The following is a 72089-nucleotide window of genomic DNA, read 5'->3' as shown; positions in this document are numbered from 1 at the left end:
AACATTGCAGCCACTAACACTCTTCCTAGGGTGCTCTAACTTCTCGTGTGGTTTGTAGAAAATTGAGTGGCATGATATTACAGCATAGACTTCTAATGTTGGATTGTCGATTGATCTCATTTAAAGACAGCCTAATATCTCAAAGGGGTAGCATAGTGAAAAGCTTGAGCATATGACATGTGAGAGGAAGAGAGCACTTCCACGTAAAGATTTTTTTTTAAAAAGGAAGAGAGCTTAGAGTTGACAGAAGGCAGAATGGGTTGGTAAACTGTGAAATTATACAAAAGAGCCCTTTGGATTAAATGTCAGCAATTTGGGTGTTGTTAAATACTTTTTTGCCTCTCAATGCCAAAATCTATGGCCATGAAGTTTAATACAATCTTTTCACTTTGGTGAAGTTTCCCACTGTGAGTTGCAAAACCTATTTCTAAATTTAGAGGCTGGCCACATTGAGTGTGTCATGTGACTGATTTGTATATTATGAACAGTTACGAAAATGGAAACAGGGCTGACTTACTTGTGAAATGCCAACATGTCTTTATTGTGGTAAGGCCTATGGACAAGTATTTTCTTGTATGGAATCTCACTGGCAAGGGTTTGGTGTTGGTGCTCCCCTCTGACAAATCCTGGGATTAAAAGATATGCACTGTGAAGATCCCTGATGTAATCTCTTAAGAGTGGATGTACATGTGTTTTATCAGCTGTCATATTGTACATATTTGTAACTTTATGCAGCTGTTTATATATTAAAGTACTTTTTGGATCTAAAAAGAGGATGGAATATGAACCGTGTACTTTAGGACAGGAAATAGATCTGCAAACAGAAGGTTTGTGAACAAAACATTTTTGAATACTCAACTAACAAGATTGTTTACAAATTATCTGGTTACAATCTGTACAATGAAATTCAGAAATCTTCAGCATTCTGTGGGAGCACTAAGGTACTTCAAACCTTCAACACAGCACCTACAGAATAGAATAAAGCCCGTAGAAAAACATACCAAATAGGAGAAAGGTGAAAATTTGATATAGATAAAATCTGCAATATTTTCCAGTATCCCAAGGAAGGTTCGGGTTAATAAAAGAACTTTATCAAACACTATTTTAAAAGTGTCACCCCAAAGACGTAGCTGTTAGGAAAGTGACCAAAACAGTTATAGGGCATTAGACGTAAAGACATAAAGACCATATCTCCCAATAAGATTAAAGAAGAAATACATGAGGCTATGAACGTTATAACTTCTGCTGGTACAGTCAAAGCTAAGAAACAAAGTCAAAGTGGTTACAGGAGGACAAGCCCTTAATCAATCATGGTAGATACAGAAACAATGTATCAAGCCGAATATGCCAAAACTGGGTATTGAGTGGGAAACTTTGTCTCCAATTAAATCAGTAAGAGGCAAGGCCATTATGGAAGGCAGGATGGCTACAAATGACCAAACATAGACGCCTCTGTGCTTCACACTATTGGCAACAATGGAATTATATCAGAATAAATACCATTTCAAGACCGCAAATGAAAGAAAAGATGAGTGGCAATCAAGAATGTGATGGAATTACATTTTTGCATGCCACAGGGAAAAGAAAAAGGAAAAGGAAAAGGAAAAGGAAAAGGAAAAGGAAAAGGAAAAGGAAAAGGAAAAGGAAAAGGAAAAGGAAAAGGAAAAGGAAAAGGAAAAGGAAAGAAAAGAATAGGAATGGATACCAATAGCTAACCGGATATTGAGTCTTCCGCTATGTTTCTAGGTATAGAGTTCATACTACCAATGTCCATACAGGCCAAAGGAAGCCCTGCGGCTGAAATGATGGACTGCCCGTATCTAATTTCAGCAGGCAGACCATCAGATTGGCAGACAGGGTATTCCACCACCCTGTTAGCCACACACTAGATAAGTCCCAAAGTCCCTCACACCCATAGATTCAAACGCCAGATAAAGGCCCACAGACCTGATCCTTTGAAGTTGGAAGCTGTTGCACTTACTATCCCACAGAACTGTTCTTCATTGAAGGGCTGGTAAGTATGACAGGGGAACCAATATGCGACTGCGAACACTCTGTAGACTGACAGTTATAGAGTCCCTAAACCCATTGAACCTGTGTTGAACATTCGGCTGGAGTAGTATTTTGATACCTTTAAGAATTTGACCCAAGCAAAGGCACCTCCTGAACAACGTTATTGAATTGTACAAGTCAGGAATGGTGCTGGTCTTCTGGCCTGGCTGCTAGAGGGCACATTATGCCCATGATTGGGTGAAGTAGCACCGTCTATCCTGTCTGGTGAAGACTTTGTTAAAATCATTTCTTGCGGATCATGAGGTATAAAAAGATAGGCGCTCCACCCTATACACACTGAGGGTATTAACATTATTTCACTGCACTGAGCAATTTATTGCTCAATTCACCTGTGTATACAACTGGGATGAAGCTGCCACTTTGTGGTGTTTTGGCTTTGTTCTTAATTCCCATAAGGCGCAAGGGGATCCTTCTTACTCTACTATTATGCACTGCTGGTCCGATTGCTGCACTTTGCCACTCTAGTTTTAACTGTGTTATGTCCTTGTTATGAAAGTTAAAAGGGCAAGGATTTGCTGTTCAGGCTGCAGACTTGTTAATGGTTTGTACTCACTGCAGAAATCAATATTGGCTTACTGCAAAGTGTACTTTAACCCTGTGTTAGTGTTGTGGTACAAGGTTTGAAAGCTGCTGTATCATTAGGGTTAAGGCACAAGCCCTATACATAGGTTTTCCCCGTCCAATAGAAGCTTTAATGAAATTGGCTAATATGTGTAGTTTTGGTCTGACAGTTACACCTTAGCTCGCACCCCTTTGGGCTTTTAATAACTGTATTTTACTGTTATGATAAATAATTATAGTGTACATTTCTAAGTTTATGGTTTTTAAAAACTTATACACTAAATTGATTGATTGGACGAACTGCTAAAACTCAAAAGTGGTAAAAAGAAATTGTACTGTAGTTAGGAACCATCAGAACATGACCATTCATGCCAATCCCAATGATTTTGGACACAGAGGAGAATCGACAAATAGTATGCAGGTACTGAGTTTAGACTGACTCCTACCCAATCATCAAGGGAGTGTGCACTGATCAACAAATCCCCTCTATAAATTAGGGACTTGCAGAATTATATAAGCAAATCATTGACGTCAGCAAAAGGAAAAGAAAAGAAGCAAACAAGTCCTTTGGTAGTGCCACTGGTCAAGGCAATACAATTGCAAATATTGCTTCAATAAAGAGGGAAGTTAGGAGAAGATGTTAGTATTCTTATGTTAAAGTAATAAAAGATAAGTTACTTAAAATGGATATTCAAAAGAGATGAGTGCCTGAGTAACTGGGCATTTATCACAGGACTCCATAAAATTAATATGGGGTTTTATTTATAAAGAATGCAGTAGGTTTATTCAGTACCTAGAGTCTCTACAATATGCCTTTCAAATGTATGTTGATTGACGGCTTGGCCCATCTGGTACTATGGAAAATCAATAAAATCTGTTGTTAAAAAAAAAGAATGCAGTAGGTTAAAGGGGTTGCCATTTGAGCATTAACTTTTACAAAAATACATTCTTATTTTGTGACGAGAACTATTTTTTATTAAGTCTGTTCATAAATACAGTATGGTAGTGGTTCACAATTCAACTTACCTCTTAAATAATAATGAGGCAGGTTGCATATTGAGACACAATACGATTGGCTACAATCACAGTTGTAGTGGCATGTTGGGGTCACCAGACCACCATGTCATAGACTGCTTTTAAATAAAGTAACCTTATTGTTTGACACAGCTCGCTTTCTCAAAAAGAAAACATGATGTTTTAAAAAAAGAAATATTACAATATTGTGACTCTATGTATCTTTATTGAACACTATGAATTGATGCTCCCCATTAGACCCTCTACTAACTTTGATTTTGAAAAAATGTTTGTCTTCAACTATTTGCCATTGTGATTAATCTCCTCAATTCTTCATTACTCGAGGGCTCAGTTGCTAAGTTTTGGAAACATGTAACTGTCGGCCTATCTCATTACTGCGATTGTTCGCTAAGATTCTTTAAAAACACATTAATCAACAGCTATCAGCCTATCTGGAAACCAATGGTCTTCTACATTCTTCGCAATCTGGAATTACAGCTGAGCATAGTACAGAAACTACCTTGGCAGGTGTTACTGAACAGTTCAGATTGCAGCTCCATAGGGGTGATACTGCTGCTCTCATCCAGTTAGATCGAAATGCAGCTTTCGTTACTGTTTCTCACCAGGTGCTTCTTCAAAGGCTGGCGGAGTTGGGTATCGAAGGCTTGACTTTGGCCTGGATATGTTCCATTCTGCAAGATCATTCCTTCGAAGTCTCTTAAACTATACAATTGTATCTCACATACATTACCTTTTGGGGTGATCCAAGGCTCTGCCCCCCTCTTTGTTTCACATCTACGTGCTCCCATTGGCACACTTAGTTGAAGGGTGCTGTATCACACTGTTTTCTTCTGTGGATGATACACAAAATAGTGTTTCCTTATCGTCTAATGAAGATCGAAGCTCAGCTACTCTTAATTCCTGCCTTACTAGTGTGGCGATTGGGATTAACAATGATTCCTTAAAGCCAAATGGGATAAGTCTGACGTTCTATTTATTGGAAATCAACCTCATCTTTGGGGACCTAATTGTTGCACAGTCGATCTGGGAGCCGCTCTTATCCCTACTCTAGTGGCTAAGAATTTGGGATTATGATTTGATGACAAAATTTATGATGGACCAGCAAATCACTAAAGTAGGCTCCTCCTCATTTGGTATCCAGAGGTAGCTAAGGAAAATACTTTGGCTCTTTCCTGTTTCAGTCCAAATGACGATTGTACAGGAACTGATCATTTCTAAGCTTGATTATGCTAAAAAAAATATTTAGCGGTGACAAAATTAAGAGATTACAAATTGTTCTGAACATGGCGGCTCGGCTGCTATACCTTCTACCTAAGCACTCTCAGTCTGATTCTGAACAACTTTATCTTAGGTCTTTGGTGTTGCCATACCATCCCAATCAGTCTATTTGATCTAGCAATCTGAATTATGCAGCTGTTCATCAGCTTCACAAGGCGAGGCATGGTGGTCGCTGCATTTGTTACATGGGCCATTCACTTTGAAATTCTTTGCTTGGCTTGCTTCGGCTCTGTAAGTACTTTGATACATTTAAAAAACTTCTGAAGACATGGCTTTTTTCATTTACTTACTTCAGTCCTTCCCATTATGCCGGCGTGGGGAATCCCCATCACAGTAGCCATGAGCTCTATAGATACGCATATTAATACTACAAACTTTTTTTAAAGATTATGTTGTGGTCCAGGGGACTCCGTGGACCTCTGACTGTCTGCTCTTAAAAAATGTTTTGTCACCACTTTCAAACGGGAAAAGTCCCATGGTGACTCCTTCTCATTTGCGAATGGGTTACCACTTTCTTTGAGTTGGTGGTGGAATATTAATGTTTCATGAATAGATTTTGAACGCAAAACATTAATGTATATCTTGAGGAATCGGTACTTGGAAGGAACGCCCTTAAAATGCCTCTTTCAAATAGTGATTCCTCAATGTTTCCTAAACCCATTTAATAATTCATGAAACCTTTTTCGAATGTTAAATGGGTTTAGTACAACTAAAAAAAAGTGTTTTAGCAGTTGCAAACATTCATATTAAGTGAATCTGATAGTTTGCGACCATTAAACACTTTGGGCCTCAATATGAAAAGTGTTGCATCGCTGCATGAAAACAGCGCTGCAACACTTTTCGGTGTGCACTCCTTGTGACACCATGGATGCGGTGTATTTACTGTATGGCGCTCCATGTCACAAGGATTTAGATACGTCAGTATTCCTGACATCTGTAGGCGCAAAAGTGGCGCATTCCTGGGGTGTGTCTGAAAACAGATGCAACTCCAGAAATGGATCCTTTGACATCGGGCAAGCCCAATGTGAAAGGGCCTGCGCCAGTCTTACATGTGCTGTGAGGCAGGCATAAGGATTTGACGCAGTGGCGTCCTAGAAATGTTGCAGTGAAATATCATAGATTTCACTGCAAACCTTCTACGAGCCTTTTTTGTGGGGAAACGCCCACCCTGCATACATTATACCTGACGCAGATATAATGTAGCTCAGGGATTTACAAAGTGATGCATCTGCTTAGATGTATCACTTTGTAAATATGTTGCAGTGTGGCGCATATTTTGCGCCGCCGTGCATCACAAAAAGTGACGCACTAGCGGTGCAAGGGGCTCATAAATAAGCCCCTTTGTACACAAGTCCTATGGGTCCTTGAGTTCTACTGGCAGTACATCAAGAAGAGCATAGTATTATTTATTAAACTAAAATGTAAAATATATGGATGGAATTAAAATGTTCTAACATATAAAGTATATAATAATTTCCCTTTCCTCGGAAATATCATTCTGTGGAATGGACGATTGTGTGAGTGTTTTTACAACCCCTTAAATGTTGCCAAATTATTACATCATTGCATAAGCTTTTGAAAGAGCATAGTATATCAACGAAAATAAACGTGACCTCGCCTGAAAATAGACTTTATGTACATGCTTAGAAGATAAATATTTTTAGAATTTTCAACAGTTTGCAAATTATCAACTAAAAAGCACTGAAAGTACCATGGAGCCGAAAAGTCTACTGGTTTCAAAGCAAACTTCAAAACACACTGAATTAGTGGGTGGGAGGGCTCATATCTTTTAAAATGTATGTTACTGGCAGAAGTGTTTGAATGAAACATTCTCGGTTTTTGGCTCAGCGGGTTTGGCAGGGCCACCAGCTGAGCAATGCCCATAAGTGTCCGATTTGCTTTTTATTGAAGATATTTCTAAACTATTTACGAAAAAAAATGAGTGTACGTGTTTTTTCACATTTTTCATGTGAAACATTTTGCAAATGTTCTCCTTATAAGTTAAACATAAGAGCATTCCTGCAGTGAAGAATGTTTCAGTTAAGCAATTTTTAAACTGGAGAGAAACTGATCAGCGATTGAGCAGGATACAAAATAAAAAACGTGCCTGTGTGATTATACAACATTTGCTTTCATGGATGAATATTTTTAATTTCAAAGCGCTTGTTGTGTCATACTTTGGCATTACTCTTTGCCTTTCAGGTGACACGTGCTGTATTTATCCTTTGTAGAACACTGAGACACATAGGGGCTTATTTACAAGGAGCTGATGCCACCAATGCATCCACACATGTTGGCGCTTTGAAGGCGCAATCACTGCTCCATATTTACAAAGAGTTGTATCGGTGAGGATGCGTCAATTTTTGGACTCGCCTGCGCTGGAATTGCCTTTGTCACCTAAGTACTAATATAGGCAAGGTGGGCTTTCTGTCCTAAATTCCAGCATAAAAGTGACAAATGGATATTCATGAAATTTTTTAAAAGTGACACAGACAATGCAGAAGTGGTGCAGCATTGCAGTAATGTCAACATTCCTGCACCAGTGAAACCCACTCACAGGAAATTATGCATCAACTTTGCTATATAAAGAGAAGCTGGATAGGACAGTTTTGGAGGTAGTTTTTTTCCAGCTAGTAGTCACACGGAGATGACCACCACCATCCACCCAACCCCAACCACCCACCCCACCCTCCTCTCACCCCCATGAAAGCAACACAGGAGAAGGGAGAGCATTTATCGCCATAGGACTCAGGGAGGAGGAGATAATCACTCTTTATAGGCTGAGGAGGCAGTCCATAATAGATCTGCTACACCTGATTGTCCCAAAGCTACAGCCAACAGTTGACAGGGCTGCCAACATCCCTCCACAGGTGAAGATCCTGGTGGTTCTACACATGCTGGCATCAGAGTCCTCCCAGACAACAGCTGCCAGAGTGCTGGAATCTCTCAGCCATCTTTCTCCTCAATTCCTTCCCTCCATCCTGAATGCGACCACCCGGCTCACACCCCGCTACCGTCTCTTCCCCAACACCCAGTAACCGCAGCTGGAAACCAACCAAGGATTTTATGCCATCACTGGGTTCCCACACGTGCTGGGTGCCATTGACTGCACACATGTGCAACTGGTACATCCTGCAGCCACCGCACATCTCTACAGAAACCAGAAGCATACACACTCCATAAATTGACAAGCCATTGCGGACCACAGGGGCCTCTTCACCAACATGCTAGCCAAATATCCTAGCAGTGTGCATGATGCCTACATATTCAGGCACTGCATTATCAGACTGATTCCAGAATGGACAATATGGAAATGACCTGCTTGCAGGTAAGCTAAACTTTAATACCCAACACAGCCACCAACAGGTAGAAACGAATGACATTGTACCCATGACTGTTTGTTGCTGCAGGTAGGAACTGCAGCAAGAGGGGTATGGCACATACATGCACCGTGTATCATGGTACATGTGTCCGTCAATTACACAAGCTAACAATGGTTTCTGTTTAATGGTGGAAGGGTACAGAGCAATACATTGCTGGGCCAAATGCAGTGAATCATCCATGTATAAGGGAGGTTTCCATGGGGGTTGTGGGGTTGTCTACATGCCACTTCCATGGGTCATCAGGCATGTCACATATACCAACACAAATATCTGTGGCTTACCATGGACATATGCATGTGTCAGAGTAAGGCTATACAAACATCTTTCTACAGAGGACCAAGTATGCAAAAATGTACCACTATCAGCAGGGTCAGCTTTAGTGTGATGAGAATAGGGTGGTCACACTGGCTGCTAACCTGGAGGGGAACACTGACCTCAAGGGGCTCGTTGTGTTTATCAATGACTTATGATGTAATCACCGGCTGCAAAGTTCCTTATCTGATAAGCTTTCAGGCAGCAAAACAAATATCAAGATAACTTGTGCGATTAATGTTTCTCCTAGACAGAGAGATGGGAGTTTAGTCTAGTGATAGTTTGAGTCGCCATAAAGTAGCGCAGAGGCTTAATATGCCTGCTGCAAAGAACCGATCTGTATTTTGTGTGGATAGCTGTGTGGATAAGGAAAGCCAGCCGATATCAGCAAATTAAAAATCAATAAATGTATGTGAGATAGGGGCCATGAAGAGATGAGAGTCACATCTTCTGGGTGAAAGTGAGGGAATCTGGGGAGGATGTCAGGGTGGGTAAGATAAAAGAATGTTGCACGAGGCCCCACCTGCCCTAAAGCCGGAGCATACTATCAGCAAGTCCACACATGTTGCGTGAGTACATAACATTGAGTGGATGTGAGAAACTCCAAATAGACATTCCAGAAAACAACAGGATCAACATCACATTTTTGATGTTGAAGTGTACGATCTAGCAGCCCATGCTCAGCATTTGCTATAACACAGAGTAATGGAAGAGTAAAGTGTCAACCTATCAACAACTGAATGACTAACACATATTGTGAAAATAATGTTAGAGATATGTATGACTATGCAACTACACATAATACTCATGGCCTGCAATGTATCAGTATCAGTTATCTAAAGTATTGACACTTGACCTTTTGCTTCACTTTCAGCTGACCAGAGATATGGCATGCAGCCATGGGTCATGACACCCCATGCACACCCCCAGACTGAGCCAGAGAAGGCCTATAACCAGGCTCTCGGTAGGACCCGTAACATCGTCGAAAGAACTTTTGGACTGCTCAAGGCCAGGTACTGGTGCCTTGATAGTTCAGGGGGTAGATTGTTTTCCTCCCCTCCAACAGTCTGCAAGATTATCTTGGTCTGTGCAATACTGCACAACATTGATGTGCAGCCTACTGTCCCCTGGGATGGTGAGCTACAACTTCCAGACCCAATGGAGGATGATGAAGAGGAGGATCCCGAGGTTGATACATCCAGAATTCAGCTGCAGGCATTCACAGACGTGCACACAATATGCAAAATATTTTTACATGAAACACGTTTGTGAGTGGACCATGAAACACAATGGATGAAAGATTCAACATGATAATACATTATTAAAACTATTACTTGCCTCTGTGTTTATGTCACATTTCTTGGAAATATCAATTTCCACACATTCCGTCAACTAGGAGTAGGCCTCAGAAACATAAAATCAAGTTGAATACCAGGCATCAACAACAAACACCCTAAATAAATGCACCGTGCATTGTCAAGTGTTAGTATCACTTGCACCTTGACCAATTCCATAGTACTGTGTCAGTGAACAAACATGTTTCAGTTGTGTGACAATCTAGTAGAAAAGGTTAAACCATACAACTATTGTATGAAAGGTAACATTTCGGTAGGAAAGGTGACTATTTGTCGTGCAAAGTCATACATCACCATCAAAAGTGACTTTGAGTTAAGAAAAATGACTCAATGGAATGAAACATGACTTTACAGTAGGAAACCTCACTTTTGTTTCATGCAAACTCATGCCTCACCACCAAAAGTGATGTGGACTAAGAAAAATTACACAATGGAATGAAACATGATTTTACAGTAGGAAACATCACTTTTGTTTCATGCAAAGTGATGCATAAACATCAAAAGTGACGCATGAACATCAAAAGTGACGTTGAATTAAGAAAAATGACTCAATGGAATGAAACGACGTTACAGTAGGAAACGTCACTTTTGTTTCTTGCAAAGTCATGCATGACCATCAAAAGTGACGCTGAATTAAGAAAAATTACTCAATGGAATGAAACATGACTTTACAGTACGAAACGTCACTTTTGTTTCTTGCAAAGTCATGCATAACCATCAAAGTGACGTTGGATTAAGAAAAATGACTCAATGGAATGAAACGACTTTACAGTAGGAAACGTCACTTTTGTTTCTTGCAAAGTCATGCATAACCAACAAAGTGACGTTGGATTAAGAAAAATGACTCGATGGACTGAAATATGACTTTACAGTAGGAAACGTCACTTTTGTTTCACGCAAAGCTGTGCATGACCATCAAAAGTGAAGTTTTTTTAAGAAAAATGACGCAATGCCATGAAAGATTACTTTCATGTATAGAATGTGATGCCTTTGTCAATAAACAGATTCATCACTACAAAATGGGATGCATGAGTGGAAAGAGCATCTATTGGAAGCCACGCATTAAGGGCACAGCATCACAAACAATGCTTTGCCCACAGTTTAACTACCAACTTGGAAACTATACTAGCGATGTGTAAAAAACAAAAACAAACATCAGTAGGAAAAGTGATGGAGACGACGTACCAGTGTCGCATCCACACAGGAAATGATGTAATGGCTCAGCCATGCTACAAACCAGAAAGTGTGACGTTTCATTCAATTTCCCGTACTGTCTATTTGTCTGCCCTTGGTGGTGGAGGTGATTGGTGTTTGCTGACGAGTTTGGTGGTGTTTCCTGGTTGTAAAGCCGTCTGCCCTTTCTGTGACATGTCTGTAAAGTATTATGTTGCTCCTGTTTTTGTATTTTGTGTTGTGTTTTGTAGTGTATTGTGGGGTGTTTGTCTAAATAGGGGTTGTTAGTAATAGTTGCAGGGGGAAGGAGTAGTGGTGTATTGTAAATTGGGGTTAGGGATTATTATTTGCAGAGGGAGATGTCAGGCAGCGCAGGGCCAGGAATCTGATCGAGGAGCCGTTTGGGGTCCTGTTGTGGCTCATCGTCAGATACCTCTCCAACATGATTGGTAGTGGAGACAGAGTGCTGCTGGGGAACCAACCCAGTAGAGGCAGCACAGATGGGAGAAGATGCGTCACCAGATGTTGCAACTGTTTGGCGTGGATTAGAATATCCGCCAATACAAACACCGGTGGGCGGACATCGTGAAATGGGAGCAGGATCTCCTTGATCACCTGGGCATAGAAGTTGGAGGGAATGACAGTAAGTTCTCATGTACCATGAGCCTGTAGCTCTTTGCCTGTAGTTAAATGCTCTGAACACTTTTGTTTATCGTTTGGGCAATATATTTGATAGGTGACTGGCATGATAAGTCTAACTGAAATACAGACACTGAGGTGCTTATTTACGAGCCCATTGTGCAGCTGCTGCCTAATTATTTTTGGGATGCTCCGGCAGCATATTGTGCCTTGCCAAATTTACAAGGCCACGTAAAGCCCCCCTGAGTGGCTTTTCATGGTCTTGTGATTATGGCCCCCTTACATGCATTACTCTGTGTGGAAGGGGAGTCTCGTGGGTGTTGCAGTGGGTGTTCGCACACAACACCCTGATGCATTCTCTGATTTACAAGGTTTTGTAAACCTGGGAATGCGTCAGATTTCAACACCTTCCCAGGGAAGGCATAAGCGAGGCACAACTATGAGAAATACCCTAATGTGTCCTTGGTTTTCATTTTCCTATGTGTGCTGCAATCGTCAGCACAGATAGAAAGAGCGAAACACCTCTTGGATCTTTTTTGTACAAGAAGGTGTTCCTTCCGGCACAAAAACAATCACCCCTACAAAGTAAACACCTTTGCACCACAGCACCATGGCGCAAGGGTGTCTGTGTACATGGCTGCCCATTGTGAACCACCGCAGGAGAGAAAGGACAGGAATATGCTGTATATTTTGCAGGGACAGCACATTACTGCCCTTGCGTAGTGATACACAGCAGTACTGCAGGAAGGCTTGCTGTGCTACCGTGCTTCAAAATTGAGTAAATGAGGGTCTAAACATGACACAGGTGCCTGTTCACAAAGGCTTCATAATGGCCAAATCAGACCATGCAGTGCAGGGGAGGCCTAAAGGTGAGGTAGGACCCATCCTGCACTGTACAATAAGTAGTGTCACCCCAGCTGCTAGGTCATTACTGACTCCGAGCTATGTGGCCCACCCTACATATTTGATACATGGGAGAGCACTCACATATCATCAAGCCACAGATTGCACAGGTGGTCTGTGTCCCCACAAAATAGTCATGCATATGTCTCTGTTACATACCTACATCCTCATTCAATTATAAGCCTCTATGGGCCATGATTAAACACTGTTCATTTACAGTGCACTGGTCACATGTAAGGAGCTAAGTGAAAGAGACAAACAATCATGGCTATAGTCTGAGATATGTAGGCCGGGAAAGTTTACGTATGAACTTGAGAAGGCACCCTCACTGTCATTCAATGCGGATTGTGGACAATCAATATGGACCGTTCATATAGCTGGCATAGGCAGACACCCTAGCACCATGTGACCATCTAGCTAGTCTTGTACCGTGTCAGCAATCTGTGCACCTCATATGAGTTGTGCCTACTATCATCTGAATACAGTGCAACATGGCATACATATGTCCATTGTAGGACTTGGTCCTTTTTGGCTTAATTTTCCGTAAACTTTTTGCTTTCCCCCTAGACCTTTTTTCTGACATGGTGTTGACAACTTAGATGCTTTGGGCCTTTGCCACTGCTAGTCAGTGTCAAAGTGCAAGTGCTCCCTGTATAAAGTGTAATGGTAATTTGTTGTCCATGATTGGTAAGTTTGCCTTACTAGTAAAGTCCCTAGTAAAGTGCACTATGTGTGCTAGAGCTGGTAAAGCAAATGCTACTAGCGGGCTTGCAGCACTAATTGTGCCACCCACAAAAGTACCTTTAAAAAGGGAACTCAGGTCTGCCATTGCAGTGCCTGAGCGCAGTTTGTTAAACTGCCATGTTGTCTGACAAGTGCACCCACTTGCCAGACCTTTCCCTTCCCTTTCCATGCACATCAGACATCCCTATGGTAGGTTCAGGGTACCCCCTGGGTAGGGTGCAATGCATGTGAAAGGTAGGACATGTACTAAGGTGTGTATCATGTCCTGAAAGTTAAATAATCTCCATTTCGTTTTTCACTGTTGAAAGCCCATCTTGCCCATAGGACAGAATGGGGAGGCTGTGTAATATGTTTTCCAGCCTATCTTCCCAAAGCCTTGAAATGGAGAAGTGAAGTTTAGTATGCCTGAACTCACCATGTAATAACACATCTTTTTATGAAGGTGGTTTTTGCATTGTGTGTTTGGATGCCACTCTTTTAGAAGTGGCTGAGTTTTTGTGCTCTAACATTTCTGTGTGTCTCTGTCTGGTTGAGGATTGACTGTCTGGATTTGAAAGCGATAGGATCTGGGGAATGTCTTGTCCCAGGGGAGGAGGTGAGACAACACCAGGCTGACCTGCATCTGGAGTGTAAGGGGAGGAGAAGCCCCTAGAGGTGAAGAGGCCTGGGTTGCTGCCATTAAACAATTGTCCCATCTCCTGCTGAGTGATTGAGAATCCAGACCCCCTCTAATCAAAGGAAGAAAGGTGTCACTGGCAGGGAGGCACCCAGGACTGGTTTGAACTAGGGATGGGCAGAATTTGCGTAGTCGCGCTACGTAAAGCTCCGCGAAACGGTAAAAAATCTCCGCGAGCATGCAAAAATTCCGTGAACACACGGAATTGCTTTTCCTGCCCGTTCGCGATGCTTTTTTCCTGTTCGCAAATGCTGTTTGCGTGCTCGGGGAGAAATATCTCGCGAAAACGCATTTTGAAAGCACAAACAAGCAAAAAATTCCACGAAGCCACGGATCGTGGAAGTTTTGGCAATTCCGCGTTCTCCGCGGAATGCGAAATTACCCAAATTCCGCAAATTCCGCGAGCGGTACGGAATTTACCGCCCAGGCATAATTTGAGCAGGGGTCAGTGACCCCCTGAACACAAAGACTTCAAAGCCATTGAGGAGTATAACTATGAGAGCTGAAGCCCCTGAACTTTGGAGAATGGCTTGATCAAGATTGAACAAGACTGGAGCTATTTCGTGGTCAAGAGGAACCTTTGCCAAGGAAGAAACAACTGAATAGACGGAAGGATAGGACTGACCCTTGCTGTGTGTTCTGGGGTTGGCCTGCAGTTTGCTGTTTTAACCAAGGAAAGGCTAAAGGAACTTTGCTGTGTGCTGTGTCCCCCTGCTTGAAAGGACTTTGCTGTGCTGTGTCCTGAAGTAACTTATCCCCAAGGGCCCGAGGTGAGCTGGCTTCCTGTTGCGGAAACTCAGGAACATAAAAGTTTCCATGAGAGTCTCATCGACGCTGTGTGCGTGTGCTTTTTGCAGCCTGACCCCTTTGTGAGGATTGTCCAGTTATCGTGTGCACCGGAATCCAAGTGAGTCTCATCGACGCTGTGTGCGTGTGCTTTGTGCAGCGTGAGACCTTCGTGAGGATTGCCTTGTTATCTTACATACGGAGTCCAAGTGAGTCTCATGACGCTGTGTGCATGTGCTTTGTGCAGCCTGAGGCCGGTGTGTGGAGTGCCGGGTGAACGTGCACCCGAAGCTCAAAGGAGTCTCAGCGACGCTGTGTGTGTGTGCCCTGTGGCAGCCTGAGATCTTCGTAGCTGTAGCTGCCCGGACCGGCAGCCCCAGAGGAGCTGATCCGCCAGCCCAAGCCCGCCATTGCCAATTCCCAAAGATTGCGTTGGAGGCCCATGCTGTTGGACGAGGAGAGGAGAGTGAGTTCACGCCCCCAGGTAATGTGTGTCGACTCCTGGAGCGGGGTGCGGGCTCGGAGGGAGACGCTCTCGGCCTCGCTCTCATTCCAGCAGCGCAAGCCTCTGCTGCGGCTCGTATCCTGGCCCATATTGCCAAGGGAGTGGCAGTACCGGGGCCGGAGTGCGACGCTGCACTTTTTGGTCATACCATACCCATGTTGGGGGCAACTACTGACAGAGGCTGACTGCGAGTCAGAAGGAGTGGCGGAGAGACCGCCTAAGGCACCGTGATTGGTGCCGAAGTGTATTACGCATTATCTGATTTCAGATAACCGAGTACCTGATTGTTGTATTACACATTGCATCATTTATGCATACCGGAGTACCTGATTAACGTATTACGCATTTCATTATTCCTGCATAACGAACTACCTGATTAGTGTATGACGCATGATATTATTTCTGCATAACGAACTACCTGATTGTCGTATGGCGCATTGCATTGCTTCTGCATAACGAACTACCTGATTAGCGTATCACACATTGCATTATTCCTGCATAATGAACTACCTGATTTGTGTCTTAAGCATTGCATTATTTTTGCATAACGACGTACCTGGTGGTTGTATTACGCATTGCATTATTCTTACAATTGCAAAGTGCCTGATTGTTGCGTTAGGCATTGCATTATTCTTACATTTGCAAAGTGCCTGATTGTAGCTTTACCAACTGCATAACATGGTATGTTTAGAAACGCTCATTAATATTGTCTGAACTTACAAGGGCTGGCTGGCCTAACAACCAGCCAGGAGAAATATTACTCAGACTCATATGTTGGATTTATATTGTGTGGTCTTATCATATATCTTTTTATATAAAATTTATACTCGTTTTCATAAAACCCGTGTGGAATCTATTTGTGGTGTCATCATTGGGTTGCTGTGAGCGTGATTGCAAATACTTTACACATTTGCCTTGAAGATAAGCCTGGCTGCTCGTGCCAAGCTACCAAGGGGGTGAGCGGGGCCTATCTCAGAAGGCGACCTTCCTTACCCTGACGTTGAAACGCGGGACCCTATTTAGCTTAAGGTGCCTACCTCACCCAACCAGGAATCCCGGGTCTAACATCTATCATGAGGGCATTCCAACTGTGCTTTGTGCTACAAGACCAACGTACAGAAAATAATAGGCATTTGTGAATACAATGAAATGTGGGTCATGTGTATAAGTATTTGTCTTGTAGGTGGACCAAGGCCATTTACCTGTGCCGAGGTTGTGACATTCAGAGATGCCAATGCTACCGGTTGTAGTGATGTGGGCCCTGGACCCATATGCTACTAAACATTATGTCACAGACATAGCGATATGGTTAGTTAACTGGAGAACAGACCAGAAAAACTGTAATTCAGGAATAAATACATGCAAAGCAGTTGCAACTGTGAATACCTTAATTAATCACTGGCATTTTGTACATGATTATTCCAAATGTATTTTGTTTACATCCATCGAAATTATATTCATCCTCCCTCACATAAACAAATGCCTACATTCTATGTGGAGTCACACAACAAACAATAGAAAATATAGGCATAACTAACAACTTTAGTCCTCTGACAAACAATATAACAAAAGAACAATTGACAAAAATATTTCTCTGACAAACAATATAACAAAAGAACAATTGACAAAATATATTTATCTCATACATAAAACATGTAATAGGAAGAACTGACCCCTAACGGGTCATTTTAAAGATGTTTCACTACTCTCTGGCTTTCGTTTAATTTATTGATGATGGCTGTGCAGTTCATTTTATGCACAGTCCCAATTGGAGATAGTCTTCAAAGTATGCACACATGAGGAAGCACCTTGTCCTCTTTATTCTTTTGAGTGTGTGTACCAATTGTCCTTAATCAGGTAGTATTAAGTTTGTAGAGGCGTCTCCAAAGAAGGTGTTGACACGTTTCGGCCTGGCAGTTATGGCCTCTTCAGGACAGAAGAAAAACAGGGTACCTACATAAAAAATAAACAAATCAAAAAGCATCCGGCAAAAGACAGTGGTCCACCAGCAAACTATTAAACCATAAAAGTGCTACACCAAAAAATGCCCTCAACAATAAACTCTTAGGTCACATTCCAACACACTTGTGCTGCCTGGGTCGCATCCAACAAGTGGAAAAGATGGAAAAAAGGCATAACATAATAAAACATAAAAGTAAAGCATACTGACTAGCATGAAAGTTATTCTGATCTTTATAGAAATTGCTACGGATGATTTTAAATCATGCCCTGGGGCTCCATCCAAAGGTGACAAAGGTTACACAGTGATAACTAACACAAATGTAGTGAAACGGTGAAAAGAAAAGCGTGCCAGAGGTTAGTCTTTTGCCTCGTGATTTCTGGATACAAAGTATACTGTGAGACTCACTTCACTTCCCTGTGAAAGGACTGATCATTCAAAGGGGCCTGTACGCTGTCAGTTACAAATTCCAACAAGTGGGTAAACCAATCCCCAAATCAATCAAGATACCACTATCATAGTGGTGTGTAGGGACTCACAAGCTGAATCATGCCTCATTACCAGGTGACACAAAAATGTCCACGGTCCTGATGCATAAGTAGGCTAGTACATGAGAAAGAAAATCCAGCAATAATATTCAACCCCAAAGTACTGGAAAAATTTAGAAAGGAGACAAAAAAGGAGAAAATCGCCATTCTATGGTTGTAGCCTCTAAATGAGAAGCATGATTCAAAAATATATAACTGAGAACTGATAGTATTCAAGTCATGCTCACATTACAACCCCTCATTACGCTCCTGGGAGAGGAACTGAAATACACAGTATCTGGGCTTAAACTCTGAAACTAAATCCCCTCAGAACCCAACAAAGAAATCTAATATCCAGGTGGCGCGGCACAAAGATTTACCAATTCATTGTGCGGTCCAATATCGAGCTATGAAATTCGAGCCTCAACTATCAAAAGCGGAACAACATCGTCTGCTTACTAGTCAACGAAACAGTAAAAAAGAGGCATTTAAGTGAAGGGTGAACGCCAGGAGGTCAAATGTGTAGAAAATCTCACCCGGAAGCACACTAAATGAAAGTTCAGTAAAAATAGAAAACAGTATGCCCGAGGAACCCGGCTGCCATCTTGTAGTGGAATTTCCTATATTTTATATTCGCCAAGTAGAAGAAATGCAACAAATAATTCCAAAAAATGAAACAAATTATATATGCAGAAACCAAAGTAAAAAAGTGAAAGAAGTACAATATGCAAAAAGGTGACAGAGTAACTCCTAAACTAAAGCAAGTAGGCCCCTATAAAAGATGGTGATGCGACCAGGGAAGCAGAAGGGGCTACGGGGTTCAGAATATACTAATGTACGAGTACATAAGCATGGAATAAGTTGACACCCATCAATTAGATGAAAAGAGAAAACACCCAACTAATTATAGATTGGCCTCTCGTGCCAGGATCCCTGGGTGTAGGAATGTCCTTGAGGCCCTTATGCAGGGCTGCCTGTGGGCCGCCTGGGGGCCACTGTAGGATCACTGACAGGATCCAACGATGTTGTTTGTGCAACCACCAGAGTAGGTGACTTAATGGTCTGTGCGCTTGCCAAAAGGACACAGGGACACATTGACTTTCAAAGAACCCCTGGACACTTGGTCTCTCACCTCGATGCCTCGCCCTCTTGGTGCATTACTGGTGACGATTTGCTCCTTCGCTGGATTGGGTGATGCACATGACAATGATGTTATGGTTGCCATTAGACCTGGATGACAGGTGGTGGCGATTCGCCTGGAGTGAGGATGACTGGAGGGACTTTGCAGCCATGTAACTCAGTGTCTTCGCTGAGGCTGTTCTTCACGCATGGTATCTGGGGTCACAATCAGGGATGCCGTCCAACTTAGGATGCTGATGCTCAGGAATTGATGGTCACACTAGGAAGCGTTGTGGAGAAATGTGGCTCGTGCTTGCTGCATCTTATGTTTGGTTCTCCCATTGAGCTGTCTCCATGGACGTTGCTCCGCCTTGGTGACTATCCTGACTCTGCGGGTGATCTCTTGTCTTGTGGTGGTATGAGTCCTTTTTCTTCTCCCCCTGTTGATCACTCCAGCACACCTGTGTTTGTCCGATTCTTCAGGGTGACAGGAGTGTTACTCTTCTGTTCCTTCTTAATGTGGCATCATGCCACATTCTTTTCTTTGCAGGGGCGTAACACAGGCCCCCGCAGTGCCGGGGGTCACAAGCTCCAGGGGGCCCCCTCAGCACAGCACTCTTGCCGGAGAGCTCTTGATTGAGCTCGGAGGGGGCCCCTTCACGTTCCTTGCAGGGAGGCCCCCTCAATTTTCGTTACGCCAGTGCTTCTTTGTGTTGCAGTGGTGGCAGCTTGGCACTTGGAGAAATGTGTCTCTCTTCCTGCCTGTAAGGGGACATGGGCACTCTCTTGATTGTCTCTGGACCACTGCGGGTTGGTCCTGGTGCAGTGGAGATGTAGAGGCTCTCCCTCCTGCACTCAAGCCATACTGGGCATGTCTGCTCCTCTCTATATCTCTAGGGGACACTGGTCATATGTGGTATCTCTTTTACTGGCACATGGCAGGCAACCAGTTGATGCTGGATCCTGGCAGCAGGCTTTGGTGGCAGGAGAACACTTGTGGGTATGTGGCATTCAGTGTGTCCCTGTCTGATTATCAGGGCCTTTGGGGAGGTGAGACAGTCTCCTCTGTACAGGGAGATCAACAGTTCCTGTTTCTCCTTGTGATAGCAACAGGCAGCCAACAGGGCTGTGTGGTACACTCAGCTCCTTCTGAGCTTTTCTTGTCTAATTCTGCCACTGCTGGCAGTATTGAATTTATTCACAGTTGCCTGCTGAGACACTGGAACATGTCCAGCCTGACACTACACCGGTGAGTGTCACCTCATTGTTACTGTGATTCCTGATGAGTGTGTGTTTGGTAAAATGGTTTTCTGTGAGATGTGCAAGGGGCATCATCAGTCTACAGATATGAGCTGCATCATACATGTAGATTCATGACAAGAAGAGGATAACGTTTCATGTGCTAATGACAGGCACAAAATGCTCCTGGGAATGATTAGCAATGTGTGCATGCCCACATGGTGTATGCCTCTATATATGCTGTGCTACCATTGTGTCAGCTATGCTATAGAAACTTATGGCACATGTACCATCACCTGCCCCAAACCCAATCATAGTAATGATTATAATATATTCCACCCACATTATTGTCCACAATTGCCAACATGCTAGCCCAAGTATATGACACAAATATTGCATGGTCTAGGCTGTTAACTCAATGACACAGTATTTGTGCCAAAGTCTGATCATTGCCAGGACACAGGTGTAGTTGGGGTGTAACATATCCCACACCAAAATTACAATACTCCAGGGCAGCAGGGAGCTGGATGTTGCTTGCTTGGTGACATTTACATTACTTCGTAGGCTATGGGGAGACATAAGGCCAATGTCTAAAGAAGCACATGCATGTATGAACTGTGTTGTCAGGATACATGCCTTTTTACATGACTCAAAATGCTGCAGGTATCCATATGTCATCACCTGGATTCCCCTTTATTCAACAATGTCTTGGAAAATACCTGACAGATACTATTCTAAACATTCTTGAATATGCAATCTCCTTCATGCATGTACACATGCATCACATGGACTAAGTATGTGTTGATTTGCATCTTGGTTACAACAATCTGTACATAAAGGTTGAAACAGACTATTGGGTATAATATAGAGGACATGTTCTTTCTTTCTATTTCACTAGGTGATCTGTGGTATAGTGGTGTTGGCATATCCAAGTGTCAATCTCAATAAATAGATTTACAGTAGATCTGTTGAATGTGAGGTAGCTCACAACCATCTGTTGGTGTTTCTAATACCTGGCAATGACTTTGTCTGGGCTGCTTTGTGTGTGGCCTGTGTATATTGATGCAAAGGGAGGGACAAGACAAACGGGCTTGTTTAATGAGGTCCAGTGTACAGGCCCCAATAATCAAGAACAAAACTGGGTACAAAGTTCCTCTGGTGCATAGAAGAGTTTGTTTCAGGACGTCAATGCCATTATACAGAACCGGAAAGGCCTAGTAGTAACTTGGGAAATTCCCTTGGTCGAACTAGAGCTCTCACACACCCAGCAAGCTGGGTGTCATGCTTCATCATATGAGCTCTGCCCCTCGTCAAGGCGGCGCTGCAATCCTTGACGGGCACCCGAACCGGGGCTCTTTATCGGGGATCTTCTGTTCCTGCCGGTTGGTGCATGGGGGTGAGGGGCCTAAAGTGTGTAGATGTGTGGAGGAGTGAGATTAAAACGGGTCAGTTAGTCCTTATCAATAATTTATTCGGAAGGTAAACTACCCGATTAAAATGGTGTAGAGTGGCTAGTGTACTAGAGAAGGTGTCTAGTCATGAAGCTCTACTCTATAGATCAACATGTTTCGTGCCTCGTGTGTCAGGAGGATCTAGGCACTTCTTCAGGATCATAAGCAACTATCTACACTACGTGGAGAGGTGCATTCTACCTACCACGTCTTCAGGTGCGTTGCCTGCGGACAAGGGTGAAAAAAGTATAATACCAGATAACAATCTAAACAATACTCTTCTAAATATCAACAAGGATTATCACCGAAGTGAAAAAACCACGCTATTAAGGTTTGGATGCATAAGGGTAAATCAACTCTTTAATCATTATCGCATATGGTGTGTATTTACACCCAGTGTGTAGATCAAAGAATAGAAGGGCGTGCAGTTAAAAGCATATATTTAAAAATTGTATTAAAGGTGAGGAATAATACAACACTCATGGACAAAGGGATTGTAGCTGCGAACTCACCTAGTGGGTTGCTAGAAATTGCTAGCAACAGTCCTGGCGGTGACTAGAGGACACCAGTTGGGTCCTGTAGAAATGAAAGCGTCAAACAATAGGGAATGGGGGGTTAGGGAAGCCTGGTACATGACGTAAGTAAGGCAGGCAATCAGTCAAACCAAAACTGACAGCGGTGGTATGGTAATCAGAGGCACTGATGGGGTGCTGGGTGGGAACTCAACCGTGTATGGCGCAACCCACTAACACCGAAAAAGAGCCGCACCGCAAGGAGACTGTCGAGCGGTCTGATCGGGGCCGAGGGTACGGCCAAATTACAGGCGGAGGAGAAGCTCACCAGGAGAGCCCAGAAGTAGCTCTCGAGAGCAGTACGCAGTAACAGGAATCAGGAGCTAAAGGTATACTCACCCGCGTTAAATCACGCTACGCTGTAACACCTACCCAATACCGCCAGGAACCGGGGTGGTGACCGGGAGTGGATAGCTCAGAGAGATATACCCACAGTTTCCTGATTAGTAACGTGAAAGGGGGTGTGGTGCGGACGTGGCGCGTCACCGTAGTAATCACGTGAGTCATAGGGTCACGTGATGTCGCCAGAAACTATGGCGGACATGTTGGAAAGGGGAGATGTTCTAATCCTCACATACCGAGTACTAAGCACGACATGGCAAAAGAGGCCATAGGCGGACATGTTGGTGAAGAGATGTCGTAAGGTATGCCAGTGAAGAGAGTGTGTTGTAACAGAGACTAGCAGACAATAAACATTGGTTAATGGTTTATTGTCTGATGAGTAGCTATTCTCCCTTCCACAACCTTTCCAAAATTGAAATACAAACTGCGAACACGCTTGCTGGAGATAAATCGATAACTATCAAACAAGCAGACAAGGGTGGGGCAACTGTAATACAATCCACAGTTGACTATGATACAGAATGTAGACGTCAACTTAACAATGACAGATACTACGCTCCAATCACACTTGATCCAACCCCACGCCTCGCTAATGCCATCTCCACATTAGTACATGAGGCTGTTACTAACGGTTGGATTAGTCAACGTGAGTCAGCCTTCTTGATTGTGACAGAACCCAAAATACCGTATTTCTATACCTTGCCCAAAATACACAAAGGTACAGTTCCGGTTCCTGGGCGCCCTATTGTCTCTGGAATTGGCTCAATACTTGAACCCTTGTCCAAATTTGTTGACCATTTTTTACAGCCCCTAGTCAGAAACACACCATCTTTCATAAGGGACACGACTGACATCCTCAGAATCATCGGATCTATAGATGACCCAGGAGAAATTGATTTCTTGATTACCCTAGATGTAAAGGCCCTCTACACAAGCATTCCCCAGGGAGACACTCTGACTGTTGTAGAAGCGGCCCTCAATTCCCTAGATTGGGACTCTTGCACTCCCATCTCGTTTATCATGGAGTGTGCATCCCTGGCATTGACTGAAAACTTTTTTGAGTTTAAAGGCCAACTATATCATCAATGCCAGGGTACTTCGATGGGGAGTACTTTTGCTCCCAGTCTAGCCTGTCTGTACATGGCGGCCTTTGAAATGAATGTCATCAATAACAACAACAATCCCTATGTCCACCACCTGAAACTGTGGAAACGATTCATTGATGACATTTTAATCTTTTGGCATGATACCATCGACACATGTATGGCTTTTATAGGTTGGATTAATCAACAAAACACCTTTCTGAATTTTTCTCACACTATTTCAGAAACCAATGTTGCATTTCTTGACCTTAACATTAGACTATCTGAGGGGGAGCTCTCCACGAGTCTATATAGGAAACCCACTGATCGTAATAGCTTACTCCTATATCAGAGCCACCATCCTAGGGCTCTCAAAGACAATCTGCCTTTTGGACAGTTCTTGCGCATTAGACGCAACTGCACATCCACCACTGACTATAGGAAAGAGTCCTCGATTCTAGCTACCAATTTAATGACTAGAGGTTACCCAACCAAAGTGATCAATGACTCTATGAAGAGAGCCAGAAATAACCCTAGGGAAGCACTACTAGAAGTCCACTCCAAACCACCAGTAGACTCAATTACATGTGTCACCTCTTACACAGCTACCTCAGTTCCTACTAAGAAGATCATTTTGAAACATTGGAACATCTTGAATACAGGAGACTTAAGGATACCAAAACCTAGATTTGCATACACCAGAACCCGTAGCCTATGAGACATTTTGATCCATACGAGACCCAGGACCCATGCTGATACGACACAAACCACTCTATGGCGTCTACCACCTGTGAAGGGACATTATCCCTGTGGTACTTGCACAGTTTGCAAGTACACAACACTGACCAAAGAAGTGACATTACGATCCAACTTCAAGTGGTGCATCCAAACACACACTAATTGTAACACTAGACAGTGTATCTATCTGATCACCTGCCCTTGTGGTCTACAATATATAGGGATGACCATGCGTCCGGTCAAAGTTCGCATCACCGAACATAGAAGTAAAATTCGTTGCCAACGAGCCACTACGAGAATGTACAGACACTTTACAGAGACTCAACATTCCCCTGATTCCTTACACTGGATAGTATTGGAAGCCCACCAACATATTTCCAAACAATCCTTGTTCAGGATCGAACAGAGATGGGTACACAGATTAGCGAGCCACACTGAGGGTTTGAATGACGATATCCCATGGAGTTCCATTTCTTAATCATCCAAGATGTAACCCATTTCCAACAGTGCCATTACTTACTTGAACTATCGCACTATATGGAATAGAGGCTATCCACCAGTAGTTGGCCTTCACGTTGGCACTACTTCATTGGGACTGTTTCCCTTTTTCCTACACAGACTTTCCACACTGCTGACGACATTGGGATAACTAGCGTAGACTATTCCAACCTAGTCTGCGATGTTCTGTCGTCTTGGTATCTACCTTACAATAAACCATTAACCAATGTTTATTGTCTGATAGTCTCTGTTACAACACACTCTCTTCACTGGCATACCTTACGACATCTCTTCACCAACATGTCCGCCTATGGCCTCTTTTGCCATGTCGTGCTTAGTACTCGGTATGTGAGGATTAGAACATCTCCCCTTTCCAACATGTCCGCCATAGTTTCTGGCGACATCACGTGACCCTATGACTCACGTGATTACTACGGTGACGCGCCACGTCCGCACCACACCCCCTTTCACGTTACTAATCAGGAAACTGTGGGTATATCTCTCCGAGCTATCCACTCCCGGTCACCACCCCGGTTCCTGGCGGTATTGGGTAGGTGTTACAGCGTAGCGTGATTTTAACGCGGGTGAGTATACCTTTAGCTCCTGATTCCTGTTACTGCGTACTGCTCTCGAGAGCTACTTCTGGGCTCTCCTGGTGAGCTTCTCCTCCGCCTGTAATTTGGCCGTACCCTCGGCCCCGATCAGACCGCTCGACACTCTCCTTGCGGTGGGGCTCTTTTTCGGTGTTAGTGGGTTGCGCCATACACGGTTGAGTTCCCACCCAGCACCCCATCAGTGCCTCTGATTACCATACCACCACTGTCAGTTTTGGTTTGACTGATTGCCTGCCTTACTTACGTCATGTACCAGGCTTCCCTAACCCCCCATTCCCTATTGTTTGACGCTTTCATTTCTACAGGACCCAACTGGTGTCCTCTAGTCACCGCCAGGACTGTTGCTAGCAATTTCTAGCAACCCACTTGGTGAGTTCGCAGCTACAATCCCTTTGTCCATGAGTGTTATTCCTCACCTTTAATACAATTTTTAAATATATGCTTTTAACTGCACGCCCTTCTATTCTTTGATCTACACACTGGGTGTAAATACACACCATATGCGATAATGATTAAAGAGTTGATTTACCCTTATGCATCCAAACCTTAATAGCGTGGTTTTTTCACTTCGGTGATAATCCTTGTTGATATTTAGAAGAGTATTGTTTAGATTGTTATCTGGTATTATACTTTTTTCACCCTTGTCCGCAGGCAACGCACCTGAAGACGTGGTAGGTAGAATGCACCTCTCCACGTAGTGTAGATAGTTGCTTATGATCCTGAAGAAGTGCCTAGATCCTCCTGACACACGAGGCACGAAACATGTCGATCTATAGAGTAGAGCTTCATGACTAGACACCTTCTCTAGTACACTAGCCACTCTACACCATTTTAATCGGGTAGTTTACCTTCCGAATAAATTATTGATAAGGACTAACTGACCCGTTTTAATCTCACTCCTCCACACATCTACACACTTTAGGCCCCTCACCCCCATGCACCAACCGGCAGGAACAGAAGATCCCCGATAAAGAGCCCCGGTTCGGGTGCCCGTCAAGGATTGCAGCGCCGCCTTGACGAGGGGCAGAGCTCATATGATGAAGCATGACACCCAGCTTGCTGGGTGTGTGAGAGCTCTAGTTCAACCAAGGGAATTTCCCAAGTTACTACTAGGCCTTTCCAGTTCTGTATAATGGCATTGACGTCCTGAAACAAACTCTTCTATGCACCAGAGGAACTTTGTACCCAGTTTTGTTCTTGTGGCCTGTGTATATGCCATAACAATGAAGCCCTGGTTGGTCAAAATACATTTACTTGCTACACATCGTACATTTCACTTAGCTGTTTGTCCCTGGATTGTACCCACAGGCATGTGTCATGTCATACCCCTGATAAGCATGGACTATGTGTACTATTCTATGTGTTCATAACAGCATATATCAATATCTGTCCTCATATACACATGGCAACATAGGAATGAGGCCTGTCACTGGCCTATCCTGTACCTACAAGTCCACGACCTGGATGATTTGCCATTGTTATCTTGGGGAAGGACATGCTTCTCATAATTGCTGTTCATTTTATGTTACATAAATGTTAGTGTTGTAGACAGCACATGCCACTTGTGCTGCTAATAGTGAATGATGCATGTAAGTGTGCTCCAGTGTGACAAATTAGCTTTGCCTGATTCATGTGTCCTTCCTCTCCAAAAGCCAACATGACCCCAGGAGAGCTAAAGGCATTCAAGATCAGGCTTGAAAGATAGAGCCATATCCAAAGGGTGGTAAAGGGCTACAGGAAAATGGAGGAGACCTACTATAGTGCCAGTACAGCAGGGAGCTGGATGTCGCCATTCATGGATGTAAACATCCCAAAGAGGGAATTAACCAGCTGTCCAGCAGGAAATGGACATGGTGACGGTCCTGGGCCTGTCGCAGGACTCTTCTCTGCCCATCTAGCCAGACCCTCTTCTATTCCACTAGCCGGACCCTCCTTTGCCTCACTAGCTGGACCCTCCTCTGTCCCACAAGGAAGCCTCCTCTGCCCAACTAGCCGGACCCTCTTCTGGCCTACTAGCTAGATCCTCCTCTGCCCCAACAGCAGTGGCAGCACTGCCGGGTGGGATCCATCACAACAACTCAAAGACATGATGCAGCAATTGCAGATGGGCCAGCAGGAGATGAACTTAAAGTTGGCAGTAATACATTCTCAGCTGGCAACACTGCTGCAGAAGGTTAAAGTTTGCAGTAGGCTGTGGACTGGATTGAGCAGCAGATTTATGCTATTCCTCAGAGTTTCATGCCCTTCCCAGGTATATTTTAGTATTTTCATTGCATAGACTCATAATTTAGGTTAGGATAGTAAATAGTTTAGTAGTAGATTAGTTTAGGAATAGTGTTTTAATGTAGTTTTAATAGAGATCTGTGTTTTTGGTGAGGATATGGGTGGGTAGTTTGGCAAGTGGGTGGGGGTGATGTTTATTCTGGTTTTATAGAAACAAATAATTAAAAAAAAGAAAAAACAAACATTTATATTTGTTTAGCTTTTCATGTTTAGATAGTTTGTGTATAGCTACAGTTTATGTTAGTCCCATGTGCAATAGTATCATAAGAGGGTGGGAGTTGATGTTTAATGTGTCTGTTATGATATATGTGTAGAGTGGGATAAGTTAAGATTAGGTAGGTTAGTTTAGTTTTAGGTTAGGATAATGTAGGTCAGTTAGATTAGGATAGCTTATGCATTGTTTAGGTAAGATTAGTGTAAGTAATAGTTCATAGGACTTTACATCTATAGTATTTTTAGATAAATCCTGTTTTACAAGTTCACATCTGCTTACATATTTCATGCTAGTCAGTTGTGACATCTGCTTGGGTTGAGTTAAACACATGGTGTGGGGTTTGCTGCCATTGTTTGTATACGTGTGTAAGTAAGTGGAGCACCTAAGGTGTCAAATTTATTAGTTTGCTATAGAGTCACTTATGGGATATTCAAACGTCATTGGTCACAGTAAGTGATACTCTTGCTTGTACGTTATGCAACATGTTTTGTATGGATGAATGAAGTAACAACATTGTGACTGTTCTAGGCTGTGTTTGCTACCACATTGATGCCAGTCACTTACACACACTCCCTAGCGCCAAATTGTCGTAGCATCACTGTTGTTTTCTTGCTAGAATGCATGGTTGTATCAGCCACCTGGCCAGAACCAACATTTAGGGCCTAATTATGAGTTTTGGCGGTGCAGGAGCCGGAGCAAGCCACCGCCAAGCTACTGGACCACCAAAACTTGCTGCCACCCGGCTGCCTGATTACAAGTATATTTATGGTCTGATGGGGGGCAGCATGGGGTCCCACTGTAGTGCTGCTTTAAGGCTCATTGTGAGCTTTAAACTGCACTCCGTGGGACTGCCAGTGTACGTTCTTGCATGAGATGGAATGCATCACATTGTGCATTCCTTCCTGTGCAGGAACTGGGGTGAAAACTATGGGAGGGCACAGCATGTGCCCCCGTGCATGCACTCCAGTGCACAGGGGCAAGAGGGAGCCCTGTAGGGCCCCCTTTCTTTCCTCACCTCCAGCAGTTGCATGGAGGAAGATCCTCCATGCCACCACTGGCTGTGAGGAAAGTCATATTATGCTTGGTTTTGCAGGGCACAACCAAGCATATTTAGGCCCTCAAACCATCACACCACCACCAGGAATCTCTGCTGCCTGGCGGTTGCCGTGGTGCAATGGCGGTGCGACCATCCTAGTTGTAATAGGGTGGTCGGATCTCCGGTGCGGCATTGGCCTGACTGCCATTGCTGCGCCACCATGAGTCTGGTAGTCTGTGGACCTCCAGACTCATAATCATGCCCGTTGTCTGAACAATGAAAGATCAACTATTGATGCATTTTACATTGGATTACTACTTGATAGTTTTGTAGTAGTTATTGATCACATGTACTATTTTGCATGCACTGTGCATATTTATGGCTGCATCTCAGCCTCACAACAAACTTTAGATGTCAGATAGTGCCTTTAGAGTTAGCACTTCCATCATGGACTACTTACTACACTCATTACCAGAAATCCAACGTGCTGATAAGCGAAACTAGATTTATTTACACGTCAATCAAAGAGCAAGGAGTGACTTGCCGTCCTTGGGCGGCAACAACCCCAACATAGTTAGTAGGCCACTGCATGTCCAGCCACAGTCCATGGGGGATACATGTAATGGGGCATGTTCAGGAGAGGAATGTTCCAGGGAGGAGGAAGTATAAATAGATAGTCCACACAGGGATGAGATCAACTGGTGGGAAAGCTAATGGAGGAGAGTACCAGTTGAGAGGTACACTGGCATGGGCATTAGCACAGGACATTGGAGAAAGTAGCCATGTGGCACAGAGATATGCTATCAGGCAGTTTTCCTTTGCAAAGAATTGAATTCCACATTTTCCTCATCTGATGTGCGTGATGCCTGATGTGAGGGTGGTGTTGAAGGGCCTGGAGCTGACGGAGGCACAAACACATAAGGGGCTAAGATGTGGGCCCCTGGCTCCAAGCAGCATTTCTCTGTGCCAACAAGCAAGTCAGCAAAGCACTGAGAAGGGCTTGCTGGTTTGCCTGCACAGCAGCAACATCGTGGTGGTAGGCACCCATTATAGCAATGTCGGAGTCCTGCTTCCGCCCCATGGACAACCTCGCTGGTGCCACTTCAAAAGAACATTTGTTTATGCCTCTGCCTCGTAACACCAACGATTCAGTCAGGGACCAGTCCAAGCCATGAAGCAGAGAGTAGGTGCTTCTTACAGCCTCTGAGGTGTCCTTATTGAGACTGAGGCATGTACGGACTCCCTCTATGGTGCCCGGAATAGTCTCCATCCCCGCCCGCATCTCATCTACCAGCTCACGTTGCACTCCTACCACATGACATTGTAAAACTGTTTGTCCTGTGCTAGGGGTGTGCTGGCAGGTGGTGTTTAGTGTGTGAGATGCAGATCATGTGGAGACCCCGCAATGCTGTTGGCCCTTCTACTTACTGGAGATGGTGTTTGGATGGAGTCGAGGATTTCCTGGAGGGTGTCTTGATAGAGTCTCGGCAGTCTGTCATCCTCCGCAAGATACACTTCCAGGACATTCAGCTGGTCAGGAGTTGGTGCTTCATCCTCTGGAATGGAAAACATTTCTGTTGATGGAGATCCTTGTTAGTTGCTCACAAGAGTCTTTATGTTGACAATCATGGCCTAATTTACATGTTTATGGGGTAGGTCAGCATTGCAAGAATCCTGCCATGCAGCCATACTTCAAACAGAACAAGGCATTACTAGCCCATATCTATGACATACTGTGCATTACTGACCTCTTCCATGGGTTGGGCGCACAAATGGCTGCCATGCACCAGTGCATGCACCCTTGCACTATGGTGCTAAAGTGCATGCATTGGTGGGATGGTTGTTTTTGGGCAGGTAGGGGCACCATCCTGACCTGAAATAGAATATGGAGGCTATTTCCTCTTTCTGTTTATTCTGCTGAATGCAGCATATATATTAAAAGTCGCACATTTTGGGAGAAATTATGTGATAGCTCCTTGTTGTTCCTCCCCTACATCTTCCCTAGGGGAGGTGTCAGATATTGAGACATTCCCAGGTTTACAGCTTTTCATGAATTTGAGAATGTCTTACATGTCATGACTATTACCTGGAAACACCCATAATGAGCCCTATGGCATGGCTCCCCATCATAGTGTGAGACACTGCGTTGTCTTTCTCAATGTCTACACAGCCATGAAGAGCCATGCAGGGTGGTTTTATGTGGCCTTGTAGGTATGTGTATGGCCAGTGCGCAGCAGCAACATCTTTATAAGTTATGCTCCTGGGGTGCACTGACTTTGTGAATATGCCCTCACGTATTGGGCATATTGACACCACTACTATGTGCATTGCACCATAATCCCCTGGAAGCCAGCATTCCCTGCGACCATTACTCTGTCCTTTGCTCCTGTGGAAGTGATGTGGCTTGAAGAAATATTTAGTTATGTACCTGCATTCTGCTTTTCTCACAGTACACCACAGCCCTGTCGCTTGATGTGGTGTCTTGAATGAACCTAGTGCATTCATGTGGCCAGGGGGTCTGTACTTCACATATGTGTTATACACAGCTCCAAACCTTAATACACAGCAGGATTGTGTGAGGCCACAGTTTTAGGATGGTTTTCGAAGTAGTGGATACTATTGTGATTAAGTCCACGCACACTTGACTCCATATTAATAGGCAGTGGCCACAGTGTGTCAACTCTGAGGGGATGGACTCAGTGAAACCATTTAGATTGCCAGCACAGACGCTCACCACATCTAATCATTGGTAGAGTAGTTGATCTTCAGAGTATCATACAATGTTTGTCTCCGGCCCCCTCACTTGAACATGTACATGTCTCCTATGACACTTATTATTTTGGACCTGGGACACAACTAACGGTCACACACTGATGAAACCCAGATCCTACATTGAGCCTCATGTGCCAACAACACCAACAATATGCATGCCCATATCCACTGGACGGGCATGGAAGCCTATATTTATGGGTGGTGGGTCAACCAAAAGCCCGCATGGCGGTAGTGCTGGAATTGGTGACATGTACCTAGCCCGGTTGCCCACACAACTGGGGCCATTCACTTCAGCCTCATACCATATTTTACTCAAGGGCTTATTGGTGACAAACTATTTATTCCCATACCTTGACTGATCCCTGTTTCACATAATATGACTTTAACATATGTGGTATGGTGAGACTCTTTGCCCATACGTATGTATGTGTGTTCTTATATATGTATGTGTGAGATAACCCGTACTGGGCATCCCCAAGGTGAAAGCCAGGCATCCCGCCGCGGGGGGGCCGTTGTGGAGATTAAGCAAGCTTGTTGCCCAGAGCTGCATAGTGTGAACTCGTGCTTAGAGTGGGCACCGAAGCGAAAATTATCGAGTCTGTGGACAATTGGGCTCCGGACCCTGCCGCGTCGGGAATCGAACCGTGGTCCCGGGTCTGACCTCTGCTTAAGGATATGCCTCCTCTAACCAGTGAGCTACACTCCCTCCTGCCACATGCTCCATCTTCAACCAGGGCCACATAAAGTGTAGGAATATAGCACCCTACTGGCCTCCTCTTTGTCTTGCCTGCCCAATTAAAACACAAGTGTGACACTGTCAGACACAGCAGTTCATGTGTATTTGTGAGCCAGCCTTGCTCTACAGATCTGCATTCTCACATTTTACCCATGCAAAGTCTCCACATTCACATACACTTGTAGTTAGATCGGCTCAGCCAGCAAATACAAAGCACTACACTACCAGAGGACCCATGGGGACACACACATGGCCTCACTCATAAGGTATTGGCACAGGGCAGCACCAAAAAATACAAGTGCAGGAATGTGTCTTATCTATTTTCTCCTGCACTGGAACACAAATGGTTGCATTGCCCTAATGCAGGTATCTTGCACGATGATGTAAGGGAGTCTACGTTTTAAAGGTGATTATTTAGGTAAAGGGAGGTACACCTTCATGCACAAATACAATCATAAGAGCTGTTTTCCTCTTTCTATGAGTGCAGCAGAAGGATTGTTTGATGGCCCAGAGGTTCACAGTGCAGATCCATCACTTGGAAGGCGCTCTGGCCACATGGGTGTAGAGAAAGACAAAGCAGCTCTTTGCACTGCTTTGCCTTAATTTGTTCCTATGAACCATACAAACCCATGCAGGGTGGCATAACATCCCAACACAAATGTGATTGAGAGACCAGCACCACTAGAGTGTCATCAATAGTGAGGTTCACAGCAGCACAGGCCTCTGGCAATTGAAGTGACATGCATGATTGTTTGGTATTGTGGGATTTGTAGTTCGGGTGACTCATGTTGTACGTACTACAAGTGGCGGATCACAGAGGTGACTTGGGACTGGTGCTGCACTTCACACATGGAAATAAATACCATGTTGGAGCATGTGGTGAGCTGTGCAACATGTAAGTGGCCTGTGTGACTAAAAAAAAAACACTTCTTGGCAAGAGAAATGAAGACGCACTCTCATTCATATCTTCTTTTTATTGGTCAAAATAAAAGGCAATCCAGGTAAAATCAGTTTGAATTGGCCTGGCGCGTTTCGAACTAATACAGTTCTTATTCACAAGCCCGCAGCTGCCTGTTCAAAAGTGCCCTTTTCATTGGTCCTTATTAGCATAATGTCCATACTGCTCTTCATAAGCGTCAAGTGAACTTGTTCAAATCAAAAGGCATTCTGGCACCTGATGTTTTGTTGCACCATTCCTCCATAACACTCCTCAAATACGTAAGTACAGTAGCAGCCACTGTAATAAACACATCCCAGATTTTGCCATACAATCAAACCTTGCTGAATAATCTGGTTTAAGGAGGTAGCTCAAGGCTCCACGGACCCGCGCTTGATACTGCGGTGGTAATGGCCAAAACATCAAAAACCACACCTCTTGGCAAGAGAAATGAAGACGCACTCTCTCATTCAGCTCGTCTTTTTATTGGTCAATATAAAAGGCAATCTGGGTGAAATCAATCAGTGAGAATTGACCTGACGCGTTTCGAACTAATAAAGTTCTTGTTCACAAGTCCGCAGCTGCCTGTTCAAAAGTGCCCCATTCATTGGTCCTTATTAGCATAATGTCCATACTGCTCTTCATAGTCAAGTGAGCTTGTTAAAATCAAAATGCATTCTGGGACCGATTTTTTGGCACAGTGGTCCCGGGCAGGGAAATAAAGTAATGGCCATAACATGCAGTGAGAAAACGTCCTGTGCAGCAGGATCATTTTTCAATCACAAACTCCCACTTTCAAAGTTCTTTATTGAAAACTAAACAAAATGCAGTCAGAGTGTGCAAAATAAATATGACAATAGCTGGTAAAATTTCACTGCCACGAGAGCAACAGCTTCACTGGAGGCTCATCAGAAGGCTTCAGAGATCACCACCAGTCAGGTGGTAAACTCAATATATGCTTCCAATACTGTCTTATTATAAACAAGAAGTAGTAGATGATCTGCAATTGTCTCATACATTTGTGCAAGCAATTTAATCACTGAGAAAGACAAACATTAATGTCACACGTCTATATTAAGTTAGATGTATGGGTTGATGTATCCTATTTCATAAACATCATCTAAGCAGAAACCATTCTGAACCTTAATTTTGACCACCAGATATCCTAAAGCCCAAAAGAAAACTGTGACCTTTTTGGAGAAAAGAGGAACTGGCAGTTGTCTTTCATCTCTCCCAGCTGAGCACTGCTAACATTTGTAGGAATGTTAGGAGTCAGGAAAAAACTTTCCATAGATTCTCTCATCTGCAGGTACTGTAATTAAGACACACCCTGAATCTTGAAATTAGTCTATGCACAAACAGTGATACTTTATCACACATCCCAACTAAATTAGTCTAATCGACAACTAAATTAAAACTAACTGATTAAAAGATGTATATTATGAATTTATTTTATGGTTGTGACCGCCCCTGCAAACCTTTCATGCCATCAGGCCTGAAGTTGGAACCTATATGTTAGCATCCCTCTAGCAACCCATGCATGTGCATCATTTATTCTGCTCTTGTACATGGTGGTCTATGGAACCATGATTGGTTACTTCTTGGAAAGCTTCTGTTTTGCTACTCCCATGATCTGTGCTCACCTTCTGGTGCTTAGCAAGCATGTAAGCATCATAACTGGACAAAGTGAAGTGTTAAATCAATGAGTTGAATCATATTTGGAAGATCAAGCCTTTTTACTAGAAGAGGATTGTAGTAAGAAGTTTAGTTAGCCGAGCTGTCATGCAATAATTTTGAACATTCATCAACTGGAATGTCACCTTTCTTTTGTATATATGGCCATTATACCCATATATTACCATTAGATCAGCCTATATCTACAACAGTTTTTGAATTAGTACACATTCAGAAATCAGCAGATAAAGCCATAGGAAAACCTAAAGAGAGTTATAAGTTTTATGCTGAACATAAAGAGAGGTTCGGCACCCTGATATGTTGTAGGTGAGAATGTATAGTTTTCTCAAAAATATATTACCTGAGGCCTCAACTCAAAACTAAGCTTCTCTTTACCCTGATATGTTACAGATGAGAATGTATAGTTACTCACAAAAAGATATTGAAGACATTTCTAAGCTGCAACCCAAATTTGAACGAATTGTGAATCCAGTTGCCATGCTGTTGAAATTTCCTCAGTCTCTTAAAATTCTTCCTGAGTTCCATGTATTTTGTGTTCTGAAAAGACATGTATTGCTCCAAATCCTATGCCACTCGAGGGAATGCTGAAAATGAATAGGAGGTACACAGGATGCAGAAATTGCCAGAAAATAGTTGTAATACCTAGTTTATTGGAAGGGGTTTAGCCCTGAGGGGTGATCATGCCATCCAGCTTCTAATTTTTTATGCCCCACATTTATTTCATCAATTTTGAGTAAGACATCATGAGAAATCAGGAGATCAGCTGCCAAGACAGTGGCCACTGAGGAGTGGGGCAGTGTCAGGACGTATGTCAGAAGGCATGGCTTACTGCTTTTTACCTGGTGGGTATGGGAGGGCAATCATTTAACTGTGCTCATATCACCTTAATTTCAGAGAAGGAAAAATTGGCACTGTCAGTGCTGCCGGGTGAAAGTCTTCATGTATGCAGAGAACACTATGCAACAGTGCCCCGACAATGAATGACATTTCCCAGCAATCATTGAAATCTTCTTGGATCACCAGGTAAAACATTTCTACATTTTTCACAGAGTCCTTATTAGGCAATTGTGCTACAGTATTGCTCCAGTAAGGGCACTGCTACTTGGATTCCAGGTTTTTTTCCCTGCAAAGAACAGTTGCTTCCTTGATAGATTGCAGAAGAACAGTTTTGGGGTTACAGAGAAGAATTGTAAAAATCAAGTTGAGTGGAGAAGCAAACTTTGTACTATTTTGAACATTTGGCTTTAAGCATTGTTAAAGACTTTACAAATGTTCTGTGTTTACACTTGAGGTTTGTTCTTGTGGAGGGGCATTGCATTATAATATTGTCTACTAATAATATGAATAAGTATATATTGTGTAATGTGCAAGACATTCTTAGCAATCATAAATGTATTTCTTACAATATTTACCATATAATATTAATGTTTGTTAATTTCTTGTCCAGTTGCGCAAGATTCAAGTGGAAACTAAGCTTCTCTTCATTAGAGGGTGCATAGTTATGAGGCTTCAGGTAGTTACCCGAACAATAGTGAGGAAGTATTGATGAATATATATGAAGGTACTTATCGTTTGTTGGCTTTTTATTTTCAGGAATATCAGCTTCATACCAGAGGTCAGAGAGCCTGTAAAAAAGTATGACTTTTAAGGTCTATCCTTCCCACTGTTAAGGATAAATACAGAACTTTTATAGCAGCTTACTAAGATATCTCTTATCATATTTAGATGCTCAGTTTGACCTGTAATTGTCAGTGACCAGGAGAGTGATATCAGTGTAATTCTGTCCAGTGTCTTTGTCATTTTACTTATCCATTACCCTTTCCCTATTTCTTAAATAGGCCTGCATAGTCTGATTGTATGTGGTCAGTTATGAAAGTGGTGAGAGACGGAATAGTGCATCAGTTACGAATGGATCCAACCAATAGGTTTGTGCTTTCTTTCTCTCATCATTGTGACTCAGCAGGTCAGGTTAGGGGGCACTGTATTCAAAATGTGTCTTTGCCACATTCGATTGCTGGTAGAGTTCACAGAAATGGTTATGAAACGATAGCACTGCTTCATGAGGCACTACACAGCAGCGTTCAAATACACGCTACACATCTCATAATTATATTGAGCTCTCACTTTATTTGGAATAGCAGCGGATGTTTTGAAGCCATTGGCCATCTTGAAGTCATCAGATATGTGGTTTCCTGATAGTTCACAACATCCTTACTAGGTAATCAAGAATTGTTTCACCACAGCCAGGACTTAGCCTTCAGATCTTGTGGATATTATGATGTTTGACGGAAGTCAGAACATAGAGAGGAATCAACATTTGATAGTTCAAGTTTTAATTTTCAACGACTCTGAAGGAGTATAGAACTGCATTTTGTTTTGTTTAGCATGACCTGTTCATTTTTATATGAAGTAACAGAAAATATTCTTTGTCATTTTAAAGTCTTTGAAATACTCACAATACATATAATATAAAATAAGGTAGTGGTGATGTTAATTGAAGAAACCACTTAGTATACAATGTGAGTGATACCACTCTGATGAATGTTTGTTATATTATAATTTGTGAAAATAATTTGTTGAATGTATTTACTCACAAGTTAGCAGGTAGTTGTTTAATCATAGAGATATTGATTTTATGGTACAGTTAGAACAATATTGTTGGGATAGGTAATAGCTATGCTCCAGCTTTTAGAGACCTAAGTATCCTACCCCAACACAGAGACCCTGAAACACAGAGCTGCTTCGAAGATATATTAGCTACATAGATGTGATTTGCTATAGTGATCAGGTACTAAAACATTTTTAGTCATTTGTTATCCACTGGCACCCTTACAACACAATGCCCAGGTGCGCAATAGGTTATAGTGATGGTATCCACTGTCTCTGGTTTCTATCATATCCCATTCTCCATTCCCTAAATCTATAGTTGACTCATGTATTGTACTGTGAGTAGTGTGCTGTGGATGCGGTGAAGAGTGGACATTTTCTTGCTTACGTTGGATCCAGACTACAAAGTTAATGTTTTATGGCAGCTACAAAGGACCATAAACAAAACATTTTCAGAGTCTAGAAAGTACATAGACGTTACCCGCTATGATAGCACCTCTTCATTTCCCTTCTGAGTAACAAGAGCCTTATAAAACCTCACAAATCAGCACATATTTTGTTAGTCAGTTAGAACTGAATGTATCTTGTTTAAAATCAGTAGGCTGGAACAATTAGGTTTATTTTTCCATCACACACTCCAATGCATTAGATGAATGAACATTGACCGTGCTAAAATACAGCAAGGCCTGTGTTGTACATAACATTGACATTATTGAAACATGCAAAAAGCCATGCCACACATCAACACCATCTTGTGCAAACACTGGCACAGCTGAAACCTCCGCCCCATCGTGTATGCTTATTAGAATCATAACAATTAATTAATAATTAATTAGTTAATAATACACATTAATCAATCTGTTTTACATGATAAGTGTTTACGTGTAAGATGGAGAGTTCTAGCTAAAGAAATCCCTCTAGTTTCTGGATCTCTGCTGGGTGTGAGACAGTCTCCATAATGGAATCTTACTGTAACCTATTATTTTAATGATTTTCAGTTGTAACTAACAGTGTACACCTTTTAAATGATGGTGTGCTGACGTGCAGCTGACATAAGAAGTTCTGCAGTGGTCACATGTATACATATGTGCAAACACATGTGCACATAGATGTACAATGAGAGAGAGAGATACTAATGCCTGACTTAGCCTGGTACCTTCACATAGTTAGACCTGTCAAAGATAGGACCCATAATAAACAGGTTATGGCTTGCATAGGCCTCATATTTACATCAGGAATACAAAATAAATTGTTCCCTCTCTTTTTGTGTAAAGTGTACATTTGTAATGTTTTAACTGTTTTTGTACTTTGGCAAAACTTTTCTTAAAGTGCCGGTTTTAATTAGCACAACATAGAAAAGCCCTTGACATGACACTTTTTCTACATTTTCTTGGGTCCTGAATGCATTTTTAGCATCAGTATTGACATATATGCCTTCAGTTTTGTATTTTAAAATTGAAATTATGTTCCTGATTCAGTCTTAGTATGATTTAGGTTTTAAATCTCCTTACTGGGTTACTTAATTACTCTGCTACACTCCCTCTGAAAAATAGGCCTATTCGGAGGGTTTCATCGTCTTCTGAGAGATAAAGGGGTGGGGCGAAATCTACAGAAGGCAATCAGCTGCCTCTCTCTAACATGACTTAGCATGTTGTTCTCGTAGAGGACAGAGAGAAAGCAGATACAATTCTGACACAGGTCATCCGAGATATTCTCTTAGAAGTCTTGGGGGCAAGAAACCAGTTCTGGCCGAGATGAGAGAGGCTAAAAGGAGAGGGTTTTACTTGCCGTTTTGTAAATTCCTAGAATGCTGATCAAAGCTGTTGGCCAGCCAGTGGGCTGCTCACAGGACATAGCATTCAAAATTAGAGCGGTGATATGGCACCTCTGTATAGGGTGTGGGCTTTCACATCTCTACCTCCAGTTGGCCTAGATATTACATGAGGCTATTACTGGCAAAGGATGTGAGTCCTTCACAAGTATTAAATCCACAATTGTCTTTTTATTGAGAACCAAGTAGCCCACTGTAGCACTTGACTCTCTCAAGATAGCGAAGCAGAGCAGTCCAAGGCCTACTAAGGAGAGCACTCAATAAATTGTCCAGTCATTGCTTTTTCTTCTAAAATAAATATTACTTTTATTCATACACACACTCTAATAAATACTATGTATTAAATAGCCAATATATACAATTAGGTAGATGGGAATATCTTTGTTTATACCCTGAAGACACACTACACCGCTAGTGGATCCTAAACCCTATACCTACAACACATCCTACCTGTACTAGATGCAGTGTAACACTATACGTGAGTGGTATTATCAGTAAGGCAAGCCTAATGCCGTTGCCAGTGTGTCACCAATTAGTAAAAATCAAATTACATGTTATACTTCATCACTGCAACACTATTTAAAGGAATGGGGACAGTGCCAACAAACAATGCATAGTACCCACCTCATTGAATACATTCGGGGTAATACCAACCATCAATTTCATTCAATATAATGGCAAACATTGCATTGTTAGCAAAGAATATTCTGGCACATGCATTAAAGCTTTTTGCGATAGCAAACGGTGCGATCCGTAAAAATCGTCTGTTTGCGATCGCAAAATTAGCTTGTGCGATGCATCAAGGGTCAAGGCCCTCTCAATTTGAGAATTCACAATTAATTGCGAGTTCTCAAATTGCGATTGCATTTAAGGAATCGCATTCTGCGATTTTGCTACTTGGGGGCGCAAATTACCATGAAGTTGAACTTCATGGTAATTTGAAAACATTTTGAAAAATGCACTAAAGTGCATTTTTCAAAGTTGTAGGTTACAAACACACATGTCCTTGGGACATGTGTGTGCACAACATTTGTGCACAGATCAGTTTCAGGGTTGCAACAGGGTGTCCTTTTGACACCCTTGCATCCTTGAAATTGCATGAGCAATTTGCGAGTACCAATTGGTACTCGCAAATTGCACTTGCAGTTTCCCATTCATTCCTATGGGCCTGTAGGCCCATAGGAATGAATGGGAAGCTATTCCTTATTTGCGACTCGCTATTTGCGAGTTGCAAAAAAGGAATGTGTAGGAATCGCTATTATTATAGCGATTCCTACATGCATAGGATTTTGCAGGTCCTTAATTGCGAATCCTTAATATTCGCAATTAAGGACTTGCAAAATCCTAGCTTGCTGCATGTGCCTGATTGTAAATAAACAACTGAATAGAATAACATGCAGCCCTTTTTGCTTTTACTTCAATTACACTGCAACTGCAGTTTAGAAACAAACAATAGAGATCTCCGACTTTCCAGAGCCATAGTGCAAAAGCAAAGGCTCTGGGAGAGTTTTGGAGTGAAGCAAAACCTCTTCTATATACAGACCTATCACCCCCTGTGAGACTTAACGATGGCTTGCGGGAACATCTTTGGTGGGCTGCTGCATCTCCTGCAGCCCTCAAACTGTCAGTCTAAGCATTGGTGGTGTCCTCTGCCCAACGTTTGGCACCACAAAGAGGATCAATATGCACAATTTAGCTCTTTGCAAGGGCTTGTGTGGTACTTCTAATGCCCTGGACATGAAAACCTTATCAGCCGCAGTCTCCGAGGTGCTCTCTGTTTGAGAAAGCAGCATTGTGCCACACATTTCAAACTTTTTAGGGATGCCCTATTCCTACCCAGGGCACCCACAGCCTCATGTTCTGATGACATCTGCGGGGAGAGCCCCAAGGACACTTCGACCCCAGCTGGCTCTAAATGCCATGCTACACTTACGTGTGCCACATGGGAGCAGGCAACCTCTTTCGTCGGCTGCTATGGTGATGTGAGTCAATCTTTTTATGACTCTCAGCCACAGATGAAAGCAGCACAGTTTCTCTTCCGAGCAGGGAAGAGAAAGGCTGTCACATCTTGCCCTTTGAGACAGGGGCAGGCAATGTGTCAAGCTCAGTGGAGGGTGCTCCATGCACACATGAGAGAAATCATTTCGGGGCTGGCCCCCCTGGGGCTTGCCCTCCCGGGGGAAGGGGTTCAGAAAATACAGTGACACCCTGTGCTCTTTGTTCTCTGTCTAGTCCCACCAAGGCAAGAGACTGTATTTCAGGTCCTGTAGGATGATTTCCAAATTTTTGTGCTTATTTTGCTTCTAGTGGCCACCTCGAGCAAACCTTTCTTCAGGCCTCCTGACCTCTTAAAGAGTGATTTTCATGGGGAGCACGATTTCAGTGCTACCTGCTTCTGTCATTCCTGATCTCTGCCTGCACTCCTTAGACCACAGCTGTCCAAACCTTTCATGTTGGTGACATACTTTTTGGAGATGCATCATTTTGGGTCACAGTAAGGCAGTGTAGCGTGAGTGCGTAGCGAGCGTGCCCGAATTTTGAAATAAAAGTGGGCAAATGGTGCATTTTCAAGCAAATTGTGAGAAAGCAGGAAGGTTACTAAAGCAACTGTGCATCAAAGACAGTGACTGGCAAAACTGGGTATAAGGTTAGGTTTGCACCTGAAGCAAGAATATAATCATGCACACATTGACACATGCCCGAGTGATTTATGGCACAAAGAGGGCTGGTTCACGCACTGCCAACCCTTTCAACCATGCACAAAGTCCGCCTGCTGGCGAGCAAGCCCGAACCACCCAAGAGGGGTTTGGGGGGTTCTCCCCCCAGAGAAAAGTTTGAAAGAAAAGTTGACAACTGGTGCATTTTCAAGCATATTTGAGAACAGAGCAAGATTAATAAAGCAATTGTGAATCTGTTCTAACAAAGACAGTGACTGGCAAAACTAGGTGTAAGGTTAGGTTTGTGCCTGAAGCAAGAATATAATAATGCACACATTGACACATGCCCCAGGGATTTAGGGAACAAATAGGGCGGGTGCACGCACTGCCAACCCTTCCAACCATTCACAAAGTTCGCCTGCTGCCTTGCTGAATCTGAGTTTAGGCCTGGGCTAAAATTTCGTTCCGGTCGCGAAAATTGCGATAATTTGACATTTTCGCCTTCCGCGGAAAGCACGAAAATGTCAAAATTTCCGCATTCCGCAGCTTAGCGATAATTTGTTTCTTACTCGCGCTGTCAAATAATACATTCTCGCATGCGCGCGATCGCCTTACCTGAATCCCCGCGTTCGCCGACAAGTTTTCCCGATCCGGTCGCGTTCTCCGTGAGATGTTGGATTGTTGGTTGCCATTTGCGCTGTCTCGCGACAGTTCGAGCCCGCAGTGACGTCATGCGTCACGCGATCACGTGCTTCTTTTCGCGATCATGCACCGCGAGTCAACTGAAAACAAGATGGCTGCACCCGCGAACAACCACATGGGTAAGTTGGCGAGCCGCGACCATGCAGAAAATACCGCGAACGGGCGAGAAAAAAACTTCCGCATCTTCGCAATATTTCCGCGTGTTTGCGGCGATTTTTAACATTTTCGCGATAATTTGCGAAAGTGGATTTCGCAAATTCCGCCCACCCCAATATGAGTTATACAAAAATCCGTTCAGGAAGGGGAAATTGTGAGTGGTAAAACAATCATGCAACTTATCAGCTGGTCTCTGCGCATTGAACGCAGATGGGACCGCTCTCCGTTTCTAAGTGCTGTAATATATAGGCAATATAGTTACCAATGTTTTGGAAGTATGGAAGGGTGAGTCAATCTTGCTGTAATTCTGACTCATGTTTTCAGTCACAGAAAGACACTGCACTAAGAATGTCCTGAGAACCGGACTTCACCCCATTTCCTAGTGAGATTTCTCAGTGAAGCAGGATAAAGTGCTATGAATTTTCCTGATTAACCATGGACCATTCTCTTGTGGGAAACCTGTAACAATGTCGAGTGAGTGACAGAGTAACACGACTAAACAGCATTATGTACAGTTGAATACCACATTCTTCATAACTCATAGCGCTTCTTTCCAATAAAAAGTCTTATTATAGTTATAATAGTTCCTTCCAGCATGCAGGACCCCCACACAATACCAGCAAGGGACTACAATAGAAGATACATTGAATGGTTCATTGCATGAGAAAAAGAGAAATGTACGACCAATCTACTAATATCTCCTTAATAAAGGTCTGTACAAGTGTTCTTATTTTAAAATGGGAGGAACAATGTTAAACTATTAATGGCTCACAATGAACTATCACATCTGAAATCATAAAAACTGAATTCCATCCCCTGGCGATGCTTTCAAACAAAACAAACTCACCCTAGTGACCTGGTTGTCAACCGAAGCCGTCACTTAAGAATACTCCAGAAAACATAGATACCAAACAGAGGGGTATTACAATACAGCCCCACAAGCTCTACCCCTGACGTCCTCATCCAAATCCAAGAGGAAAAATGCTTCTTTGCTACACAGCTTAAGACCAAAGAATTGACATCACCCAAGCAGGCAAATAACATAAAATGCATTCTAAAAAATGATATAGGTGAAAGCAATAAAACGGATGGCAACATTCAGAACATGAACATACGTTATTAATGCACTTACAGGAGAAGGAAAGTACTCTATGAACCCAGGATATTAAGCGTTATTCCTTCTAAAAGCACCAACATGTCGAAAGTTACAAAAAAGGCCACAAATTTGTGGGGGAGGGGGCGGGGCTAGAGAAAAAAAAATTGCGACCATGAGGTTGAACACAGGTCCCTGCAGCAGATGCCTTCATCCACTGAGCCATCAGACCCGGCATACACACATCTTTCTCTCTCTCTCTGTCTCTCTCTCTTTCTCTCTCTCTCTCTCTCTCTCTCTCTCTCTCTCTCTCTCACTATCTCTATCTCCCGCCCTCTCTCTATCTCTCCCTCCCTCTCTCTGTCTCCCTCCCTCTCTCTTTCCCTCCCTCTGTCTCAATCTGTCTGTCAACCTCTCTCTCTCTAATTGTCTCCCTCTCTGTCTCCCTCCCTCTCTCGCCCTTTCTCTCCCTCTCCCTCCCTCTCTCTCCCTCTGTCTCCCTCTGTCTGTCTACCTCCCTCTATCTCCCTCTATCTGCCTCGGTCCCTCTGTCTCCCTCCTTCTGTCTCCCTCCTCCCTCTGTCTGTCTCCCTCCCTCTGTCTGTCTCCTTCCCTCTGTCTCCCTCCCTCTGTCTCCCTCCCTCTGTCTCTCTCCCTCTGTCTGTCACCATCTGTCTCCCGCTCTCTGTCTCCCTCTGTCTCCCTCTCTCTATCTCCCTCTGTTTCCGTCCCTGTCTCTCTCCCTCTGTCTCTGTCCCTCTGTCTCCCTCCCTCTCCCTCTCTCTCACCCTCTCTCTCTCCCTCTGTCTCCTCTGTCTCCCTCTGCCTGTCTCCCTCTGCCTATCTCCCTCTGTCTCCCTCTGTCTCTCTCCCTCAGTCTCTCTCCCTCTGTCTCCCTCTCTGTCTTCCCCGCTCTGTCTCCCTCTCTCTGTCTCCCTCTCTCTGTCTCCCTCTCTCTATCTCCCTCTCTCTTTCTCCCTCTCTATGTCTCCCTCTCTCTCTGTCTCCCTCTCTCTCTGTCTCCCTCCCTCTTTCTTCCTGCCTCTGTCTCCCTCCCTCTGTCACCCTCCCTCCCTCTGTCTGTCTCCCTCTGTCTTCCTCCCTCTGTCTGTCTCCCTCTGTCTCCCTCTCCTTCCCTCTGTCTCCCCCTGACTCTCTCCCTCTGCCTCCCTCTCTGTCTTCCCCTCTCTGTCTCCCTCTCTCTGTCTCCCTCTCTCTGTCTCCCTCTCTCTGTCTCCCTCTCTCTGTCTCCCTCTCTCTGTCTCCCTCTCCCTCTGTCTCCCTCTCTCTCTGTCTGTCTCCCTTTGTCTGTCTCCCTCTCCTTCCCTTTGTCTCCCCCTGACTCTCTCCCTCTGCCTCCCTTTCTGTCTTCCCCTCTCTGTCTCCCTCTCTTTGTCTCCCTCCCTCTGTCTCCTTCTCTCTGTCTCCCTCTCTCCCTCTCTCCCTGTCTCCCTCTCTCTCTGTCTCCCTCTCTCTCTGTCTCCCTCCCTCTGTCTCCCTATCTCTGTCTCCCTCTGTCTCCCTCTCTCTCTGTCTCCCTCCCTCTCCCTCCCTCGGTCACCCTCTGTCTCCCTCTCTCTCTCTCTCCTTCTGTCTCCCTCCGTCTCCCTCTCTCTGCCTCTCTGTCTCTGTCTGTCTCAGTCTCTGCCTCTATCTGTCTGTCCCTGTCTGTCCCTGTCTCCCTCCCTCTGTCTCCCTCTCTGTCTCTCTGTCTCTGTCTGTCTCTATCTGTCTGCCCCTGTCCCTGCCTCTATTTGTCTCTGTCTGTCCCTGTCTCTGTCTGTCTCTATCTCTGTATGTTTCTGTCTCCCTCCCTCTATCTGTCTCTCTTTCTGTCTCCCTCCCTCTCTCTCTCTGTCTCCCTTCCTCTCTCTATCTCTCTCCCTCTCTCTCTCCCTCTCTCTAACTCTCTGTCTCTCTCTGTCTCCCTCTGTCTCACTCACTCTGTCTCCCTCCCTCTGTCTCCCTCCCTCTGTCTGTCTCCCTCCCTCTGTCTCCCTCCCTCTGTCTCCCTCCCTCTGTCTGTCTCCCTCCCTCTGTCTCCCTCCCTCTGTCGCCCTCCTCCCTCTGTCTGTCTCCCTCCCTCTGTCTATCTCCCTCTGTCTGTCGCCCTCTGTCTCCCTCTCTCTGTCTCTGTTCCTCTGTTTCCTTCCCTCTGTCTCCGTCCCTCTGGCTCCCTCCCTCTGTCTCCCCCCTCTCCCTCCCTCTCTCTCCCTCTCTCTCTGTCTCCCTCTGTCTCCCTCCCTCTGTCTCTCTCCCTCTCTCTGTCTGTCTCCCTCCCTCTGCCGTCCGCCTCCCTCTGTCTGTCTCCCTCTGTCTGTCGCCCTCTGCCTCCCTCTCTGTCTCCCTCTGTCTCCGTCCCTCTGTCTCCCTCCCTCTGTTTCCCTCCCTCTGTCTCCCCCCCTCTGTCTCCCTCCCTCTGTATCCCTCCTCCCTCTGTCTGTCTCCCTCTGTCTGTCGCCCTCTGCCTCTCTCTCTGTCTCCCTCCATCGGTCTCCCTCCCTCTGTCTCCCTCCCTCTGTCTCCATCCATCTATCGCCCTCTGTCTGTCACCCTCTGTCACCTCACCCCAGCTTCCCTCACCCCAGCTTCCCGGTCACACACACAGGTCTTTAAAAGACCATTTACTTGTTAATGAGGCTTTGTTGTGAATCGCCCGGCCCCCATAGAGCAGAGTGTCTAGGAATGCCTCTTAATTAGCAGCAGTTATGTGCTAAGTGCCCACGACACACCTACCATTTGCAGCGACACAGTACTTTGTCGGGACAAACAGTTTGGAAAGCTCTGCCTTAGGCTTTCTCCTGCTTAGGTGGCACCTTCCACAACCCCTCCTTAGCCAGCAAACAAAACAACCTCCCTGCTGCACTCCCCACACCCCATGGCTTCCTGGCCATCTTGCAGGGCACCTGTGTGTCATGAGTGGAGACAGACAGGGGCATAACACAGGTCCCGCAGCCCCTGCGGTGTGGGGGGGGGGCTGCAGAGCTCCTGATTGAGCCTGGAGGGGACCCCTCCACGTGCCTTGCAGGGGTGCCACCTCAAGGTTTGTTACACCACTGGAGACAGAGGCCAGTCCACACAGCCCCCAGGGGAGCACGCCCCAGCAGGTCTATTTCCCCCAACTGTTCCTCAATAGGCATAAAGGTGTAACACCTTTGGCCCTAGAGAACCGTCCTGGGGGATCAGATGAAGTTAAAGTATTTCACTCCATCCTTGCTGTGGCATCAGGTAGCTTTTCCTTTCAGCTGGGCATTATTGCATTGTTGTCACTCCCAAGTCCATTATCTCCTTTGTGCACAGGTTTTAGGTGGGGGTGGAAATTTCTAGAAGTCAGGCAGTCCGGCCAATAAAAGGGTGCCACTGTATTACTCCACTCATGTCCATTCTGCACAGCATTCTGGGACATTCCAAAATAGTATAATGAAGCTGTCTGTGGGAAGACCTTTCCTGTGAGCCTCTGCTCTACCTCTAGTTGACACAGCTGCCTGATCCCTTTGCACGAAAACCTCAGAAGTGAGCCCCTATTGAGTGACTCCAGATATCTGACCTCCTTAATTTTTTTTGGGGGGGGCCTGACTTTCCCAGCATCAGGTGCAATGTAACAAGCTAATTAACAGATGCAGATTTGATTATGAACTGAGCCAGTAAAGCACGAAAATACAAAAAGTGCCATATTGTATGCATATATGGCGTAAGGGACTGTGGATTTACACTCAGGGAGGGTGCAGGTTTACCCCTGGATTGATACCTCACTGGATCCTGTTGCCCTATGTGGAGCAAAACTGTATTTGGGTGTAGATTGTGCGTATAATGTGTATGAGACTTAGATGGTGAGACTTGCTCAGAGTGAAAGTCCAAACACTGTATAGTAAAAAGCAAAAAATGTAGCAGGTCTAAATGGGTGTAATCCATGCGCTACAGCCTGGTTGGCTGGTGGCGGCAGACAGGATACAACTCTGCCTTGAGTGCTGAGAAGAGCTGCTGCAGGAAGACTCTAATTCAGAACACTGTAAGGAGCTGGGAAAGAAGAGCCGGCCCCAAAGCTCCTTAAAACCCATTGATGCTAGGAGGGCTCATCAGTATTCCTGTTCTCCGAAAAAGGTGCTGCAACTACAAGGAAATGCTGCAAGGAAGCAGGGCTATAGGTATTGCCTACCACTTGGACCTTGGTGAGTGGGGACAAAATAATACTCTAAAACTGCTCATTCAGATTCTTTCTAAGAGAGGGAAAGAATAGCTGGCTGTTGGTACCTTCAGACTGTCGGCACTGTTCTGACTGAGGCTATGTATGTACATGCAATGCACAATACACCAGCACCATGACAAAAACATTTCCCAGCAGGTTATGAATTCTCACATAGAGTAGAGAAGATGTAACTATTTTGGATATCTATGTATAACTTCCCTCACGGCCATGGTATAATTGCACGGCAATTATAGTACAATGCAGCTGTAGGATTTCTTTTACTAAAGAGTAAGAGCTTCTTGTGAGTTAGTTACATATAGGTATTTCTAGGGTATATTCATTCAATATTACAGGTACGTGCAGAACTTTCATGGTAAGTCACTAAAGATATCTCATGCCATTTAGATATCTGCTACAACCTGCAGACGTCATTGACCAACAAAAGTGAGGAGTCAGAGTGGTGGAGTCAAATGTCTTTATCTGCCCTCTTATTTCATTTCCCATTGGTCATTGCTGGAGGTGGTCTGTCACAGAATAACTTAGCGGCAAAGGGCAGGAAGCTTCATCCATGAAGAAGATGGAAGATGGGGCAATGGAAAACTCACAGCGCTTTGCTAACTACATGCTAACACAGACCCTACATGAACAATAGGTCAATTTGACCATTCTACGTCACAATAGGAAGAATCCTGTAAAGACTCATGAAATTAGAGAGGATGTGTTTGACAACAGTAGTTGTCATGACTCTCTTGTTTTGTATCAGTTCTCATTGACCTAATTTCCTTATTTTATTTGTTTATATCCTCTTCAGTTCTCCTCAGTCCCTCCTGTTAGATTCTCCATATTGACTCTGATGGTACTATCCTCCAGTCCTGCTTTGGTTTGTGCCTAACCGTGAAGCCTTTCCTGCCATCCTGTTTTTCATCTCATTAGCACTCACCATATTCTACAGACAAAGAAGCTTTCCCTTCATGCACAAAAACAATCATCACCGCAATGAAGGCACCATTTCACCATGGTGCAAGGGTGCCTGCATTGGGGCACGGCAGCCAGTTGTGTGCCAGCACAGGGGAAACCACAGGGATGAATCATATTATTCTAAATGTGATGCATCCCTGTGTTTTTAAAATGATGCATCTCAGCACAGCAAAATGGGTTGCGGCACTGCGCTGTGTCATTTTGTTGTTAATAAGACCCTATATATTTAACTGTCAATTCAGTTAAGACAACTGACTATTATGTGGCATCATGATTTGAAGGCAGCTGGACATACTGAAAATGCCACAACTTTGACAACGTTAAGGAGATATTTTGGGTGTTCAAGTCTAATGTTAAGATATATACAGATCCGATCTACCTGGCTCGGGGTACTCGGATGCAGAGGTGCTCGTGGCTATCCATGGTGCTGATCCGGATATGAGGCCAGAGGAGCTGGCAGGCGTACCATGAAAAAGTAAAAACAAATGCAGTATCTTTTCCGATGGAGCCACAGGGGTGGCTGGTTGTTTGTGCAGGTGAATCACTTCTCTTGAAGCATCGAGTAAAACAGGTTGTAGTCGGAATGACAACCAACAAGCCTTGGTGCCTGCAAGCACTCTGTTGAGGAAATCTTTATCCAAAGGGCCAAGGGAATGTTGTAGAAAGCAGAGCCTTGCTGAGGGTTGGAACTACAGTTCCCATAAGCCACCTGCCAAGAACTTTAACATGCCACGCCAGACAGCTCTGTGAGCAGGACTTCGAAGTCGTGGAATTAGCAGTTTGTGCCTGCCCACTGCAGAGAACTAGTTCCTCTAGCCCAAGGGAGTTCTTGTGAACTCTGGAGTTTGCAGAGGAGCTCACCTTCTTATTGGAACCAGTTTCTTGCATTTGGTCGAGTCACAATCCAATGAGTACAGGGGGGCTGCCATAGGTGCAGAGCTCAGCCCCTATGTTCGTGGAGCCCTGCCTTGTGGTGGATATGGGTCTAGCCCACATTCAAGATGGCCCAAACCATATTTGACTGTACAACTCAGCTGCAACACCCTAGAGGTGTGGACAGCCTTCTGCATAGCTAATTACCCCTCTGCTCACGAAAAACATTCTCCGGTGGCAGGGTAGGCTTTGTCCTTGAGTGGGGGACAAGTTCATTTGTCCAGTGGCACCTTTGAGGCTCACTGCTGCCCATGTCTTAATCGGTAGCCATCCTGTGTGGGCGGAGGTGTCACCTCCTGCTCACACAGGTCTTTGTCTCTGGCCTCTGGGAGTGGAACACACTCCCCAGCATGAGGTCAGACTTCTGTCTTAGCAGCAAACCTTGAAAAAGCCAGCCAAGGAACAAGAACACTGGGTTAACTTGGTGGACACTGTCTAAAGTGGCACCTAAGTACATGCTGGTTAAACCTCGACACCACCATTTTGTCGGGGGTTAAAATGCACAATGTTTGACACGAAACATGAAAGAAGTCTTCCGGGCCATCATGTAGCTGGACATATAAGTAATGCCCATATGCCAGCCCATGTTATCCTATGGATGGCTGGTCACTTGATGTAGAATTATTATGTTTAAAATGCTACCACAGGCCAATACATGCTTCACAAATATTCTCACAAATTTAACATAATGCACCCTGCCTCCTGGGCTATAGGAGGCCTGTCTTTGGGGTGACTGACATATATTGGTTGCAGTGAGGTGACCCTGTCACACATGGTGTGTGCAGGGTCAAACTAAAGCAGACTGACATGGGTCACTCAGGGTGGCACAATAGGTGCTGCAGTTCTGTTACCCCACTTACACCCCTGCCCTGGATACCACTGTTACCATACACTATGGCCTTACAGGGGTCTAAATGCACTTGCCAATTGGGTATACCAATTTAATTTTACAGTTTGAAGGAAATAGCTCTAGTGCTGGGGCATGGTTAGGGGGACTCAGCACACTTTCAGATAAATTACCACAGCATTTAGCAGCAAAATGTGGGGGCTTGTTAGGTAAGGAAGAAGTAAGGAAACTGGCAGTTTATTTGCAGTCTACATTGTCTCAATTCCTCTTGTCCAGGTCATTTCCTCTGGGAAGATAACCTATCTCTACAGTAATGGATCCCATCTAAACTTTACCTTGGTTGCCTCTCTGGCTGTCATGCTCCATTCCTCTTCCTTGGAATCAGAGGGCTCTACCTCTGCTAACCTTATCTTAGCCAGTGCAAGGCCTAGCATTCCCAAAGAGGTTACCCAACACTTGAGCAACCCCACCATGACCAGCAGGGTCATACCGCAACCCAGAGCATCACTGCTGCCCAGACCAGAAGAACATGGAATTTGCATCCGGTTTAAACCAGGTATAGCCATACTGGAGCTTATGGGGATAGGTTCATGCCTCCTGTAGTTATCATCCATACAACTTCTGTCGTGAGGCATTTGTTTCCTTGTACCATCGAAAGCTGTACTCTGGGTGGCCTCCATTCAGCCGCGTCTCCCTACTACAGCAGAATCTGCATGTCTCCCTTACCGTTATGCTGCGGGATCCCTGTTATACCCCTCATTTTGGGGCTTTACAGTGACTCCTCCGACATGTCATCGACCATTGTGTCAAGCCTAGGCACTTCTCTTGTTCGTCTCCCTCTGTTATTGAGCCCTGAAGGAGGTGAGACCCACCATCGGGGTCACACACCAAAACGCACGTCGGCGCTGGTGTTTCTTTGTTCCTCCTGTATCCCCCCTGAGTCTTGATTTACAATATCAACAAAATTGTATTAAAATGAATTGCATCAATTTTTCATCTTAAGTAATGAAATATATATTGCATTGACACCATTTGTTTCACCATTCTACATTTTGTGTTTAAGTAAGTGCTGTTTACTGTGTCAGAGGAGGGTCATCACAAGAGGTTACTCTGCGAAATTATTAGATATGTTTGATTTTGCGGCATGAGTGAATGAATGCATTTGCATTTTGTCTGACTATGTGAGTGTTGTATAGTGTGTTAGTTGCACCTGGGTATTTTGTTGTTATTTTGTTTTATGTTATATTTATCTACTGAATATCATTATGATTGTTTGACTTGATCTAATACATTTGAGGTAATCTACTCCCCAAAAATTATTGTTGTTTTCCCTATCCTGTTTAATTTTTTTTTGCATAACTGTCTGTTCCTTCTTGGGGGATTATGTGACCTTTGTGGGTTCTGTATATTAGTGACGACTAGCAATCTTAGAATATTAGCTAGGCAGTGGGGTTTCTTTTTCTTCTGAGTATTACGTTGGTTTCCCCTACTGCCCCTGCCTACATATTGTTTCAGGGGCCCACTTCTGTGTGATTGGCAACAAGGTCAGGGGGCCTAACTTGCTTTTGGCTCTGGGGTCTGCTTTCCATGCCGAGTATAGTGCAGCCATAAAGGCTAACACCCAGCAGAGACTACTGACACGCGTCAGCATCCAAAGCCACACCTTTAGCTCTCCACTGACAGGTGGAGGGAGTAATACACAGGCTTCTTTTGGTTCAGGGTTGCCTTCTGTTTTCTTTGAGTGGGGGTTCACTACATTTTGCAGGTGGCACCTTTCTTCCACTTTGTCTTCTGTCAGCTGAGAGGTCACCTCCTTCTGCTTGACAGCTGCATGGGGAATCAGGACTTCTAGGGTGACAAGTGAGGACACACCTATGCCAACTTTGGAGCCTGTATTTACGGGAGCAGAATCTTCTTGGACTACTGGAACTTTATCTAAAAATGTCCCACAAGCCTTACCATTCTTTTTCTTGCCTCTCTGTTTGGGCCTACCTCTACTAACTATAGGTTTAGTACGTCTAGACATTTGGGATGAAATATTGCCCTGTGCAACTACTTCCTTGGGACTTAGACCCCTCTCTAGGAGGTCATTGGCCATGAGACAGTCAAGGAGAAGGTCAGGACTGACAATCACCTTTTGCCATCAAAGGGATCCCTCTATCAAGAATAATACTAGAGCCAAACATCTAATAGTAACCTCTCCTGGGACAGCCCTTACTTTTTGAGTTTCTCCTGGTATGTACTGGTCTTTGTACACCTGCCTGTCATGCACCAAAGTATGACTGGCACAAGTGTCTTTTAGAGCAGTGACTGGGATGCCATTCACCTCTATGTGATGGAAGTGGCGTTTTCCGTATGGCATCCCCAACTCACCAGTAGGCCCTACTTCCCAGTTGAAATGCTAAGAAGATATCCTCATCTAAGGAGTTTCCCTCTGAATACTCTCTTCTCCCCATTCCAACACTAGCTATCCCCTTGAATGTCTGACTAGTGGAGGATGGCCTGGTACATATTGCATCACCTCTCTTGTGTCCTGGCTGGAGACCGTCAAAACAGTTCCCAGCTTTCCTGGGATCCCAATTCTTCCCTTGGTACCCCTTTACTTTGGACTGTGAAGGGTCTAAGGGTCCACACTCCCTGGAAGTCTTTTGGGAGCCTGAAGAGGACTCTGTCTTTTTACCTATGTTATTGCTCACCTCCTTCCCCTGGTGGGAAGTTTGAGTACCCTTCTTGGAATCACCTCCACCTTGGGTCTTGTTCTGGGTAACCCTGGATCTGACCCATTTATCTGCAATCTTCCCCAGCTCTCTGGGAGAAGATAACCCAGAATCTACTTGATGCTGTCATAATTGCTCTGTGGAACAATTTGTTAGAATGCTTTTTTTGATCAATAGATTATACAGCCCTTCAGGCGTTTCCACATCATTACCTTTAATACAGCCTTCCATCGCCTTGACTGAGGAGTTAACAAAATGTACCCATGTTTGGTTCTGTCCTTAATGGGTTTCTGTAAATCTGATTCTTTCCTCCTCTATAGTGAGTCCAAGCCCTTCCATGAGAATGTCCTTCATGTGATGATAGGACTCAGCTGCATCTTCATCTAAGGTTAGAAATCTATCTACGCTCCTAACTGGTAGTGAGCCCCAGTGTTGCCAACCTACTCTCCTCATGGTGCAGGCTCTCTCAAAAGCTGCAAACCATTTTGAAATGTCATCTCCATCCTTGTAACTGGGAACTATACCCTTTGGAATCTTGGGGTCATAAAAGGAATATAATGCAGCTGTAACTAAAGCTAAACAAGCATATTTTGAGGAGCGTTGGAAATAGTTCAAAAGAGATTTTCACTATAGTTAAGATCTTCATAATTCCATCAGCTTGCACCTACTCACAAGTGGCTTCGGTCAAATGGAGTGAAAAGCTTGCAAGCTTCTTCTCTACCAAGATCTTAAGCATTCAGGCTAATCTTTCAGCAGGCAGGATACTGGATATAGACACCGAGACAGTATCACAAAGTAGAGAGAAAATTAAGGGTAGTATAAAGCTAAGCTCCTTCGAACCTATTTCTCAGGAATGCTCTCTGAGGGCCCTAAAAACTGTTAAGTCAGATTCCCCTAAAGACCCATTTCCCCTAAACTTTTATTTGTGGGGGCATAGATTATTAATCCAGTGGCCAATGGGATTTACAATACCTCACTAAGGACAGCTACTGTCCCCAGTGTATGGAAACAGGCAATGATCCTGCCACTTATAAAAAAGAAAGCTAGCAGCAGACCATGCTACTCCAGATAATTATAGGCATATCTCCTTACTACCTGACTTAGCTAAAATCCTATTTAAGCAGGTGAATAGACAATTGTCAAACTTCGTGGAAGTAAACAAGCTACTCCACCATACTGAATTGGGCTTTTGAACCCAGTACAGTACAGAAACAGCTCTAGTCGAGGTATCAGAACACATTAGAGGCACCCTGGACATGGGAAAGTAGCTGTACGGATTATGTTGGACCTGTTGCAGTTTTTGACACGGTCATGCATGCGCTCCTCCTAGATTGTCTTCATGATATTGGACTGATAGGGCAAGCTTGGGACTGACTGAAACATTTTTAGAAAATAGAAGCCAACAGGTCTGGATTCCTCCTTGTTCTGCCAAGACGTAGATACAGGGGTTCCCTAGGGCTCAGCTCTGAGACGCATGCTTTTTAATATATGCCTCACTCCTTTGGCCCAGTTAGCAGAAGAATTAAGAGCAAAAGTGATCTCTTATGCCGATGATACACAATTGCTCTTCTCCTGGAGCAAGGAAACTGAGCTGAAGGGAACACACATCAAAACCTGCCTTACTGCATTTTTTCACTGGTTAATGAAGACGCAATTGAAATGCAATGAGGAAAAAACTGAAATTCCTTTTTTGGGGACGTTCCCTCCACAGTTCCGGCATACTATTTGGCCTGACGATGCCCCTGTCCCTGGTCCTCAAAAAGACTTGGTAAAAAATGTAGGGATTACTTTTGAAAATAGACTGTCCTTCAACCCCCAAGTTAAAAGGTTGCAGTGACTTGTTTTGGAATCAAGAGATCCCTTAAGAAATATTTGCCTCTTCTATAATTTTCTGTAAGGAAAACAGTTATTCAGGCATTGATCACATCCTGAATTGAATACGGCAATGCCCTGTATCTGGGCCTGCCGCAACAACTAATGGATAAACTCCAGGTGATCCAGAATGCGGCGGCTCAATTTTTGCTTAATATTCCAATGTGGACTCATATCAATTCACACTTACGAGATCTCCATTGGTTGCCCATCAGGGAACGAGTTACATTTAAGGCCCTGGCATTGGTACACACAGCCCTGTATCATACAGGACCGATCTATCTTGGAACCAGATTTAGCTTCTACAACCCTTCAAGACAGCTAAGATCAACCAATAAATATCTGTCTTGCACCCCTAGGATTCAGCAACGGAGAGAAGGAGGTAGATCGTTGACTTTTTTGGGCGCATCTGCATGGATTCAGCTTCCCTTGGAACTACGGTCCATGAGTGATCCAGCTCTTTTTCTAAAGAAATTGAAAACCTGGTTCTTCACACATGCCTAATTCTTCACCCCCCTCTTTCAGCTGCGCTGGGACACTCCTTGGAGTAGCTGCGTGTAATATAAATAGCCAATACATACATACAGGACTCCTCTCTGACCCTATTAAATTTGTTGCCACCATCCTTGGGCTCTAGGCCCAGATGAACCCTTCTCTCTTTTATGGCTCGTCTACTCTCGTCACGTTTTCTAGCGTTCTGTCCTCCAGGAGAATTTAGGCATGCTTGTCCTCAAATTTCGTACTACCCTACTTACAGTTCTATTACTAGAGGGGCCTCTGCCACAAACTAAAGGTGAGGGTAGTCTTGGGACAGAAAAGGGATCTCTGTTCTCATCATCTTGCACTACTTGTTCAGCTAAGACATCTTCCTCTGCATCCGACTCACCTGATGAGAGGTCATCTACTTTGTCTTGCTCATCCTCATACTCCTGGAGAGCCTGCACCAGATCCTCCTTTCTGGCAGTGACTTTATAGCCAATTCCCCTAAGTTTGCACAAAGCTCTAAGATTCTGGATCGTGAGAGCTGGGAGAGTGACTACCTCGAGATTCTGTGCAATCTCCATTGCGCTTACTTTGTCTAGACAGTAGGTACTTCTTAAAAATCTAAAGGCTTTTTAAAATACTTCAGCCTTCTTTCTAAAACACTTTTAAACTTTTTAATTTACTACAGTGATAAGGATGTAACACCGGGCATTAGCAATTTATATTAAAACTTGATTTAAAAAAAGAAATCTGACAAAATCACTTTCTGTATCTAAAGTCAATTTAGACTTAAGATACAAAACTGGTTAGCAGGACTCGTCAGACTTTCTGATTAATTACCATGGCATCCAGCAGAAAAAGTGGGGGATATTCTGCTAAAATTTCAGTTTACTACAGGTTTCAGTACCATTTCCATTGTAAGGGTTATTTTCACTATCTGGCATGTGTCCTGCTGTGTTGATGAGGATATACTGCCTTCAATTGAGATGTATTTCTGGCAAACAAGTTTCCAAATATTAAGACCTGTTCTGAGATGAACTGTGTGATTCACCAAGGCAATTTTTAATTTTTGGGAGCTCTCTTGACCATAGCACAGATTTACCTCTGAGGTTAAGTCAGGTATCGATGACAAAGCACAGGGTTTGGAGTTCTCCAGAAACGTTGGTTTGCAATGTAGAAGGTAATAGGAGTCCATCCACTCATGTACAGCATGGTTCGACTTCTTTGCTGAGATGAATGGTAATTATGTTTTAGTTGGGTTAAGCTTAAATATTGATTTGACATCCACAATGAATTCTCGCCAAAGTGTTGGAGAATAGGAAAATGTAATTTGAGAATGCGATGTTTAGATGGATTTGGGTGTCATGTGCACATAGGTGACAAAGAATCATAGAGTTTCTGAGAATCTTTCCAAGTGGTCCTAGGTATACTTTGAAGAGTGATAGGGTTGAGCCCTGTGTCACCCCTTGATTTAGATTGACTTTGGTGGCTAAAGTTCACAATTTTAACTACATGTGAAGAGTTTAAGAAATAGGAGGTGGACCAGTCTAGGATTGCCAACTCAATGTTAATCTATTCGTTCAAGATGTTAAGGAGAGATCTAGGAGCACAACCAGGCAAGAGATGCCAGAGTTGAAGATATTTCCGAGAGTCACAGATCCTGAGTTAGTCAACTACAATTTGCAGAATTACAGTCTCTGTGCTATAGCCATGTCTGAATCATGTCTGAATTCTGACAGGAAAGCTTCCAGGTCCTTGTTTGCCTGGATAAGGGGATAAGGTTGGGCAACTACACAACTTTCTATCACCTATTATATGAAGGCTAGCATAAAGACAGGTCTGAATTTATTCAGGTTGCTGACATCCATTGACATTTTAGTCAAGGGTGGTAAGAAATATAGGGCCTCATTTATGAAAAGTGACGCATCACTGCGTGAAAACAGTGATGCGTCACTTTTCACTGCGCCCTCCCTGCGACTCTAATGATGCGTCATATTTACAGTATGACGCATCATGTCGCAAGGAGTCACAGATACGTCAGTATTTCTGACGTATCTGTAGGCGCAAAAGTGACGCATTGCTGGAGTGTGTCACGAAAGTGACGCAACTCCAGCAATGTGTCCTTACACATGGGGCAAGCCCCATGTGAAAGGGCCTGCGCCAGTCTTACGCCTGCTGTGAGGCAGGCGCAAGATATTGACGCATTTGCACCCTAGAAGTGGCGCAGTGAAATCTCGTAGATTTCACTGCGTTACTTCTACGATGCATACTTACGTGGGAACGCCCACCCTGCATACATTATACCTGATGCAGGTATAATGTAGCGCAGGGGTTTACAAAGTGACGCATCTACCTAGATGCGTCACTTTGTAAATATGGAGCAACAATGTCCAGTTTTTACGCCGCTGATGCTTCACAAAAAGTGACGCACCAGCGGCGCAAAAGTGACGCAAGGACTCATAAATGAGCCCTAGATTGTAGGAAGTACAACAAAGCCTATTACTATGATCTCCTTCCTTCAAATCGGAAATTTCAAGGTTGTTTCTCCTCTTGGCCACATTTCAGGTCACATGTGTATTAAAAAGCTACAGAGAATAGAACGATCCCTTCCATACCTGGTTAAAATGAGCCTTAGAAAAATCTGACAATAAAGTACAGAAACCTTAGAAAAACCTGGCGATTGAGCAACCATGTTGACAGTCTACGTAAACTGAAGGGCTCTTGTCAGAAATGAGCAGGCCTCAAAAACAGGTGTCATTTATCCACCATCCATACCAAAACATTCAATGCAGAGTGACCTTGTTAACATAAAGCAAGGCCTGTGCTGCATGTACCAGTATAGAAACACACAAAACTCCATACGGCATACATCAAAGGGTTATAGGATTTCATAAAGCTGTAATAGCAATAACAATGTGAAGACTAATTTCCATAACATGTTAAATGAGCAAAACAAAAAACACTGCAAAACAGTCAGCGAATGTCAAGACACAATAAAAAGACCACTAAGAGAAAAAAAGGAGAATCGGGTAAATAGCCACAGTATATCGAGCCTTTGACATCAATCCCAATGATGAAAGTATTGCCCTGCATGGTCAGCAGCCCTAAAGGGGGCCGAAGAAAACAGAAAGAGCAATTCAGCATGTTGGTGAAGGTCACAATAACATCACAGTTTCTGTGACCTTTTGGGTCTTACTTCAACCGTTGGGGTGACCAATAGGCATATTGCTAGACCTAAGTGTTGCCCACTCAAGGAAAAATGCTTTGTGAATCCCGAAACATTGTTCTATTATTAAGCATGACTTACTACCCGGGAATTCATGAGAATTTCACAATTTAGGATCACACTTTGGGATTGGCATGGAGGGGCAACCCCCAAAAATCAACAGATGCTACAATCACCAATCCTGTGACTCCCTTTCCTCTTTTAGCAAGGGGAACTGCTTGGATTATGGTGGCAATTAAAGATGGTGATCACTTCCACGAAAAATTACAACAGCATCAGAAAACGTCTTACAATCGTCACACTGGTTGATTCATTCATGTAGAAAAATACTCACCAGCAAATCCAGAGCTCCAAACTCCATTTGCTATATGTTCCAAAAATCGTGGTATCCCATACACGACTGATCTAAATCATAACAGAATTAAAGGAACTTTAGTTAGTGGGTATATTGCTCTGGTAGACTGACTAGAGAGCATATGTTCCCATACTAGACAGCAATTGAGCAACCTATTCACAGGTGCCTTACATTTTAAGTTGTTAATCATGTAAGCATACATGCTCCTGTGTCGGTGAACCTTTGGTACTCATTTTTATCATGGGTGTAACCATCGATGATGCAGCAGGTACAGTGGAGCTGGTACCTGGGGCTGTGAGGCGGCCTCTGCCTCACAATTACGTCTGTAATTTACCACTCACCTGTTGTGTATAGTACCCTTAGTCCTTTCTTGCATTTGGACCCAAGGCAGCCTTGACATGCTGTTGGCAGTGCTTAATTTGTAAAAAAATAAATACCAGGGCCCTCATCAGGAGGCCACTGCTGCTTGCACCACCCAAAGCACCTGCCAGCGCTGTCAATGACCGCACCTAGACAACTACTAGCCATCAAACTCCTACAAGTGTGACAATTTAGACTATTCCAGGCCCCCAAGGCTCTAAGAATGGCTTCAGCAGCAGGTATTAGTAATTTTCAATGTATATTGATTTAACCCCTTCCCCGCTCATGACGGAACCGTTCCGTCATGAGCCACGGTTGCCGTGTGCTCATGACGGAACGGTTCCGTCATGACAATCCTGTTGGCGGCCGCTCCGCCTGCGCGGCGCTGTTTCCCCGCCTGTGCGGGGCGACAACGCAAATGGGCGGAGTCATGACGGAACCGTTCCGTCATGAGCACAGCTCAACTGTGGCTCATGACGGAGCGGCTCCGTCATGAGCACAGGCCCACCGCGCTGCCCCCCCCAGCGCTGCAGCGGAATGTCCGCAGCAGCGAAGGGGTTAATAAACAACTGTTGTTTTGCTCATCTCTAAATTAGACAAACAGCATCACCATGTGGCAGACTATAATAAGTGCCTGTGTTCACAATTAAGTGCCTCTGCCAAGCACGGAAACTACATGCTCAAATTAAGCACTGGTCATTGGGCCAGAGAGGTACATAAGTAGTGTTAAATGTGCAGTAAGACTTGTACCTCACAATTCACTTTTTTGTTATTTAAAGTGATATGGTATGGTTGTGTTACTGCATTTGTAATTCAGAAGCACCACTTTCCAGCATGAAAAATGCATACCCTATAGCACTAACAAAACGTTACTGCTTAACACTTCAACTTGAAATGTGGAAATAATTGCAGAAACACTGCTTCCACGTGTGAGTCCTCATATAAAGCTATATTTGCGGTAAAGTCAATGTTACTAGTATGGAAAGGCATGTACCAACTTGTGGTATAAATACAGATTCTCAAAAAAACTCTAAAGAACTATGAAAGAGTGACATACGGTTCGACATAATACCTTCAACTGAGGGGAATATTTACAAGCCCCTATAGCCACAGGAATGTCAATTTTTATGACGTTCCTGTTGCGATAAACTCTTTGCCTTATTTACAAGGCGACGTTAAGCCACTTAACACAGCTTAACGCCACCTTGTAAATAAGGCCCCCTTTCATGCTACATTTAGCATGAACGGAAAGTGCAATGGGTTTTGTGGTGGCTGTTTCGCTGCAACACGCATTGATTTTGACGCTGCCCCCTATTTACAAGGGTGGCGTAAATAGGAGGCAGCTCCAAAATTAAGACCAGGGAAAACCTGGTCTCAACATGGCGAAATGAGGAGACATAGTTAATTTCTCCCCATTTTTGCTGTTTCTATGTGTGCTACATTGTGCAGGACACATAGAAAGAGCAAATCGCCATGAATGAATGTCCACAATGCAGCACACATAGGAGTTTCAAGTCGGTATTCTGGTTGTTTATGTGCTGGAAGGGCCACCTTCTGGCACATACACAATAATTCCCTCCAATGCAGACACTCTTGCACTATGGTGCAAGGGTGCCTGCACTGGCACTAGGCAGCTAGATTTAGCGCCAGCGCAAGGGAAAACGCAGGGGTGCGCCGCATTCTTGTGAATATGCGTTTTCAGAATGGCGAAGCTTAACTCCACGCTTCGGCATTCTGTTATAAATATGCCCCTGAGTTTGAAAATAATTAAAGGTAGAGTATAAAATAACAGATGCATTACAGACAATACAAAACATGTAATTGTTTCATATTCTTAGTCAGGTCGGAACAAAACTAGGAAATTCATCATTATGTTATTAGATTCGGTGCCAAAGTATAATTTAACCTCTATGCCAAACAATGTGAATAATGCTTCTATTTTCAAGGAGGTGAAAATTATAATTACATTCCCATAGCTCCACAAAGCACACCTTAGGCAACAGCAGTCTGCCCACGTTGTCAATATTTTTGATTGCACACTCATGCAGAAAATATTTTAAATAGATACATTTACATGTTGAAACGTGTTGTCATCATAACTTTCAGTGCGAATATGCTGTGTGCGACCTTACCTTGATTCATTCATCTCTAACTTAATGATTTCATTAACCCGTAGTGACTGCATAATTGAAAGTTTCACAAATTGATTTTCTCTATTTCACAAATGCATCATAAACCAAAGATCAGGGGACATAAAGAAAGAAAGCTTCCTGCGTCAAATAGCATCTGTCAAATCCATGAAAACTCAATGCAATACTGATGTCCTCGGTAATAAGGAAAGAAACAATAGGATTGCTTATTTTTAAGTGTGTTTAAACTTGTAGTTTATGACTATCTACATGCTCTAAAACGGCACTTCTTACCATGTGATTCGGGGACCTCTGGGGGTGCGCCTACGCCTAATGAGAGTGTCCAGTGTGCCTAGAAAATGAAACAATAATAACAGACTAATAGAGTGTATCGAAATAAAGAAGCAACATGTAACTTGAAAACTTTCAAAAAGTTAGGTAAATGTGAAGGAATTTGAAATTGTAGACTAAAATTGAAGTGAGCATCATCAAATTGATCAAAAAGGATTTTTGTTTATATTTATGAATTAAATCAAATATTCAATAATTTGTGTAATTGTTTGATGAATGCTTGTTTCTGTATTTTTGTGGGGTTTTTTTGTGGTCCAGATCCTCGAAATTTCTTAAGCTGGGATCCCTGGCTTCCAGTAATGACTCAGTAGGGGTCAGGAGTGGCCCGTACAGGTAAGAGCAGTGGGGACAGGTGGGGCGATTCAACAGACGCAACGAGGGAAAAATAATTATTTATTTAATTTTCCCTCTTGGTCGTCTGTGGAATCCCCCCCAACCCGGCCCACCGCCCCACCGCTCCTACCTGCACGGGCCACTCCTGGTAGGGGTCCAAGGATTCCAAGGGTACCAATTATGAATAAGTGATGTCAACACAAGCTAAAAGGTTAAGAACCGCTGCTCTAAAACATGAATTGGTTTTTCATTGAAGTGCTTCCTTATGTGTAGTTTGGCTTGTCTTTGTGATGTGATGTGATGGGGTTTTTATAAAGCGCAGGTTGCACTCCAAGGAGCATCTTTGCGCTGTAGAAGAGATTTAAGAATCCTAGTAGATCTGGAAGGAAGGGGGAGGTATCTAGACTAGGTTTTTACATTGCTGTTCGGAGAGAGTGAAAAACCAAGTTTTGAGGGCCTTTCTGAAAATTGCTTCTGTAGGGATTTGACAGAGATGAGAGGGAAGAAGGTTCCAGGCCTTGGAGCCTAGTACCGCCAGGGATTTTCCTCCTTTAGTCTTGAGTCTGAATTTGGGAATGGTGAGAAGATTGGCCCCTTGAGACCTGAGGCATCGCGTGGGGCTGTAGTGCTTGAACATTTTCAGTATGTAGTTGGGTCCCTTTCCATTGAAAGCCCTGAAAGTGATCAGTAGAATTTTAAAGAGCACCCTTTTGTAGATGGGCAGCCAGTGTAGGAAGTTCATTGCTGCTGTAGCTGAGGTTCTCTTTTTCCATCCTAGCACTAGTCTGGCTGCAGCATGCTGTACCATTTGTAATTTGTGACAGACTTCTCTGTTGGTCCCTGCATATAGACTATTACAGTAGTCGATGCGGGAGGTGATGAGGGTTACTGCGACCGTTTTCCTTGCGGAGATTGGAATTAGGTCGTAAAATTTCCTGAGCCCTTTAATAATTCCGAAGCAGGTCCCTGCTACGGCTGTGGCTTGCTGTTTGAAGCTCAGGGAGGGGTCAAATTTGATCCCTAGGTTACGGACTGAGGAGGCAGTACTTGGGGGGGCAATGGCGTCCTCAGGCCACCACGATGAGGGGTTGAAGGTATTTCCTTTGCCGAAAGGTAGAATTTCAGTTTTCCCAGTATTGCACTTGAGATGATTTAGGTTCATCCATCTGAACGTGGCGGTAAGGCAGTTTTGGAGCTTTTTTTCGGCTTCACAGGTGTCATTCTCCAGCACCAGAATGAGCTGCGTGTCATCTGCGTATGCAATGGTATCTATACCAAAAGATGAGATGAGGGAGATTAGTGGGGCCATATATATATTGAAAAGTGTGGAGCTCAAGCAGGAGCCTTGAGGGACTCCGGAGCCTACTAACTTTTCTTCTGACCTGTACTCTCCTAAAACCACCACTTGTCTCCTATTTGCAAGGAAGCTTTTTATCCAGCTCAGTGCGGTTCCGATAATTCCTGCCGCGGCTAGACGGTCCAACAGAATGGTATGGAACACCGTGTCAAACGCCGCGGACAGGTCTAACAGAACCAGGACTGCTTTCTTTCCCTGATCTAGTGCTGCACGGAGGGCTTCAGAGGAGAAGATTAGGGCTGATTCTGTAGAATGTTGGGATCTGAAACCTGCTTGGTTGGGATGCCAGATGTTGTTGGTTTCCAAGAAAGCAGTGAGTTGTTTATTAACAGCTTTCTCAGTAAGTTTGCAGAAAGCTGGAAGTAGGGAAATGGGACGAAGGTTTGTGAGGGTAGTAGGGTCCGGTAGTGTTTTTTTTTGCAAGGGTTTGACTGCTGCGAGTTTCCATTCTTCGGGGACCAGAACATGGTTGAGTGAGGAATTTATGATGCTATTAATGAGTGGGTTGGCAATCTCTATTAGTGAATGGAGCACCAACGGGGGCAGGGGTCAAAAGGGGATCCTGATTTAATTTTGAGGATTTCTGTCTGAGTTTCTTCTTGGCTTACAGGTTGAAAAGAGGTCATGGTATGAATTTTTAATCTGGAATTAATTGCCTTGCTCTCCTCATTGTTATGAGGTTGCGGGAAGTCTTTGGTCAGTGTTAAGATTTTACCCTCAAAGAAGTCTGCAATGGTGTTGCAGAGGGTCTGTGAGGGGGGATGTCTTTCTGCATGGTTTTAGGGTTAGTAAATGTGTTTACAATGTTGAAGATTTCTTTTTGTTTGTTATTGCTTTTATTAATGGCTTCCGTATAGTATTCCCTTTTGGCTGTTTTAATCGAACCATGGTATTGGCGACGGGCGATTTTATACGTCTCTTGGTCAAGGTCTGTATAGTTAAGTCGCCACTTCCGTTCGAGCGCCCTAACCTTCCTTTGTTCCTCTTTTAGGGTGGGAGAGAACCACGGGGCGGTTGGTCTCTGTTTTCTCCTGGACCTCAAACAGGGAGGGATGGACTCCTGGCCCTTTATGAGTGTGTTGATCCATTCCCTAAAGGCCTGACTGTCTTTGTCAGGAGCTCCTGACGGAGTCGGTCTAGATTTGTCAGCTCTTGTCAGGAAGTCTGATTGGCCAATCAGATCTTTCCCACAGGGTCCTTTCATGGCAGGCCCTGGGGAATCGTTAGGTTTCTTGGTCCGAGAGTGGAATGTCACTGGGAATTCGAACGGGATATAACTATGGTCTGTCCAGGTTAATATTTGTGGGGTGTCTACCTTAAGTGATTCGATATTGGAGCAGATACAGTCAAGTATATGTCCCGCCTTGTGTGTGACGGAGGTGGTAAGAATTTTCAGGCCAAGTACATTCATAGTATCAGTGAAGCAGATTGTAGCCTGGTCTGAGTGGGCGTCTAGGTGTATGTTGGCGTCTCCCAGGATGGTGAAATTCGCTGATTTGAGGGCTAGATTGCCTGTGGCTTCACCGATGCTGTTCGTGAAGTCAGTGTGTGTGCCAGGTGGTCGGTAAATCAAAGTCCCTGAGAAAGTGAAGGAGTTGTGTATTTTTTGCGCGAAGCCAACATTTTCTGCCCCTTTGAGGCCTGGTATGGTGAAAGTTTGGCAGTTCAGGGTGTCACGGTAGGCAATAGCAATACCTCCACCCCTCTGAATAGGTCTATCCTCTCTGGAGATTAGGTATCCTGGGGGGAGGGAGTTTGTTATATCAGGGTTACTATTTGGTGTCAACCAGGTTTCCGTCATAAAGAGGCAGTCTAGCTTTTTTTCCATTATTAGATCAAAGATATGTGCGGCGTGCTTTCCCATGGACCTGACGTTAATCAGTCCGCACCGTAGGTTCCTTACTTGTATAGATGGCTGATTTCTCGCTTGATTGTTGGGGCCAAGGCTGTGTCTGCAGAGTCTGCAGCTCCAGGAACCTATCCAGGGCGTCATGTCAAGTGGTTGAGTGCAGGACGATGGGTCTGGTTTAAGTTTTAGTAGAGCTCCTCTTGTATAGCTAATTTTTTGAGCAGGGGGGGTGGCACTAGGCACGGGCGAGGCGCGGACGGGCGCAGACGGGCTTGCCTTTGGCGTGCCTTCGGCGCGCAGGCGGCGCGTTCGAGGGTGGCACATTGTTAAGTGAAGGGGGAGGGGGTGTGGCCTACGTCCGTGGGCGTGGCCTGTGATCGGGCCGAGAATGGCGGCAAGAACTCCGACCCGCGGCAGCCCTTGGATCGGCAGCATGGGGAATTCTGATCAGGTGAGATGGGGGGGAGTGCTCAGGGGGAAAGTGCAACAATGCAAAGTACAAATTTGTTAAAAAACTGTTTCTAAGATCAAGTTTTTAAAATATGCGAACGAGCTCCCGGCTATCTCGCCTCAGGAGTGTTAAATCTCTACTGCGGGCTTGTAGTCAGCTCGCTTTTAAGTGGGTTCGCGGAGGGGGCGTGGCCTACGTCCGTGGGCGTGGCCTGTGATCGGGCCGAGAATGGCGGCAAGAACTCCGTCCCGCAGCAGCCCTTGGATCGGCAGCGCGGGGAATTCTGATCAGGTGAGATGGGGGGAGTGCTCAGGGGGAAAGTGCAACAATGCAAAGTACAAATTTGTTAAAAAACAGTTTCTAAGATCAAGTTTTTAAAATATGCGAACAAGCTCCCGGCTATCTCGCCTCAGGAGTGTTAAATCTCTACTGCGGGCTTGTAGTCAGCTCGCTTTTAAGTGGGTTCGCGGAGGGGGCGTGGCCTACGTCCGTGGGCGTGGCCTGTTTTCGGGCCGAGAATGGCGGCAAGAACTCCGACCCGCGGCAGCCCTTGGATCGGCAGCGTGGAGAATTCTGATCAGGTGAGATGGGGGGAGTGCTCAGGGGGAAAGTGCAACAATGCAAAGTACAAATTTGTTAAAAAAAAGTTTCTAAGATCAAGTTTTTAAAATATGCGAACGAGCTCCCGGCTATCTCGCCTCAGGAGTGTTAAATCTCTACTGCGGGCTTGTAGTCAGCTCGCTTTTAAGTGGGTTCGCGGAGGGGGCGTGGCCTACGTCCGTGGGCGTGGCCTGTGATCGGGCCGAGTATGGCGGCAAGAACTCCGACCCGCGGCAGCCCTTGGATCGGCAGCGCGGGGAATTCTGATCAGGTGAGATGGGGGGAGTGCACTGCTCAGGGGGAAAGTGCAACAATGCAAAGTACAAATTTGTTAAAAAACAGTTTCTAAGATCAAGTTTTTAAAATATGCGAAGGAGCTCCCGGCTATCTCGCCTCAGGAGTGTTAAATCTCTCTCAGTTGTATCTGCGCTTATATTTCCCTGTCTGTCTGTACAGCGATCTGCCTTTTTATCTTTCTCTCTTCCTTTCTAGTTCTTTTCTGTTTAACAGTAAAGACCCTTTGAGCATCAGCTTGAAGAGAATAAAGCTTCGTGTAGAAACTGTTCTTTCAAAGAATTAATTTGAGTCTACAGTTTAGCTGGACATAGTTACTGTGAAAGTCAGAGGTAAAGAAGACCTTTGATATGGCAACAGAAGAAGAAAGTAACAGAGATAATCTCTGCACTTAAACACAGGAGCTGATAACAATCTGTCTGGACATCCCCCAGAACTTCTTTACCATTAATCAGTAGGATCTGCGCATTCTTTGGACAACAAACTTTGGCTGAGGCGCCGAGACTTATTTTGAGCACCTCCACATGATATGTTGGCCTAAAGACCAGACACCTCACAGTGCCACCATAAGCCCCCCTAATCCTACCAGGGAGCAAATAGCTTCTGGCAAACACTGAACATGACAACCCTGACCCCTCAGTCATTCGTGCTGTTTGGTTCTCAGAGAAATATACAGAGAATACACACTGGGCCGTTTGCAATATATTTATTGAACCAATGTTATTCTTGTATAAAATACATGTGCTGCAATAATCAGTAGACAGAAGATGATGAAAATAATTACAAGCACCAACATAATAAATAGTAGATATAGTTCTACCGGATGTATGATGATACAACGCATGCTATTACAACGCATGCTTTTACAACGCATTTTTTACAACGCTGTGGTGCCGATTACGATCCTGGAAAAACCGGGTACGAACCGTCGGTCGGAGCGTTTTCTCCGTCCGACTCATACCCGGTTGTAAAACTTTACAAACATGGAAGTACGATTCGCACGGAAACACCATTTCCGTACGAATCGTAAAAAACACCGTCCGACGAAAATATACATACAAATGTGATCCGGGAATGCTCCGACGTGACGTCGGGACTCTGTCAGGCAGCGTTTCACGACCCAGGAAGTACGATTCGAACCGACAGCAGTCCGGACGGCAATATTTTCACGGCACCCAAAAAGTGCCGGAAAAGCGAAGTACGCCGCAAAACAACCAGAATAGGGGGCCCGGTACGCGCCGTACCCCCCCCGCCCCTGTGAGTACGCGCCTAACCACCCCCCCAGCCCCCATGAGTACGCGCCGAACCCCCCCGTGTATGTACACCCGTGTACGTGTCGAACCCCCCTGTGTATGTACACCCGTGTACGTGTCGAACCCCCGTGTATGTACACCCGTGTACGTGTCGAACCCCCGTGTATGTACACCTGTGTACGTTCGAGTCGTACCCCCCGTGTATGTACACCCGTGTACGTGTCGAACCCCCCTGTGTATGTACACCCGTGTACGTGTCGAACCCCCCGTGTATGTACACCCGTGTATGTGTCGAACCCCCCGTGTATGTACACCCGTGTACGTTCGAGTCGTACCCCCCGTGTATGTACACCCGTGTACGTGTCGAACCCCCGTGTATGTACACCTGTGTACGTTCGAGTCGTACCCCCACCCGTGTATGTATGGTGCGTACCCCCAGCGTACGCACCGTACATACACGGGTGGGGGTACGACTCGAACGTACACGGGTGTACATACACGGGGGGGTTCGACACGTACACGGGTGTACATACACGGGGGGTACGACTCGAACGTACAAGGGTGTACATACACGGGGGGGTTCGACACGTACTCACGGGGGCTGGGGGGGTGGTTCGGCGCGTATGTGGGCACATGTCTCCATGGTTGCAATGGGAGTTCGGTGCGGACGGTGTTTTTTCCATACGGTTGTGACATCGGACGCACGGGATGGATCGTACTTGCGCGGTCGGACTTCACTTTTCACGTTTGTACGGTAAATCGTCCGGGGAAGTGTCGGACACATTTTCCGACCCGAGGACGTGTGGGGAATTATTCCCAATGCGACTCGTATGGAGTTTTTCCCATGCGAATCGTACTTGGCAGTTTGTACGGCACTTGTACGATTCGTACGGTAAAAAGACCGAATACGAGTCGTACGGGGAATTTTTTTACAGGATCGTAATCGGCACCATAGTCTGTTTCAACGAATGTTTTTACAACGATAACCTTAACAACGCAAAATGTATTAAATACATTAAAAGAGCCATAACTTAGCAAGACAATACAACGCATACCATTGCAACGCAAAAATATATTTTTTTGAAATATGTAAAATACAACCTGGCACGGGATGCAGGGAAAATAGGGGTTTTGGGTGGGTAAGTGTATTAAAATGTGGAGCGAAAATGTACACATATTTTGGTGTAAATACTCTATCACAAAATTAATACTCAGGTATTCATTTTAATACTCGAGTATTTCTCGAGTATTAAAATTCCGCAAGCAATTTAAAAATATTTAAAATATTTTTAAAATAAGGAACAATTGAGAATTAACATGATATAATTTTAAAACTAAAATTACGAAATTAACACAGTTTAAAATGAAGTCGAGTGAAAAGAAAACAAGCGGGCCACCATTTTATGACCTTATCTCTTATCTCGAACACAAGTCCTACAACAGTTTCAATGACATAAACTACAGCGTCAAGCAAACAAAATGGAGTTTAAAACAGACACAATCCAAATAAACGGGCATAAATTAAATTGATTATTAAAATATATGTTTCCACATGAACAAATCAAGAAAAAAAAGATAATCACAATACATATTTTTACGAAAATAATGGTGGTACTGATGGAGCAGGGTTTTTACTTTAAAACCAAATACCTGTTTCATTTTCGTATGTCATTATTAAAAGTACTACTGATTAATTAGTAATTACTAAAGATTTGTCGAGTCTTGTCTAACCAACCTTATTAACAGAAGAATTACACGTGGGAATGCTATTGCATGGCTAAAATAATAAGTGAACTAAGTTGGTGAGCAAATTGACAGAATTGTTGCTTATGTGATGTTATTGTGTTTTGCGCTTATAAGTAATATGCATTAATGGCTTTTGATGTCGCAAATGGCTAGATGAATACATACACATAAGGGTATTAGCAGGGGAATAACACTGTATAATCATTTCCATGCAGTAATTATGTTTTGTGTTTCCTTTACTTAAGTTGACCATTGTGGCCTGCTATAAAATGGCTACCACCCGCAGCCTGCATTCGAGTAGATGGAAAATTTTAAAGGAGGCTTTGCGCTGACTGCGACCTTGTCCTCCCATTGAACTGAAAAGCCATGAACATGACGACAAATCTGGGAGTGATGCCAGATGCCCCTGAACGTGAAGAATTGTTGCAAATCCAAAGTCCGACCTGATGAACTTATAATGGTCCCATGGATGAGATACATTTTATCCTAAAGAGACATCCGTAGAAGTAACGAATTAGTTATGGACTTCTAATTTCTATTCATTATTTGAGACTATCAATACGTGAGAAAATTTATCATTGTAACCTATTGTACCAAGACGACATAATTTCCGCCATTCGACTGTTTTGAAAAGATATGTTTGCAACATTTGGAATGTAAATTTGGTATATATATTAGTAGACTAGAGAGGTCTAGCGCCACTTCTTCCCGAACCAATGATCAGAGGTCCCGATGCTGACGGAGAGGACGGTTACTCTACATGACGGCTAGAGAACTTTAACTATTTGCTGAGGACTAGTTCTGACTTAGAAAACGACTTTTAGCCAGAATAGGTAAATATGGAGAAAATGATTTTGCATTTAATTGGCTTTTCTTACAAATTTTAGATAAACAATATTCTGTTTGAATTACTGTGTTGGGTGGTTATTTTATTGTCATGTTTATTGAGTATTTAGAGTAAAATGATGTTTCACCAAATCTATAGCAACTAGTTGATGCCATTGACCTCAGGGTACATGCAGATTGGTTAGGTATTGAAAAAGTGTTTCCCCTTATACATGGCATGGATAGAGTGGTAGGATGAATGTTGGTGTTATGGGCCCCACCAGCGTGTGATGTGTGTGTGCGCGTGTGACTGCGAAATCACTCCGTCCGTGGAAGTAGAGGGGATTCGGAAGCTCCAATCTGCACCAGTACATCAAAAAAAGTATAAAAAGAAGACGTCCACCATTTTGCAAACAGTTGTCGACTGACTACCAGCGAGAGCACACGCTTTTTTCACTGCCTCACTCTGTCTCAAAGTCAATTCCAGCTTGACATCACATAACAGCCTCTCCAATCAAGCAAGTAAGTAACTTCAAATATAACAAATGATTAACTTACTCACATTTTTAAATCCACAGAACATGAATTTTATAAATGTTCATTATTTTACAGTTTTTCGAATACCTTTCTTGTGATTGTCTTGAAACGTGGTAAATATTG

This window comes from Triturus cristatus, chromosome 6 (genome assembly GCF_964204655.1).
Source record: "Triturus cristatus chromosome 6, aTriCri1.1, whole genome shotgun sequence".
Classification (NCBI taxonomy): Eukaryota; Metazoa; Chordata; class Amphibia; order Caudata; family Salamandridae; genus Triturus; species Triturus cristatus.
The sequence above is the reverse complement of the archived record's forward strand: the minus strand, read 5'-3'. Positions refer to the sequence as shown.